At 38.0% G+C, this 72,089-nt stretch overlaps 1 protein-coding gene and 1 long non-coding RNA gene across 2 annotated transcripts; both read left to right on the top strand.

The window, feature by feature from the left end:
• Positions 1 to 20,972: 20,972 nt before the first annotated feature.
• On the top strand, positions 20,973 to 41,437 carry LOC112202409 (probable leucine-rich repeat receptor-like serine/threonine-protein kinase At3g14840). Its single transcript, XM_024343418.2, has 24 exons — positions 20,973 to 21,265; positions 21,347 to 21,530; positions 30,497 to 30,568; positions 30,707 to 30,775; positions 31,059 to 31,130; positions 31,219 to 31,287; positions 31,443 to 31,514; positions 31,634 to 31,705; positions 31,795 to 31,866; positions 31,959 to 32,033; positions 32,120 to 32,191; positions 33,314 to 33,385; positions 34,004 to 34,063; positions 36,393 to 36,455; positions 36,542 to 36,577; positions 36,718 to 36,755; positions 37,739 to 38,127; positions 38,317 to 38,512; positions 38,978 to 39,124; positions 39,453 to 39,571; positions 39,706 to 39,916; positions 40,051 to 40,288; positions 40,615 to 40,765; positions 40,958 to 41,437. The coding sequence occupies exons 1-24, from the start codon at positions 21,163 to 21,165 to the stop codon at positions 41,348 to 41,350; spliced, it is 3,045 nt and encodes a 1,014-aa protein (XP_024199186.1). The 5' UTR covers positions 20,973 to 21,162; the 3' UTR covers positions 41,351 to 41,437.
• A 26,569-nt stretch (positions 41,438 to 68,006) lies between these two features.
• LOC121049358 lies at positions 68,007 to 70,106 on the top strand. The gene is made up of 2 exons (XR_005799714.1): positions 68,007 to 68,528; positions 68,772 to 70,106. It is a non-coding gene; the product is annotated as an uncharacterized LOC121049358 (long non-coding RNA).
• The last annotated feature ends 1,983 nt before the right edge of the window (positions 70,107 to 72,089 follow it).

Here is a 72,089-nt window from a genome sequence, read left to right as displayed (position 1 = left end):
TAATGTGACATTTTTGAGGTCTTTGCAAACGCTGGTCTGACGGCTTGCAAAATTGTAGCGGTGAATGGTCCTGGCCTGGACGCGAAGAGTGGGTTTGGGGCTGGCGCTGGGGTGCCTGCCTCCGCCAGGATTAGCCGCTGTTCTAACTGCTGTATCCTCTCCAAAATTTGGGCGGTTGCGTTGCCAGCGGGGCCTGCTCGGGCGCTCCGCGGAACTGACCCTCGCCCGGGAATGGGTAGATTGTCCTTAGTCCTTACTCTAGTCCTCGAGGGATGGGTGCGCAGCGATGACTCCGCCTCCTGCTCCAACAGTTGGGGGACAGGGGTGGTCCCATTCCTGCCAGCTCAGGTGGGTTTAGCGGTACCTGCATTTGCACAATGGGTCCTATATCAGCGGTAGGCCGGCTGTGTCTGGTGCTGTGTGACTGCTCACTTCGTGCTGGGTTGGCGTTTGTGTCCAGCGCCCGCTTTAGCTCGTCGAAACGTGTCATCAGCGTGGCCACCTGCTCTTGGGCCTCAGCCTTTTCCTTGCGCTCCTGCTCGCGCTCTCTGTTTGCTTTGTGGAGGTCCGCCAGCGCCAGCTCATACAAGGCGGTGAGGTCCTGACCTGGGGGGCGGCTGCTGCTTGGATTTGTTTCACCGCCAGGGTTGACTGGGGTGCTGAATAGTGCGCGGTTGATGCTTACCGCTGGGTGGGCGGGTTGGGAACGGCGGACTGGTCTGCCTGCTCCTCGACATTTCCCCCGCTACCGTTAGTCATGGTAACTGTGATGGGATGACTTTTTGTTCAAGGTTTCTCACAGACGGCGCCAATGTTAATGTCTAAAAGTCTAGCGGTAGCTGGACTTTAGTTAACGCTGATCCGGCGGGCGGATCGATACTTCTGTTGTTAGTGGTTCCCGTTACCTGTCAAGTAAAATACAATGGGCGTCAAAGGGAGACCGCGCTGGGCGGTCTTCAACTCTCCGATGCCTAAGTTAGTCAATGTATTTATGTTGACAAAGTAACAGTAGGTAAGTATTGAATGCGTAATAAATGAGGAGAGAGGAGAGGACCTTTTATAGGTGAGGAAGAGGATGATCTTCTCCTTGTTTTCGATGTGGGACTGATGTGCTTCAGTTCCCAGTTTCAGTAGCTTCTGATGCTAACTTGACACGGCGCGTGGCGGCGCGTCGGCGGTGCTTTGGGGTTGATCCGGGGCTCAGGCGGTAACCCGGCTAGCTGTCTTTACGCCAGTCACTAATATGGTGGGCGTTGGTACCCCTGGCGGTACAATGAGCGTGGCTCATTATAGCTAATTATGCTTGCAAATGCACATGTATGTACACGTTGAGAAAAGGGGAGAATATATAGGGGCACGGCTAGGGTTCTCCAAGCAATCAGAAATTTCCACATCACTTCAACCAATGGTATGATGCCAAGTAAGCCTTGTGATGTGGTCCAACCAATCGTAGAATGCCAAGTAAGCCTTGTGATGTGTTCCAACCAATCATAATTCTCTAAAATACCTCCCTAATATTTAATTGCCGAATTTCCTTGAAATTATTCTGATTTTCTTCATGAATTTCGGCCAACATTCCTTTAGGGAATTTAAGGATGAATCTAGACGCCTTTTTAGCTTTTCCTTGGTGCACACATATTTTCCTTCCATAAATATCTCCCTTGAATCTCTCTTGGCGTCATCTCCTTGATTATTTCTGATTTTCACGTTGGCAATCACACCAAATTATTCCTCCAACAATATTTCTTTCCATAAAAGTCTCCCAAGAAAATCTCTCCTTGAAATCCTCAATCAATCATCTTCAATTCCCACGTTGTCACCTTGTTTTTCCTTAAGTATTACACGGCAAATTTAATTCCCAAGGAAAATGTATTTTACTTTTTTAAAAACTCTTCCTTGAATCCCTCCTTGCCATGTCATCTTCATGAAACTTGTCGTTCCATTTATGAACTCAATTCAGCTTATTTATTCCAAAAACCTGAAAATAGAAGCTTTCTAAAATAAGAAATGGAAACTTTCTTAAACTAAAATGGAAACTTTCTAAAAATGGAAAATAGAAACTACAAAACGGAAACTTTCTACAATTAGGAACTTTCCCAATCAAAGAATGGAAACTTTCCTAAACAGAGTTTTATTAAGGAAATAACGCAGAAAATATAGGGAAATAACAGTTAAAATGTCGCATTAAAATGCTCCTATCAAGGTGACGTAGGGAGCTCGCATAGGGAGATTACGGAGGGAGCTCGCATATGGAGGTTACGGAGGGAGCTCGCATAGGGACGTTACGTAGGGAGCTCGCATAGGGAGGTTACGGAGGGAGCCCGCATAGGGAGGTTACGTAGGGAGCCCGCATAGGGAGGTTACGGAGGGAGCGCGCATAGGGAGGTTACAGAGGGAGATCGCATAGGGAGGTTACGGAGGGAACTCACATAGGGAGGTTCCAGAGGGAGCTCGCATAGGGAGGTTCCAGAGGGAGCTCGCATAGGGAGGTCAAGGAGGGAACTAAAAAAGGAGTCTGTGCTTCGTCAACATCAAGTCAACGACAAATTGAAACCTCTTAATTGTCCCCGGTTCAGCTCCCGCTCCAGTCCGCATTAATTGTTGGGTCAAACTCCTCTACGGAATTTTTCACCTCCAACAATTATCATTATTTGGAGCATGCTTTTGAGAAACAAACTTCTTAGACTCAACTCTCAACCAACCAAACTTCTGCTTACGTCTCTGCATGCAAAAGTGGAAATCAATTAAATGTATAAAATTTCATAGTTTCTTTAATTTTTTGTAAGTAAAGTTAAAGTGTGTAGCATAAAGTGGATGAATATTCGTAAGAAAAAGGTTAGTCCGGAGTCCCTTTTGAATGACTAGGGTTTTAACTTTCTCCAAACTTGCATACGCGTACCTTAAAGAGTTCATTTCAAAAAGAATACTTTGGAATTCTATGTGAAATATAGACTTTTTTAAGTTAGAAATGTTGACCATTACATAGAATTCAGCAAGCAGTACAATAACGTCACATCTTTAAAAATTGATAATAAGAATTGTTACTTAGAGTACACTATAAAATCCACCCTAATAAAATAGCAAACTACCTAGCACACTTTTAGCACACCTACATTTTAGGATTAAGCCTAAAATAAGGAAAACTAGACCTTCGAAGAGGATTAAAAGAGACAATGAAGCGTCTGATTTCCTTGTCGATCTCTTCACTCAAACAAGAAGAAAACATAAACATATTAGTTTAATTAGCAAATAAATTACAAAATAGATAGTTATAATTGTAAATAGTAATATGAGTTTAATTGATACAGTAGGAGCCACATAGCACCTATTTTTATCTATTTAGCGATCAGTTTGCTAGTTTCCCTGATCCCACTCAGTGTTCTTTTTCATTTGGTTCCAATAGTTCAACACTCCAACCTATTTAACTTTCTCTCTCCTCATATTTTAGAAGTGGGTGAGTCTATTAACACCCTATAATTTGCTCTGTTCATCCTTACTCTCGAATTAAAGAAAAAAAAAGAAGAAGATATAATTATAAAACCAAAGAAAGAATAAAAAAGGAAAACAAGAAAACAAAAAAAAATTAAGATGCATTTATTTGATTAAAAAAAAAAAGTAAGATGCAGACGTTGTAGAGAACTCTCATATCACCACCGCACGACCATTCTAAACTCCTATGCCCCCGATGATCTATTTCCTTGTATTTTTCCAGGATTGGGCTGGGGGATTGAAGTTTGGGTTATTTGTGAATTGGAGGGACTCCATTATCTTAACTCTTAAGACAACTCATTTTCTCCTAGGATGATGGTGGCTGGGTTGGCCGTTGATAGGTGCTGGCGACAATTGAAGCAAGGATATATAGGGGAATATAAGGGTACTAAACTACTAATGGTTGTTGCAGAATGCAGATATATTTTTTAATCGAAAGTTGAACTTGCATAATGTAGATATTGATTTTTTTTTTTTTTTTTTAGTTAAGTTAGTATGGGAATATTTTACTAAATTTTGTATGTAGGGTGAATTAAGTATATAGAAGCCTAACAATAGACACACCCTTTAGAAGTTCATTGTTCTTTTCTAATTTTAGAAGCGTAAAATGGACAAATGGACCGTAGTCGGACATTTATTTTAGCTTCATCATACATTTTGTTTAATGAAAAAATAAGGAGCTCAATATAGATACTCTTAACAGCACTGCTACGGTACTACGAACTTTACATTAAAAGAAAATCACCAAAGGCCAGTAACAAATAAGGTCACAACTTGTCCACTCAATATTTGTATCTTTAATAAGGCCACTCGAACTTAAAAAGTTATTGACCTGAACCTAAAAGGCTAAAAGTTACAATCTCAAAAGGAAAGGCTATTGTCCCTGACCCGAACCTAATAGTTAGTCTCAAAAGGAAAGGTTATTGTCCCTGACCCAAATCTAAAAGCTATTGACCTAAACATTTTGAGTAAAAAAGTATAGGTAAATTCCTTCTATGGTATTTGAGATATGGCCAATCAGACACTTTGGTACCTAGTCTTCAAAAGAGGATAATTTGATATCTGAACTAAGGCTCCATTTGACAGTTTGGTACTTCTGTTAATTTTTTCAGTTAAATGTAATGGTAAAATTGACCTTTAGAATATATGTATAAAAACAAAATAAAAAACATGAGTTTTGTGGGCTGATGACCATCAGCCCTAGGTCTTCATAATTTTTTGGGTCATTTGGGAGAAAATGAACATGAATTAATGCTTGGGTTATGTTAAAGATGATATAATTGAATTTTATGATTAAAAAATTTAGTCGTCGTGATTTGAACACTCATGAGACTACTTTAAGTGGATTAGATATAGTTCAGTGGAGAAGTCTCATGGGTGTTCAAATCACGATTACTATATTTCTTAAACATAAAATTCGATTATTTCACGTTCAACATAACCCACAAGCATTAATTCATACCCATAAAATGATGAAGAATGGCCATCAACCCACAAAGTTTATGTTTTTTATTTTGCTTTTATACATATATTCTAAATGTGAATTTTATCCTTGCATTTAACTGAATAATTAATAGAAATACTAAATTGTCAAACGGAGTCTAAGTTCAGGTATCAAATTGTCCTCTTTTGAAGACTTGGTACCAAAATGTCCAATTGGCCATACCTCAGATACCATAGAAGGAATTTACCCAAAAAGTATATACAATGGTCTAGTAGGGGTGGGCAAAAATGACCGAAAGACCGGAAGGGACAGATCCGGACCGGCCGGTTCGGGCCGGGTTTTAGAAGGAAAATAAGTGTTTTCGGGCCAGTTCGGTCCCTATACTTAGCGTGGCAGTCCGGTCCCGGTTCTTGAAAATAAGTGTGTTCGGGCGGTTCGGTCCCTAAACTGAACTTGACGGTCCGGGTTCGGTTCTTGACTAGAGGTAACTGCGTAGACCAGAAAACCTGAGCTTATGTACGTGTCGTCCAATTATAGGTTTATTTTTGAAGTATATGAAAGTTAGTATGGACACCATCACATGTGATTAGTTAATAGACCTAAAATCTAAAATCCCAAGTCAATCTTCCTCAGATCTCAGCGACTCCGCCAGTCCGCCTCCAACTCTCTCAGTCTCTCCCAGAAATCGATCTTCCTCAGCCCTCAGTCACTCAGCCCCCAGAAATCGGTATTCCCCACCTTTGGTCTTCTCCGCTATGTCGCCTCCGGAGGTTCGGCCTCTCAGCTCTCAGTCTCTCATTCTTGGTCTCTTCAGTCTCTCATTCTTTGCCTTTTTTCTGCAGGGAAGAGAAAGATCCGGCTGCACAAAGAAAGAGAAAGAGAAAGATCGCAGCTGCACAGAGCTTGAAGCCTTCAACAATGACGACGAGTCGACGAGTTGACAAGAAGGTCATGTTTTTGTTTTGTTTCTGCTGGGTTACACATATAATCAGTGCCTTTTTTTTCAATATTCCTGTAATATTTTCATTCAATTGATGTAGTTGTGCTTCATTTCATGTAAGTAAAATCTGCTCTTTTCATCATAAACCAAAGATCTATATTGTTGGTTATTGATTGTTTGTATTGTTTTGAAATTGGGTTGCAGAAAACAGAAGAAGCATTGCTGGGTTTGGGATTTCAATGATTGATTGGGAGAGGTTGAAGATAAGGTTTTGATTTTCAGTCTGTACCAGAGTGATTTTTTTTTTTTTTTTTTACGAATATCAAATCGATATATTAATAATAACTCAGGCCAGAAAGGACCATTACATATCCTCTCTCTACCATCGATGGATAGATAAAGAGTTTGTGGTAAACCACAGCGATACATAAATTAGATCTGATCATTTGACGGTACCCATGCTCACTTATTCAAGAAAGCCTATAAACTATGTTACAATGACATGTAAATAGGCTAAATTCAAAACAAAACAAAACAAAACTTTCTCCTTGCCCTTAACACTAGGGCTTGGAGGTTTGGTGGGGCAGATCACACTCAGCACTTCTTCAGCAGATACTTTCCTAGTCTTGGAAGGATTTTTGTTCTTCGACCCCAAAGGCCTACCTTTCTTCTTTTTGATCAGCTGCGACTCCTCCTTCTAGATGGTACCTTCTTTAGGAGCCAAAATTCCGCTTGGAACTTCAATTAAGCCCAGAGATTTAGCCGAGAATTTGGTATGGAACTCCGGGACTTTCAGCTTCTTTGAAATTCCTGAGATACTCTCTGATGCTTCGCCAAACAAAAGCTTGGGCTTCTTTGGGAGGAGAAGGAGAGGCTGGTTGGTTTCTCTTCAAATCTGCCAATGGTGCCTCAAATGGTACCAATGCTAGGGCATCCGTACTAGTACCCTCAGTACTAATAGTGGCAGCATGCTTCTCCATATTGTTGTTTCGTATAACTATCGGCTTCCTAGGCTTATTGCCTTCACCAGAACCAAATAGGTTTCGAACTACAGAAGGTAAGATCGGTGTTTGTACACCTTGGAACTTGAACGCACCATTGACAAACCTGTTCTCAGCAAACCCCATAAATGACTCTGGTAAGGGGAGACGCACCTGCTCCTCTTCCTCAGACTGCTTGCATGGTGAGCCGACCTGACAGACACCTGGGGTATGGTAAATTAGGTTACACTTCCTGCACTTACCAATCAGATTTTCGAAGAAGAATTCGATCTCTGCTACAACACCAGGAGCAAGTTTTAGAGTCATCTTGTTGAGGAAGGGTTTAGAGATGTCGTGTGCTTCCCGTACCCTAATCTTTCCAGTGTGATCGAATAGCTTTTGATCGATTTCCTGGTATGTGCCTGCCATAGAGGCCATGTTCATGATGGTCCTCTTCTCTTCCAGGGCTGGTGGGATGTTGGTGATTTTTACCCAAAAGTATAGGGTTTCCAACTGGATCGACTGAGGCGCAGCAAGACCATCATAGGTTTGCATGATCATAGGCGCCTTGTTGAAATACCACGGCCCGCCTCCCAGCACCTTGTTTTGATCCTTTCTCTAATCAAAGGAGAATATATACCTGTTGGAAGGCCGATCTTGGACCTTGAATGATCCATCCAGTACCCAGATTCTTTGAAATTTGCGTTGCAGATCTGCACTGTTGCATGGTTTCCTCGTCAAAGGACGCGCTAACAAGAAAGCTTGAGATCCCCAAGTCGTGGATCCTCCAGCCATGTGGGAGATATCGATAACGTCACCTCCGGCCAGAGCCAGAGAGGCAGCAAAGGTGGCTGTGAAATCCTCAATGGAGGCCATGAGGTTGTTGGAGGAGGGCGTCGCAAGCTCGACGCTAGGGTTTCTATGTTTTGAGAGCGCGGCAAGGAGGCAGCGCATTATTCTGTACCACAGTGATTGACATCAAAGAAGAAAGGTATTGATTGTGCTTCATCATTTTAATATAAGTAAAATGTCCTTTTTTCATTGTAAACCAAAGAACTATAATCATCTTGAGATGTAGTGCATTAGTAGGTAGATGAGAAGTATATTATGTTTTTGGTTAGGTGTCTGTTTTCTGTTTCTGAATTGGTTTTGTTTTTTAGTATTAACGTTTTGTTCAACCTTTAAAGCAAGAGAAAATTAATATAGACAAACGAGAAATTTTGGTCGTCTAGAAACTTTGTTTTGTTGTCTGTGTGTGTTATTTAATTGATGGTCTACGTGCGTTTTGTGAAACATAAATATCTTTTTCTTACATTGGAATTTTTGTCATTTGTTTTTGTTGGTTTTTTTTTATTTATTTATTAACTTGGATCTATTTAGGGTGCTGATTAGATAGTTTTCTAAATTGTCAGTGGGCAAGCATACACTCAATAATATATATGAATAATCAGTGGGTACTCTAAATGATCTATTTTTGTATTCTAACTGGACTTGACCTTAGATTTTGAGTATATGTTTGATATCTTCAATATTTCTTCTATTTTTGGGTATTAACATTCTTATGCCTAAGTTTTTCATTAAAGCCAATCTAACTATGTGTTTAATTTCCACAGAATTTTATCATTAAATACTTGCCAAGGCTGTAGCGCATTTCTTTCGATTAAAGTTTCTGGTCATAACTTGGTCAGAGTAGGTAAGGTTCTCTACTATTTTTTATTTGTTATGAGAATGTTGACCTTGATGATGAAAAACATGACATAGTTTTGGTGCACATGAATATGCCAGGCATTTAGGAAACATTCTTGATTTTTTTTTAGTGTTGACCTCAAGCTCAAAGTCTGCAAAAGTCTCCAAAAGAGCTGCAGCTGCAACTCTTTCAACAAGTGCCGCTGTTGGGACCTCAAAATCTTCAAAAGCAGCAAAACAAGGGCTGTTGCCACCAAGAAAAGCTAAAGGTATATCAATTTATTGCCTTGCTGCCTTTTTTGGTTATTGTTTCTACAATGTTGCATTGGTGCAAAGTATAAGTGTATAACTATATAATGTGTAAATGTGTAATACTGTGTCTTTTTAAACTGAAATGCTTAGGGAAAAAAATTGAAGAGGGAGGACTGGAGGAGCAGCTGCATAAGTGCATAACATTGAGCATGGCAGCATGGAAGTTTCTGAATTCTGAGATGAACTCATGAACAATATATGTTTTCGGATGTTTGGACTTTGGCCCTTAACTTTGGTTTGGTTTTTAATTTGTTATGCTGTTATTAATTTGTTATGTAGTTAACTGTTAAGACAATATGTGCTGCTATGTTGGTGAACTTGGTGTTGACATATGTTGATCAGACGATGTTGAATTAAATTCCTAGCAGCCTTTCATTATTTCAATTTCAAACTTCCTGCCTTGGCAGCCTTGCTTGGCTTGTTGCACAGCAGCTCATGATTGATGTAGACTTGTAGTCTTGTAACTCTTGTTGAAATGTTGATTGTTAGTTGCAGCAGAATGGTTTGTTTTATTTGCAGCAGAATGGTTTGTTTTACACTTTTACAGCAGATTGCAGAATGGTTTTTGTTTTTTGTTTTTTTTTTTCCAAGCATTGCAACCTTGCAAATTGCATTATATTTATACTCTTTATAGTCTCCAAACACAAGCAGGTGAAGCAGCCAAGCAGCAGTGCTGCAAAGATTGACTGGAACCGGAAACCCGAAAACACATGCCTGTTTTTTCCCTGTCCGAGTTTATCCCGGTCCCTGTTTTCTACAGTTGCAAGATCGGTCCAGTTCTTGACTGTCGGTCTTGGTCCCGATCTCTTCAAAACTAGTACCGATCCGGGTTTAGCCCAGTCCCAGTTTTCCTCAATTGCAAGACCGGCCCGAATTGACATTGCCTGTCCTGGTCCCGGTCCCTGTAAAATCGGTGCCGGTCTGGGACCGTGCCCAGCCCTATGGTCTAGTAAATAACAAGGTTACTAAAATGTCATAAAAGAAATCTAAAGTTAGAGAGAGACTCTAATGAGGACCACTATAATAAAGATTAGTTGAGGACTTTCCGATTAATCTTTGTGAGATCCATTTTTCGATTACATTTCTATAACTCAACCGTTAGATGTTTAGATAGACATGAGCAGATCACTTCTACAAATTTTCGACAAAATTGGAAATCTTTTAAGGTATCGAATTATATCAAATAAATAGACAAACCAAATCTGCCAAATTTGAACATTTCATGTTCATAACTGATAAATCACAATTATAAACGCCATAACGATTTCCAATTTGGTTGAAAATTTGCAAAAATGTTATACTCATGAATATCTAAACATGTAACGGTTAATTTGCCGAAATATAATTAAATAGTGGATCTCACAAAAAAGTTCTCAACTAGTCTTCAATACAGTGGTTCTCATTATAACTCTCATTAGTAATATTTTGTTCTCCAACAACTTTAATCAAGAATAAAAAAAAAACAACTTTAATCAATGAGTCAAATACATTTAATCCTTTGTGGAAATTTCAAAAATTTTCTTTAAAGACTAATATGATTCTTTGGCATGGCATGGAATGATGGAATGATGGAATATGGCGTACCAGCAATTAATTAGTTCCCGCGTGAAGTTAATGTTGACTAACAAGAAACCCCAAAGATATGTACGTCCGAACTATAATATGTTGACTGATCCTTCATTCACAGAGAAGTTCATCGAAGCCAGTTGTGATGACTTGAACCCTAGGCGACGACACAAAATCAAAACAGCTCTGGGGACGTGGGGTTATATATGATGGTTATTTTTGTGCTTCAATATTTTAATAGGCCTTTTATTTTTCTTTTCTTTTTTGAAAGGGAAGCTTTTTTATTATTATTATTATTATTACTACCTCCATTACCATTAGAAGTGGGATATTTGAAAAAAAAAAAAAAACTTTTGAACTGAATAATATGTAGCTAGAGCGACATTCACAGCCCTTATGAGAGCAATGTGCATTTATAGGCTCATTAAAGTTTGACAAAGTCTTTTTAGGAGGAAAAAAAAAAAGACTGTCAAACTTTAATGATCATCTTTCTTCCCTTTTGTGTTAATGTTATTTATAGAATGTTTCAGACAAAAAAAAATGTATAGAAATGCTTGATTATTTCCTTTTTTTCTTTAATTTGGTGTACCTAATTTTCTATATTCCTTGTTAATGTTTATTTCCTTATTGTATTTGAAGTTTTCTATACTTATATGTTTGCTGACTTTGCTCTAAAAAAAAAAAAAAAAAAAGTTTGCCGTTAAACAAATAAATTTAATTTGAATCTCCCCCTTCACCCAAAAAAAAAAAAATTAAAAAAATTCTAAAATTCTATTTCCGGCTCATTGCTAGTTTGCTACTTGATTTATTTGATAAAGAGCCAGCTAGGTACCAAACAACACGTACACCTTCGCCTGCGTACTAAGGTTATCACTTATCAGCATGCATCTAACATTCTAACCCCAAGGAAACAATCAAAACTTCTAAGAGTGGTAAACTTCCAACTATTTGACTATAAATTTATTTTCTACAAATTTTCTGTTTACAATTTATAAAAAAGGAATTTTAATAGAATACAAGCAAGTTGTGAGAATAATATTCGTAATTTTTCGTTTAATTTGTTCTTGTTTAAAGGGCAAATAAGGTAGTTAGTATTGTAGTATTTGTAGCATGCGAACTTTTCTTTCGTTTGTCTCATTGGATCGAGGTCAAGTCTCCTCCCTCTTTCCTTCTCCCTCCCATCCCAGAGCCACACTCTCTTATTAGTTTCCTCTTTCTAAACTATTTCAAACAGAAAGCTAGCTGTTAATTCCTACTCCTCCTCCATTTCTCTTTTAAACCGACAGAGCTTAGTGCTCAACATTTTCCCTTTTGTAATTACCAGATGGAACAATAATGAAGATTTAAGCAACCACTGCAATCCTAAAATGATAAACACACACATACAATTGAACACAAGAGATTGCTGACGCAGTGTAAACCTTACCACTAAGGAAACTTCACTACAAGGCTTATAACGTAGCCAATATGAGAATAAAATCCAATATGAATCAAGATGATTACAGTTCACAAGCAGTGGTATTCAACACAACCACATTGACTAGCTTCAAAGCTAACTTGTTTACAATTTCAAAGACCTATTCTACACAAGTATGAATCGATCTATGGTGATGACAGTAACTGGATAGCCCTTCCTTTCTCTTACTGATTCAAGGTCACACTGATCTCAATTACTATGCAAGTGAAGAATGCAGTGAAACACACACACAGAAATCAAATAATATTAAGAAAGAATTCTGAAAAAACAGTTTATGCAGACTATGCAGCACAATGAAAATTCTCAATCAAAAACTCTAACTCGTAATGCAGTTTTCAAACCCTTTTATAGAAAACAAAGACTTCCCCTCAATCCAATCACATTGATCATAATTGAGATAAACTAGGAAGGGTTTTTCAAACAAATCGAAACACTCAATCTATCCTATAACTAACAACAAGCAAACAAAATCTTTTTATTTGATATGACTTCTAAGCAACTTTAAGTGCATATAAGATTTTAAAAGATTTTCCAAACCTAATCGATAGGATTGTATAACAATTTAGATCCACAATATATGCATCAATCACACACAAATTGATATGAAATGCAAACTACCTTAACTTGAGATCAGAGAGCTTATTTCTTCGCTTTATTGCTCGATCCTTCAATCTCCTAGGGTCACCGAGAAAATAGGAGGAAGATGCTTTCCTCAATCTTCAACGTTCAAGTCTCCTAGTCCTTAGGAGTCTTTGTGTTGAATGGAAACAGCCCAAAATACTTACAATCTCCCCCTTTGGGCATTCCCATTCAATATAAGGAAATATCAGCCTACAGTAGAATACAATCATCTAGATACAAGTAATCAAGCAATGATGATCATAACTATGTCAGTAGGTTCTCTCTCATTGATCTGTGAATCCCAACAGGTTATTTTCACACAAGGATCAACAGTCACAGAGATGAGAACAAAAGACTTACTTGGATCTTTTAGAATCAGTTTCCATCCTTTTCCAAGATCCAAAAGTACCAACTAAAATAATAAGCAAAACAAATATCCTACATAATAACCAAGCATCCAAAATAGTCTGTGCTTATGCACTTACAACAATAAAAACCAAATAAAAAAATTGTCCAAGAAAAATAAAAGAAGAAGAAAAAACAAATAATCATCAAAAATAAATTTTACTTCTCCCCCTTTGAATGGGAAGGCTCAAACTCCTCCATAAGCTTGGTCACCCAGTCCTGAAACTCCTCAATGGCGATCGAGTCATCTCTGTCATCCGTCTCAGCCTCCTGTTGAGGAGCCACGGTTGATGGGTCCTGGATCACCTCCAGCAGGATCCCTGTTTGTCATAGCCTCCTTGCTTGTCACAGCCTCCCTCCTTTGAAACCCTGGGGGTGGATTTGCATGTTTTGAACTTCCATGGTGAGATTGTTGAGCGCAGTGTGACACCAAACCAATGAGAAGTACATGTCAGCCACATAATTGACAAGGCAGGTGACCCTTCAGTCAGTCACCTGAATGCCGTTGCGGAGCGTGGAGCACATGTCTTCAATGGACGCAGCAAGGCCGTCCAGGGTGGCCCGTGGCTGAGCGACATCAGCAGGTTGGGAGAAGGACGACACCCTGGCATGCAATCTGGGCGACCGACGAGGAAGCGGCGGAGGACTCCAGCTGCTGTGGCGAGAGGGAGGAGGATCGCCAAGGTGAGTCAGGCTAGCTCTGGCAGCAACACTACGAGCCTCCTCCAGAGAGAGAGAACGTTGCTGCCAGCATTCACCAACACGAGTGGTGATCGTGGTGCGCACTATAGTTGAGAAGAAGCGGAAAGATGAATAGGCAACACTTTGAAACTGCACACTAAAGACAAACCCTAGAGAAACAGAGTCTTTATATAGAGCACAACACTAGGGTTAGCCAACTCAACAGACACCCTTTCAACCAAGAGACATAGCTTCTCCTAGAAGGAGAGGAGTTATTGCAAGAATAAACTACTGCAATAAACGCAAAGGGACAATAACTCCCCCTAAGAACATGCTTCTGTAGGAAGGGAATCACATTAAGAGATGTGGTAGAATGAGAAAAATTAGCACAAACCAAACATATATCACACAACATATTCCATATCCAAGAATAAAGCCTGCTAAGTATATATGGTCACACCTTCAATGAGAGTAATTTGCATAGTATAATCACAGAGAAGCACACATCGATTGCCAATTGGTTTTGGATGTGAACCTCAGATTACTTTATCATGGTATCAGAGCAGGTTATCTCATGTGTGCATGCCTCATGGCTACACGGGCTCCATATCACCCAAAGTTGTTTACGCGCATGGCTTGAAAATTTTCCACACGTGCGGGGGGGTGTTGAGAATATATACATCTCACATGGAAAAAATGAGACATCGCCTATGTATTTATAAGGATTTGGCCAATCCATCCATTGCCAATTGATTTCGGATGTGAACCTCCATATTACTTTATCATCCACCTTCTAGTAATTGGAAATTGTGAAATCAATTGTTCATAGCGCCTCGCCTGGGGAAGGCAATTTGATACCATGGGTATTGAACTATTGACAACTCATCAATTTAATTCTTTCCCTTCTCCCTTTCTTCCTTCTTGTAGTGACATCTACCTTATAGTAACTGGAAACTGTGAAATCAATTGTTCATGATGCCTCGCTTGGGGAAGGCAATTTGATACCATGGGTATTAAACTATTGACAACTCATCAATTTAATTCTTTCCCTCCTCCCTCTCTTCCTTCTTGTAGTGAGGAGGAAATAAAGAATTGATGGTGTTTGGATACCTTATGTACATTTGCCATCTCTAGCATTGCTTCTTGAATTAATGAACATCTATCTTTTCTGTTGGTCAGAGATAACTATGATATCTGCATTGGATAATCCTTTGGATTAACTTTGTTCAGAGAGGACGGCATTACAATATGTCACGGTTCCTATTTGAATGTTTTTGTACAAGTTTTCCCCCTTTGTTAGACAAATAATGTGAAGTGCTATAAGAATGGCGTCTTCGACAAACTTGTTAGAACGAGTCTTCATCATCAAGATAAAGTCATTTGCAGGGCTTTTATGATGTTAGAACAGTCCCAAATGGTAGCCCATCTCTCACCCTCGCATACATTTCGGTACATAAGACAAGTCAATCAAATGACAATGTAAATACGATAAAAACTGAAGTGGAAAAATTGTGTTTAACCAATGCACAGTCTTTTTAATATATATATATATATATATATATATATATTTTTTTTTTTTTTAATTTAGGATAATAATCATATTCTCACACCCTCATGCATTTGTGGAGCGACTTAATTTAAATACATATACAGCTCATATTAAGTGACGTAGAGCATATATATGGACGGTAGGCGGTCTCGCATATTTACTTGTATGCTCTTGGGTCATATAAATGTAGATATCCATCTAAAAATCAATTAAAAATGTGAAGGTGCATGTGAAACCTCAAAAATATGGTTGACTTGGTATTTGAAAGGTCAAGGAAACCATGAAACTGTGGAGCGCTCGTATCAGATTGACTGACTAGTCAATTTTCCTCTATGCACATAATGACTAATACATATTGATCCACCAACCCCATAAACCGAAAAAGAAGTTTTATGATAATGTTGTAAATACTATTATTGTGTGGCTGTTCACATAATTATTTAGGGGTCACTCTATAATATTCACTAGCTATTACCTTCATGATGTAATATCAAGAAAGTTTGTGAGTGATCACCAAGTAAGAGAGTGATCACCAAGTAACTTAAGAGTGACCATCAAGTAACTTGAGAGTGACCACCAAGTTACAACATGAGTGGTCATCAAGTTTTCCAACCCTATATAAAGGGGCTAGTGAAAAATGAAATAAACACACCTCTTTCCCCCCATCCATTATTCTCTCTTCATACTCTTCACTTTCTAACAAGTAAGTTATCTCATTTTATAATACATTATCAACACGATAGTCTCTCGTATAAGGTCCCGGAGTTTCAAGAGTCATATGGTGCAACTTCGTTCTGAGTAATACTCTAATCTAGAGTTTAACTTGCTTGTTCTTTGTTGATATGGTATTCTCCATTGTTTCTTATGCTTGCCCACGAGGATATGCACAATTTGAATAATGCAATCGCATCTACAACATTCATTGTGCGAGTGGGCATCAATATTCAAGTTGTTCTAGGCATCTTGCTAGACACACATATCAATGAGGTAAGTACACACTCATTATCATCTTGACTTATTACCATCCTTGTGTTAGTTTATGCTACATTTATATCCTTATTCATTTAAAGGAACCGGAAGTTCCTAATTAGTCTATCTCGAACCCAAAGATTTGAGTACTATGCGTTTGAACTCCAAGTTCAAACCACCAAAAATTTAGAACACAAAGTTCCTAATTGGTCTATCTCGAACCTAAAGTTTCGAGTGCTAAGCGTTCAAACCACCAAAAGTTAGAACACGAACTTCCTAGTTGGTTTGTCTCGAATCCAAAGTTTCGAGTACTAAGTGTTTGACCCGAAGTTCAAACCACCAAAATTCAGATTCAGATCGAAGTTCTAATAATAAAGTCTCGAACCTGAAGCTTCGAGTACATACATGGCTTATTCATATACAAGCATGAATATGAAAAATGGATGCTCTCAACTCAAGAAAGATGGAGAAAATATGTCTTGCAGACAGTGCGACCACGCACACGATCCTTCGAGATTGAAAATATTTCTCCAATTTAAGTTTGACAAGAGCAAAAGTGACAGCCATTTCAAGTCCTGCAGACCTAATTGAAGGCTCTGAAAGACCCTATATTCGATTGCCAAGTGGTACTCAATTATTCATTCAAGAGGCATTATACTCCTCCAGATCTAGAAGGAATATGTTGAGTTTTAAAGATATACGCTTGAATGGGTACCACATAGAAACCACAAATGAGAACAATATAGAATATCTTTGCATTACTTCCAATACTTATAGCCAAAGGCGTATATTGGAAAGATTGGTTGCCCTCTCGTCTGGTTTGTATTATACAACCATTAAGTCAATTGAGGCATACCATGTCGTGAACCAGAAGTTCACTGCTCAACATACATTTATGCTTTGGCATGACCTTTGAGTCACCCCGGATCCACCATGATGCGTAGGATCATCTCAAATTCCAATGGACACCCATTGTCGAATAAGAATATTATTTTGCCAAGCAATAATCCTTGTAAAGCATGATTACAAGGAAAGTTAATCATTAAGCCATCTTTTGCAAAGATTGATATTAATTCCCCATCATTTTTACAAAGAATTCAAGCGGACATTTGTGGGCCTATACAACCATCTTGCGGACCATTTCGGTATTTTATGGTCTTGATTGATGCCTCTACAAGATGGTCGCATGTTTGTCTCTTGTCAATACGTAATATGGCATTTGCCATGCTTCTTGCTCAGATAATTAAATTACGAGCACAATTCTCAGATTATTCTATCAAATCAATTCGATTAAATAATGTTGGTGAATTTACATCCCAAGCATTTGACGATTATTGCATGTCTTTAGGAATTGAGGTTGAGCATCCAGTCCCTCATGCTCATACACAAAATGGCTAGGCAGAAGCTCTTATTAAGCGCATGCAGATAATCGCGAGCACTTTACTAATGAGAACAAAATTGCCAACTTCTGCACGGGGACATGCCATTTTGCATGCGGAATGATTAATTCGGTTGAGGCCCATAGCCAACCACCAATATTCCCCATTACAACTTGTTTTTGGGAATCAGCCTAATATCTCCCATCTAAGAATCTTTGGTTGTGCTGTTTATGTGCCTATTGCACCGCCACAATGTACTAAACAGCACAACCAAAGATTGGGAATCTATGTTGGTTTAGATTCACCATCTATCATTAGATATCTGGAACCTCTGACAGGTGATATCTTTACTGTACGATTTGCATATTGTCACTTTGATGAGACATTATTCCCGCCGTTAGGGGGAGAAACAACTGTTCCTGAAGAACGTCGTGAATTATCATGGGATGTACCCACTATGTCTCACTTTGATCTTCGCACCGTACAAAGTGAAAATGAAGTGCGAAAGATCTTCCATCTTCAAGATGTTGCTAATACAATGCCTGATACATTTACTGATATAGCAAAAGTGACAAGATCACATATCCCAGCAGCTAATGCACCTACGAGGATTGATGTCCCAATTGGACAAAATAGTGTGGCGGCCAATGAGCCATCTGTTGCATGCCTGAAGCGTGGCAGACATGTAGGTTCAAAAGATTCAGTTCCTAGAAAAATGGGATCAAAGGCACATCTGAATCATAATGACATCGCTTTTGAAAACGTTGTTGGGCAAAACGTTGATGTCCGATCCACAATTCATGATTCTGTAATTGCATAAGAGCAAAGTGCCCATGATGAGACATTGAGACACAAGCCCCTGAAGAGGCTCAGGTACCTGATAATAAGGAAATTTCCATAAATTATGTGCACAGTAATGAATTGTGGGATCAAAGAGAAATGATCGTCGACGATGTATTTTCATTCGCAGTAGCTACTGAGATCGTAAAAAGCGATGACTTTGAACCTCGCTCTATCGATGATTGTAGATAGAGATATGATTGGCTCAAATGGAAAGATGCAATCTAAGCAGAACTAGATTCTCTGAAAAAGCGCAGTGTTTTTGGACCTGTAGTCTAAACACCACCCAATGTGAACCCTGTCGGTTACAAATGGGTATTTACAAGAAAGCGCAATGAGAAAAATGAGATTGCAAGATATAAAGCACGCCTTGTTGCACAAGGTTTTTCACAAAAGCCTGGGATTGATTATGATGAAACTTATTCCCCCGTTATGGATGTCATTACATTCCGGTATCTAATAAGTTTAGTAGTTTCGGAGAAACTTGATATGCGACTTATGGATGTTGTTATCGCATATCTATACGGGGAGTTAGATACCGATATATACATGAAAGTCTCAGAAGGACTTACGTTGCCTGAAGCAACTACAAAATCACGCAACATGTACTCAATTAAATTAAGACGATCATTATATGGATTGAAACAATCCGGACGAATGTGGTACAACCGTCTCAGTGAGTACTTGATTAAGGAGTGATATGTTAACGATCCTATATGTCCCTGCGTGTTTATCAAAAAATCAAATTCTGGTTTTGAAATAGTGGCAGTCTATGTCGATGACATGAATTTAATTGGGAGCCCAAAAGAGCTCACAAAGATTGCAGAATATTTGAAGAAGGAATTTGAAATGAAAGACCTTGGGAAAACAAAATTTTGCCTCGGTCTGCAGATCGAGCATTTTGCTAGTAGAATTCTTGTCCATCAATCAGCTTATGTTGAAAAAGTTTTGAAAAGATTTGGCATGGACAAAGCCTATCCACTAAGCACCTCAATGGTCGTTCGATGTCTTGATGTTAAGAAAGATCCATTCCATCCAAGACAATAAGGTGAAATAATCCTTGGTCCAAAAGTACCATATCTCAGTGTTATAGGTGCCCCGTGCCCTTCTTTATTTGGCACAATGCACTAGACCAGATATTGCATTTGTAGTCAATTTATTGGCAAGATATCGCTCTGCTCCAACGTTGTGCCATTGGAATGGTGTAAAACATATTTTGCGCTACCTTCGTGGTACAACGGACATGGGTTTATTTTATACATGTAAATCCACCAATAGTCCGAGTATTGTTGGATATGCAGATGCTGGATTTCTCTCTGATCCACACAAAGGTCGTTCTTAAACAGGTTACATTTTACTTGTGGAGATACGGCAATTTCATGGCGGTCGACAAAGCAATCACTAGTGGCTACTTCTTCCAATCACTCAGAAATTCTTGCACTTCACGAAGCTAGCCGAGAATGCGTTTGGTTGAGATCAATGATTCACCGTATTCGAAGCACATGTAGTCTATCATCAGTAACAGACACTCCTACAATCTTACATGAAGATAATGCAGTGTGTATAGCTCAAATTCAAGGAGGTTTCATCAAAGGAGATAGAACAAAACACATTGCACCAAAGTTCTTCTACACTCATGAGCTTCAAAAGCATCAAGAAGTTGAAGTTAAAAAAATTCGATCAGATGTCAACTTGGCGGATCTCTTACCAAACCTCTACCAAAATGTACCTTTCAGAAGTTAGTGAAATGTATCGGAATGCATCGACTTTCCAAGCTACCAGAAGATGCATGTTGTGATCAGGAGGACATTCCAATCAGGGGGAGCACCCAAAATCATTCTCAATAGGACATATGTGCGTTGTACTCTTTTTCCTTCAACCAGGGTTATTTTTTCCCACATGGTTTTTGTTACCTAGCAAGGTTTTAACAAGGCAACAATATGCGTGTCCAACACCAAAATTAATTGGTGGACATCCAAGGGGAGTGTTGTAAATACTATTATTGTGTGGCTGTCCACATAATTATTTAGGGGTCACTTTGTAATATTCACTAGCTATTACCTTCATGATGTAATATCAAAAAAGTTTGTGAGTGATCACCAAGTAACTTAAGAGTAACCATCAAGTAACTTGAGAGTGACCACCAAGTTACAACATGAATGGTCATCAAGTTTTCCAACTCTATATAAAGGGGCTAGTGAAGAATGAAATAAGCACACCTCTTTCCCCCCCCCCCCCCCCCCCCCCCTCCATTATTCTCTCTTCATACTCTTCACTTTCTAACAAGCAAGTTATCTCATTTTATAACAGATAACAAGTTCTTAATTGAATAGTCAAATGCCCAAATTGTTAAATAAAAAATCCTAGATTAATCAACAATCTTTGTTGATTTTCTATAGTTTCAATTTTTAATTTAATTCATTAGTGGCCACAAAAACTCTCGTTGTCTTAGCACATGCATGCAGAAGCTGGATGCATTTGACAAGTAAAACATAACAAAAACATGAATGAGATTGATTCGGATACGTTTTGTTTGTTTCTTTGTTTTCACATGTAGCCGAGTAATTTACGTAGAAAGTACTATAAAACTGACTCTGGATTGTGACCTGTGCATTTGACGAGGTCTCCTCCCTCTTATTCCCTTAATGAGAATAAAAAATGGTGTTCGTATATATAGTCTCGCATTGTAGAAATTACTCATCAATCCAAGATCGAATATCTCGACAGTCTATTTATCTCGATCACCCTCTACAAAAACTCATTTTGGGCATCAGATGCCCATCAAATCGGAAACGTTTTCACCATATACAGAGTAAAAGGCAAAATGAATTACACGTTCTTCTTCTCTCGGCTTCTTGTTGGTTCTCTCTTGCTAGTTTTATCTGCGAGCTTTGCTTTCGGAGCTAATCGATTATCTCCAGATGAAAGTAAGTGATATATGTGATGTTTGCAATATGTTTCACTGTTTGAGGATGGTGTTTGTTTACAAGCAACTGATATGCGTGTAGGACAAGCTTTAATGGACATCGGAAAGACACTCGGTAAGAAATGGGATTTCAGCGTAGATCCATGCAGCGGAGAACTTGGATGGATTAGTCCTTCGGATGACCAATACATGAATCAGGTCATCTGCGACAACTGTAGTACTACCTCCAGTACTATGGCCGATCAGATCTGCCATGTCACAAACATGTACGTAAACTCTCTCTCTCTCTCTACCGTTCAGAAGATGACTATTCTCTTTAACGAAGAAAGGTCATAGATCATTTAATCGGAAAAGAATTTTCATGCGAAAGAGCTGTGAAGTTTAGACTCGAAAAATTTGATTAGTCTTCAAGTCTTATCCTGATGGATCATGTAGTTGATCAAAAAAGTTAAACAAGGAAAGTGAGGTCTAGCTACTTCGAGGGTCCCGTCGCCAAAAATGCATTATATCTGCGTACAATATATATATATATATATATATAGTTCTTCTCTACTAATGAGATCCTTAATATCTAAGGATTTCTGTGATATATCCACTTTTCAATTGTATATCAACATGTAGATCATTCAGTTTTCAGGTATATATGAGTAGATCATCTCTGAAAACTTTCAGCCAAATTCATAATCATTAAGGCATTCAAAACTGTAATTTATAATTACGAACACGAGCGGTTCAAGTTGGACAGATTCAGTTCGTTCATTGATTTAATATAGTTCGATACCTTAACCATCATTGATTTGGCTGAAAATTTGCAGAAGTGATCTATACATTAAGACCTAAAAACTAAATGGTTGACATGCGGATATGCGATCGAAAATTGGGTCTGTCAAGAAAATCCTTAGATATTAATATCTAAGGACCTCCTTAGTAGAGAAAGCCTATATATATATATATATATATATATATATATATATATATACACACATATATATATATACAGGCTTTCTCAGGTAAGGATATCTTTATCTAAGCTTATGGAACGGATTTTCAGTTTTTGGCAACTTTTCTATCACATATTCACATCTTAACCATTCAGTTTTTAGATCCTAATGTATATATCACTTTTTTAAAATTTCAGACAAATTGATGATCGTTAAGGCATCCAAAACTGCAATTTACACGAACGAACCGAATCTGTCGAACTGGAACAATTCGTGTACATTGTTGTAAATTGCAGTTTTAAATGACTTAATGATCATCAATTTGTCTGAAATTTTGAAAAGATGATCTATACATTAGGACCTAAAAACTAAACGGTTAAGATGTGAATATGTGATCGAAAAGTGGGCAAAAACTGAAAATCCGTACCTAAACTTAGGTAAGGACGTCCTTAGCCAAGAATGACTGAATATATATATATATATATATATATATATATATATGTATATATTCTCTGCCTATGTCGGTACAGTTACTTTGAGTACTTGACTATTCTCTTTAGCAAATTGTTTAGACTTTACACTATTTGGATTTTCTACCTGCCCCTGGGTTTGTATATTTGAATTGTTTCAAACTATAGACTATTTGATAATCTACCTGCATGCGCCTGGGTTTACGTATTTGAATTGCTTTAAACTTTTCATGTACGTGAAACGCTGGAAGGCTAAGAGCCTAACACTCATCAGCTTGAAGACTTTTAGTTTCCGAGTCGTCTTTCATCGTGTACTATTCGCGAGGGTCCTGTTGCCATTAATGCATACATGATATTTACATGAGTGATGGCTGTATATATGTACGGGTTCGCTTCCAGTGGCCAGCATATATCAGATAGTCTCGATCATTGGCTTAATTATGTAGGGTTGTGATGACAACATGAATAGGAACTAATTAGTGTCACTGTGTGTCGTGACATGCAAGTTGCCGATGTGTTTTTCTCTCTCTTGTGGCCGTGCATTTTTCAAGATTTTGAATAAGGAAAATATTTACATCCAAACTAGTATTGACTCTATATATCCAATTTTTTTTTTTTTTTTTATACATTCGACAGTTTAAATTCAAACGGTTAAAACATAAGTTTAGATTGTCTACTATATACAAATAAAAGAGAATTTCAATACACGGATTCAAACTAGCATGGTCGTTTGGATTTAAGTATTTTCCAGCTTGATACATGGGCGTCCATATTAATTAGTTTAAGGTCGCACAAGCACGTTGGGAAATTAATGCAGCCATTTTAGACTTGTACATGATGGGCACTTTGTCTCCATTCCATATTCTCATGAGAATGGTTGAGTGCTTTGGACCTCTCTTTGCCATGGTCGAATAAACCTAGAGAGAAAAGAGACAGCTACATAGCAGTGCTATGCAGCACTCTTTTCTTGAGTCTCTCATAGTCTCATTTCGTGGCCATCTTTAAAGTTTTCAATCTAGCTAGTGTGGCATTTACATTTTCGACCGCAACGTCACCTCCGTGTGATGTCGAGCATCTTGAGGGTGGTATAGGCGGTAATTAAATTTTTATCTCGGTATCTTCAGCCTATCTGCTTGGAAGGGATGGTGATCCTCCTTTTTGCGTCTCATCGTCTTCTCTTTATTTGCGGGTTTGGAACTTCTTCCTGTGGTTTTTATTTTCACAGGTCAATCAAAATAGTTGGCCCAACCTAGCAACTTTTGGGTTTTGGTTGGTTTTTGGACAAATCGACAGATGTGGCCCAGAAACGGGTTGGACCTAGTACGTAGAAAGTAATATGTGCCAGCCCAAACTGCCTTTAATAGGACGAACATCTGTCTTTTACTCTTTAATAGTCCTAATCCAATTTCCAACCCCTCCTCTGGAAGGAAATCATCTGTCCCCAATAACCGTATCCCAACCCTGTCACCACTCCTATATCGTGACACATGTCCATCAACTTAATAGAGATTAACACCGTTAAGTCTATTACTTTTCAGCTTTTTTTCTTAATAAAATAAATAAATAAACTCACTGATTAGTGTTTGACTCTAACTCTTCCTCTTACGGATTCTTCTTCTTTTCTTCTCTCTACACCTCTGCAACAAACTCAACACCTTTGTTCCATCACTCCAACAACCTTGCTGTGGATTTTAAGTTTTAATCCAGTTAGAAACCCATCCCAATTTGTGTTCGTCGTCTCTTAAGGAGGAAGTTGATTGCGATGGGAGGAATAATTAAAGACTGAAATAGCCAAAATGAGTTGAAGAAGAGCCAAAACATGATTTCTTTTGTAATCTCTGAATTCGATTTACTGGAAATATAGTTTTGGATATTCCATTCAGAAGACCCACCATCCTGATCCACACCATCAGTCAACGCAGCAACCACCGAAACCACCATAGCGACAGTATCTCCACAACTAAAACCTTAACCAAGAAAAGCTCTGCAAAGCCAACTCCAGCCTCCTCATCCCGGGCCACGAAGAAGAGCCAAGAAGGCAAAGAAGAGGATGATGAAGAAAACAACGTCGCTGAAGAAGGCTCTCTGGCCAGAATGGCTTGATGGCTAGATCTGGGCTTTGAATCAATAGAGAGAAAGAGAAAAAGAGAAAAATATTATTACTTATTTTTTTAGTGAGAGTTAGCAGAGTTAGTATTTATGGTGTTAGATTAGTGATGACGTGTCAAATTTTTATTCGTGGGACAGAGTTGAGATAGGGTTATTGGGGGACAGGTGATTTCATCCCCCCTACCATTTAGTTAATAATACGAATTTATTACAGGTTCGGAAAACCTTTTTATGGGTCAGTAATTAAATAAAAGAACTTATTGTGGTCATTTTTTTCATCTGACCCAATAAAATTACCAGATGAGAACAATTAACAAAAAGACAGACTAATTATTAAAAAATTTCTTTCCACATAATGTCCTTCCTACCTGGTTAGAGCACCCACTACCTATGTACGAAGTCATGGGTTCGAGTTACTATGAGGGTATGAGTGAAATTTTTTGATCCTTTTTTTTACAGAAGAAATAAAAAAATAAATAAAAAAAAGTCCTTCCTACCTCATTGGTGTTCAGTGTTCATTGTTATTTGGTCTAGTAACTTTAGTTTCTTTTTGTAAGTAGTAGAAGACCAGAAGTGGAAGGTTTTTTTTTTTTTTTGGAAGTGGGTGTTAATCCATTAAAATGAAGATGTAAGCAACATTGAAACAAGCGGGTATTAGAACCCAAAAACTAATGACATCATTCACTAGGCCATTAAGCGGCATCACCATTGCACCCAAAACCTCTAAGCAACACCTCCACAAAAGGCTAGCCCAATCTACAGCCTAGGACCAAAGCAAGAAGGAAGCCACCAATTAGCATCAATACCACATACCTAGCCAAAGCCGATGCTACCACATCGAACAAAACCTAATCGCCTCTGCGATTCCAGAATTAGTACCTTGGATCCCTATGACCAGATCTACACGCTTCAACTGACAAACAAAGAAATCCGAAGATGAAGAAGACTCTACAAGGCCTTTGATGATACGTTATAAAAAAGGGCAACTTGCTCAATCGTTTTGGCGAAGGAGGATTGAGAATAGCCTAGGCTATGCCCATAGTGCTCAATGGAGGCGCCGCTAGGGTTCTCAAAAATGAGAGCCATTCAAAAGGAGTGTGCAAATATGGTATTGGCCTTGTTTATGGTGATCGTAAGAGCAGGAGGTCCTAAGCTTGATTCATGAACTAGTTATTGTATATTTTTACTTGTTATATGAAAAAAAAAAAAAAAAAAACAAACTTTAGTCTTCGTTTTGTAAATGGAAGATCTCAGGTTCGACTCATAAAAATAATTTTTTTTTTAAGTTCTTATATGTGATAAAACAAAAAAAAATTATGCGTCTTCCCTGCCGCACTGTTTTTCTCCCAAGAACCCTAGCAAGTCTTCTGGCGAGCAGCGCTCGTCCGATGGTGGCCCAGCATTTATGCCGGCCTTGGTCACTAGATGTTGGTGCTGCTGCCGAAGGGGTTTCTAAGGCCTAACTTATGGCTGTTTAGTTTGTTTTTTTTGGCTTGGAGGTTGACAGCATTAGCTCCAGATTTTGGCTCAATGCTGCTGACAGGACCCGCCCAGATTCCACCCTAGAATCCGAAGTGGCCCTGCGGGACCCACTTTTAAAGAAGGTTTACCAAAATTTCGGCATAACCTCCCTTAAAAATGGACAACCCAAAAACCTGTGAAAAACAAATTTCACTTCTAAAAAATTTCCAACCACTAACTCCTGGAGCCACCCTGCTCCCATCATTCAACCAACTCAATCCCAAAAAAATAATAACAGTGTATCAAGTATTTCAAGTCTAAGAAACTCCAAGGTTTAAGGTACTACAATTCACAAAGTTAGGTCGTAGACCTCAAATATAAATTTCATACAAGTCTGGGTCACAAATCCCATAGTAATCAGAGCAATCTAGGAAGGTAAATTAACATAGAGTACAGTAGGCTAAACAGGTAACCTACAAAATATGATGACGGAAGCGGATGCGGTCACTATGGCTCACTCCTAAACGCCGAGCAGCAACACTGAAAACTGGGCATTTGAAAACCGAAGGGCCCAGGGGAAAGTACATAAAAACGTTAGCGTGAGTGGACAAAAATAAACAATTTCAAACAAAAGGGATTTTATACTTTCCCACATTTATTTCTTTAAAAATTCCCAATGCATGCAATGATTAACGAAAATAAAACAAAAGGAGTTCCGCTCATGAAAACCGACTAGCCCCGCTAGTCACAGACGATTAAAAGAAAAGGTTGAAACTCTGATACTCAAGGAAATAAAACCAGCCCCGCTGGATAAAATAAATCGGACTAGCCCCGCTAGTCGAAAATAGTATAATGAGTAGGGGAAGACGATAGCCATACGAGTGAGCCTCCCAGGCTAAAATACTCCCATTACTCCTGTAATATACCCTTACGCCACTAAGTGTAGCGATAGGATACCGGACTACAGAATTACTGTCACATAGACAGTAATCTGCGCCACAAAGGCGGAGGGCTACGGTGATCCCATCACCGCACCACAAAGGCGGAAAATCAATGCTAGCAATGATAATAGTCACCCAAAATATGGCAACAGAAAATCCGAAAACCAAGTAAATCCATAATACATAAGGCTTCCCCATTTCTCGTAAAAGAATTTCCAATGACGTGTCCCACACGCCAAGATAATCTCAAGTTCAAAATAAATAGGAGATAAATAAATATAAAGATTTACTCCATTGAAATCTCATTTCGAAAATCTCATAAAAATCTCAAATCGCCGAATATAAATAGTATAAATCCGGAAATCACATCGGAAATAAATAAATAAAAGAAAATTAGCATAATCCAATGACGTGACCCCGCACGCCATAAAACCTTCAAATAATCAAATATCCAAAACCATTCCTGAAATTAACCATATGCTCGGGAAATTAATACGATAAACAAATTATAACCTTGGAACCAATTAAATAAATGCATGCATCATTCTTTGAAAAATAAAAGTCCACTCACAGTATATGATCAATCCTGACGTCGCTCGGTATTTTTCTCGTACGAAGACTCCTCTCGTCCTGTACGAATAGCACTCGTAAAAATATATTTACAGGACGGAAATTAACTTTACGATAATTAGAATTTGAAATTCATAATGTCCCCCTTCAAAATCCAACTCCTTAATTCACAACGAATCCATCCACAATATTCCAACAATATTCATTCATCGATATATAAATTCTAAAGTGAATTTGAAAGAATTTCGGCGATCGAATTCACGTAAATCGATAATTATCCATTTATACTCAATTCGTAATTCCTCCAATTTCCACCAAACTTCATGTATAAAATTCTACAATCATTAAGGGATTTATGGAGCCAAAACAGTAAATAAATTGCAGCTCCACGCGCCACCCACAGTGGCCGCGTGTGGGCCCCACGCGCCACGGGCAAACCACCACCAATGGCCACCAAATTTTGGCAGCACCACCTACTCAACAGACCCAATCTCTTTCTCAACTACAACAAGTTCCAATTTTACCTGGAAGAGCTCCAATTAAGCCGGTGAAAATTTTCCAGAAAAATTCAAGAACCCTAGGATCGGGTTTGATCGATTCGACCTCCACACTGCAAATTGGAATGCAAGGCCTTAGGGGAAATGATCTCCAGCAAAAACCCGACCTTCGACGCCGGTTTAGTGACCGGAGATGGCCGGAATCGTCGGAAATCGGCAAAACTCGCAAGTTGCTACAGTAACCTTCCCAGCAAGAAATCGAGCTCCTCCGGCCAAATCTCCCCAAAATACCACCACAGATGCGTCAAGGGGGAGGAGACGAGCTTGGGGATGGTCGGATTTTGTCGTGGGTCGGCCGGAGAGGGAAGAAATCGAAGGGAGAAAAATCGGGCCGAAAGGGGGAAGAAGTCGGGGGAGAAGAGAGGGAGAGTTACCGTGGGTTTCCGAAAATGGAAACCTACAGTGGTAACTTTCCATATATATATTTTTGTTACCATGAACAGTAACTTCCACATTTTAAGCTATAGCTTTCACATACGAACTCCAATTTTTACGTACCACATATGCACGCGCTCGGTTTAACGTCCTCTACAACTTTCATGAAGGAAATTTTCTCAAATTGTTAACCCATAAAAAGTCAACTTCTAGCCACCCCCCTAAAAGATAAAACTATAACCGCGAATGGTAAAACATACAGTGATTCGTGTAACTCAGTAAAAGGGGTAAATCGGATGTGGGGTGTAACAGCTGCACTGAGGCATGTGAGATTAGTGGTGGTGTGGCAACGATTAGAGAAACGACAGTGGCAGTGGCGTCAACAGCGTGGGTTTCAGGTGGTGGCTTGGTGCACTAGGGATCTGTGTCCCTTTTTGGGTAGGGTCCTCTCCTGCACTAGTTTTGCCGAGAGCTCAGGTGACGGCATCGAGTGGTGGAGGTGGTGTTCCTCGTGGCGGTAGCGGGGTCGTCGTGCTTGTTGTCGAACGCTTTGCACAGTCGGACAAAGCTTGTTATCGGTTAGGCAGTTTGCTGTTGGCTTCAGGATCGGGCAAACTGTGGGCTATTAGGCTGTGCTCTTTATTTTAGTTTTTATTTTTTTTCTTCTAATAATTCTCTACTTTTCTAGGGAGCTATGCTTGTTAGATCTTAATGAGGGCTAAAGAGTATAGTCTTGCTTTGCCTATTTGCTTTCATAACTCATAGGCTTGCTTATATTAAGTGAACAATTGATATATAATGAGTGGTCTATACCTACGTATTATCGTGGTACCTCCACAACCTCTTATTTGTCAAGTTAATGGTAGCGGCGGGGTATGTAATGACCATTCTGGCGATGCATTCATTTAAAAGAAGAAAAAAAAAAGTTATGTGATAAAAGAAAATGTCTTTATTGATAAATTACACATCTTTTCAAAAAGATATTTAAAAAATGACTAATTTCAGTTTACCCCCTGAGGTTTAGGGTCGTCATCATGTTAGTCCCTCTAGGTTCAATTTAATCAGTGACACCCTTGTACTCTCCAAATTCATCAGCCGTGTCCAATTTTTAAGACCTCCGTCCAAACTGGACGTTAAATCCGTTATGTGGTCTCTCTTTAGGGGGTAAAATGGTCATTTTCGCATCCCATTCCGATTCTCTCTTTCTTCTTCTTCTTCTTTTTCTTTCTGACCCATACCCATACCTGTCTATACTCACCCTAAAGATTGGACACGGCTGATGAATTTGGAGAGTACAAGGGTATTACTGATTAAATTGAAACTAGAGGGACTAACATGATGACGACCCCAAACCTCAGGGGGGTAAACTGAAATTAGTCCTAAAAAAAAAATACCAGCTGCGCTGGATAGCGGGATTGCCTAGTTGTAGGTTGGGTTTAGGTGTAACGTGGATTTTTTAATGGCTTCAGAGTTCAAACCAGAGAAAAGGAGAGAGCCAAAAACAGTTTAGCTGCATATTTTCTACATGGTAGCTGTATTGGGTTGATAGGCAATGATCTTTCCATTAGAACAATGTACTTGTGAAACATGTACTCCACCTGCTTGTCAGTATGCCTATAATTAGGAACTGGCCACTGCCTGTTCGAGTTGGGTTTTGTTCCTTGGCCTTCAATAAAAGAAGAAAAAGAAAGCACTTTCTTTAACTCGATAACATTTGACCTGCTTTCATAGTCTCAGTACTGTGTGGCTGTTTTTGCAATTTAGTCAGGATATATAACAGGTGTTTGTTACTTTCTGATGAAGCGCAGATCTTTGAAAGCTCAGAATTTGGCAGGAACACTCCCACCAGAGTTGAAGAGGCTCACCTATCTACAAACAATGTAAGCACAATCTCACCACTCCATGTTTGAGTCGTGCAAAGCAAGCAAAAGAGCACTTTTGGTCATATTGAATGTTTTGTTCCAAATTTCTAGTATCTATAACTACGACTCATTTTTCTTTCTTCTTTTCTTCTTTAGAGATCTCACCCGCAACTATTTGAGTGGCACCATCCCTCGAGAATGGGGCTCCCTGCCGCTAGCTACCATGTACTAAATTAACTTCTCTCTCTCTCTCTGTACACGTGTGCGCACGCGCACGAGTGTGCAATTAATATTCATCTCATGTTCATATTATCACATCAAATTTCTTTCACAAATGAAGAATCTAAGACAGCTTTGAGGATTGATGGCCCTTTGGTGTTGACGAGTCATTTGAATCATAAATATTGAATCTTACATATGGTTTTGTTTCATTTCATATTTACGGCCAATTAGTGTTATGGAACCTTTCTCCTTATAAAAATGATTACAACTATGAGTATTGTTGCAGTTCCCTTGTTGGAAACCGTTTGACAGGTTCTATCCCCATTGAGATCGGAAACATTAGCACCCTGCAAAGTTTGTGAGTGATTCCTCTTTCTTTCCTTGTTCCCTTGCTTAATATATGAAGTTGCTTAACAGAATTGATATCTTTTTTGTTTTGTGTGTAGGGACATCACTTCCAATAATTTTTCAGGACTTCCTCCGGAGCTTGGGAATTTAACCAGCATAAAGAAAATGTACGACATCTGGCCTATTGGAAATTTCGCCAGATAATAAATAATTGGTTTATTTGATTCTCTGAGTTGTAAACAGAGGTTATTATCGCCAGTAAATCAGCTATCTGTTTGATCTTTGTTTAGAATTATTATCTCCCCTTTATTTTCTCTTTTAGGCTTCTTTCCTCAAACAATTTTACTGGGAAGTTGCCCGAAACATTTGCAAGGCTTAAGACATTAACGGACTTGTAAGCTTTTTTATCAGTTTTTGTTTCTTATTATGTTTCCTTAGCATCCAACTTAGTCCGTATAAATTGCAGTCTGAGATTAATTTGTAACAATTTTCTTTTCCCTACCATCATTGCAGTCGGGTTGATGACAATCACTTTTCTGGGAAGATACCTGATTTCATTCAGAACTGGACAAATCTTACAAAACTGTTAGTGTCTTATACGTGTGTTATTCTTTACTGATAGCTGATTCTGGACATTATATAACACTGACTTAAATTATAACTTGTTGAAACAGAGTAATTCAGGCTAGTGGTTTGACTGGGCCAATTCCATCCAGCATCTCTCTTTTGAAGGAATTAACTGACCTGTTAGTCTAGCATTTGAGTTAATAGCTATTTATAAATTCAGAACAGATTTGGAATTATGTAACTGCTATTCATAGTCGATTTTAACTTGCAGGAGAATTACTGACTTGGATGGACCTGATGAAGCACCTTTTCCTCGACTTGATGATATGACAGAACTGAAAACACTGTGAGTTAATGCTCTAATTACAGATATGTATATCTTGCTGTACCAAAAGTCTTTGCAAATTCAAAGTTTTAGTGTCTGTGTTTCAGGATGTTGAGGAATTGCAATCTTACTGGAGAACTACCTATGAATCTTGCAGATATGACAAAGTTGAAATACTTGTTAGTATAAATGTTTTTCTTTTTGTGTCTACTGTGTTCAGATAAATCATCTTCTTTCTAAAGTAATTATACTAATGAATCATTTTGGCATAATTTCATGACTTCCAGAAAATTTAGAGGTGGTTCGTAGATGCCTGTGTCCTGCCAGTATTGTTTTGATAAGTCCAATACTCCAATTAATCAAAGTATGTAGTCTAGGTGGTAGAAACAAAGAGAACTGTTCTCTTTCTGAGAATTAAATCGAGAGTGTTCTAGTTCTAGGTAGTGAATTAAATCACATGTTCGTTTTTGAATATTTAATCAATGTAATCACGCACTTTTGGGCATACAGTGAACTTATATTTTGGCAGACTCAGGCTTTTATTGGACACCTGCCTTACTCTGCGCATACTTTATCATCATATTGAATGCTCCGATACATAATAAAACAATTTAAACTGTTATAAGAAATAGAAATCTAAGAGGGGAGAAGGGAGAGGAAGAGAGAGAAAACCCACTTGAAGTGCCACCTTCAGTTCCTCTGAACAGCGTAAATCTACAAGTTAAGATTATTTTGATCAGGCCTCGTGTATCTTTCATTTCTTGTATTTTATGTTTAAATGCTTGCACAGCTACCATTTTCCTACCATCTTCTCTGACAATTCGGTTGGCAACCTAGTATCCTTGTACTCCATCCTTATCCACTGAGAGTTGGCATGCTGAAAACCAATTCTCTGATTATGTTGGCACTTTTTTACTTCATTTTTGACTGCTTATCAGATACTAAACAACACACAATCCTACTATTATGCACATGTTTGTTATGCAATTAAATGCATATCAATTATTAAACAATGAATGTCAATATCAAATGCATCTATATCAATCAGAGAAAGCAACATGTTTGTTGTATTTTTGACTGCTCATAATGCTTATCTATTATCAATTGATGAAGTTCTTAATTCATATCTCATTAACAAAGATGGAACTGCTTTATATAGTGTGTACTTTTAATGCAATAATTTCTGATCAGATGCTTTATGCACAAGACAATGGCGGATTAGTAAAATGTATATGATTCTTAATCATGTTCTGGGCTTTTGATACTTCTGTGACATGTTTTTGATGTTGTTTTGTTTGCAGAGACCTCAGCTTTAACAAGCTTACTGGGGAAATTCCAAGCTCCTTTGGTAATGAAAATGATTTGGATTACATGTAAGCAATTCAAATAACAGATTTTGACTTTCTTGCACCAAAATTCAGACAGACATTCGTCAGCGGTTCAACAAGTTCAAACAATCAATTTAATCTTGGGGACTATAATAATTAATGACTCACAACTGATGTGTTCTTAAATACTGCAATAGCAGTTAGAACATGGTCATAACAATAAATAATAATTTACTAAGCTAACTGTGGAATTGATCTTTAAAAACAATAATACTTTAAAAACCAGGCCTGGCCAGGGCATTTTATTGGGGAAGCCCGGGCTAAATGACCAATATATTAATCTTTCTATAAACATATTGGAATTTGGTCATTTTAATGAAAAGCAGGAACAGTTAAAAATTAATTGCAGACCTTTTGTTAGTATATGTACAATTTGTAGTAATTTATTTATATGAATATATATATATATATATATATATATATATATATATTATATCCCTTGGACGTTTGGCCAAAAAGAAAAATGATCTGTTTGATGTGATTTTTCAGATGGAAGTATAATCCAAGGCACTCAGAACTGATCAAATAACATAAGCAAACTTTTATAATGAAGCACTGCATCTTTTTCACTAATTTGTTTTTGGATTCAATATGTTTAATTAGATTCTTAACTGGAAACTTGCTGACTGGATCAGTGCCCGGATCGGTGAAAGGAGACAACATGTAAGCCTCTCTCCCAAATTTGAATATTTAGTTTCTTAATATTACGTTATATACTACATGAAGCATAGTACATCCATTATGGTGTGAAGCAGAACTTTGGAGCTTGATTTGCAATTATACAATCAAGATAGGCATTAACTGTATACTTGTATTTTGTCTGGTGATTACTGGGTATTAAATCTAGAGTAAAACCCACCAATAGGGTCAAAACTTTTCTTCACCGGACAAAATGATACCCAACTTTCAAAAGTGATCAAAATGATATCTAAATTTTTAAAAGTGATCAAAATGATACCTAAATTTTTAAAAACAAATCAACTTGATACCCAACTTTTAAAAGTGATTAAAATGATACCTAAAGTTTTAAAAACAAATCAATTTGATACCTCGGTTTAATTTTTTGTAACTTTTTGTTAAAATTGATCACGTGTGGTGCAGTATTTTATGGGGTTATAATAATATTTTACGCAAAAAACTATTTTTCAATTATTTTTTATTTTACTTTGTTAATTCTCTTCTTCTTCTTCTATCTCTGCCTCTCTCTCTCTTCCCATTTTTCTTTGTTTCTTTAGAAGTTGGGAAACATCCGAATTTTATTTGTTTCTACGATTGATGGTAGAATTGAAATTGAATGGAAGATTTTTTTTTTTTAATTCTATAGAAGAAGAAGATTGGGTTATAGATGATTGATGGCCCTCTGACCACAAATCACTTCAATTTTTGTGCTTGATTCTGCATTTGATTTAACAAAGAAGTTAAAAAAAAAAAGGGCTAAATACTGACTACTACGTAGTTTGGGTCCAAAATCAATTCAATCTCTAAACTTCTAATTTCATCAAGAACACCCCTGCACTTTCAATTTTGAACTAATAGATCCAATTTGTTAGCCTTCAGACAATTGAGTCATTTAACTTGTTGACGTGACTCATATATGGCCTATGTTTTATGATATGGTGTTGAGGTGGCCTGCATAGTCAATTTTGGAGTAAGTCCTACTATTAGAAATCTATTAAATAAATAGTTTTTCAACAAATAATCCAACTATAACTTGAACTCATAACAGAATATTAATAAATTGGACCTATTAGATCAAAATTGAAAATACAGGGGTGTTTTTATTGAAATTAGAAGTCCAGGGACTGAATTGATTTTGAACCTAAACCACAGAGTAGTAACTAATATTTAGCCCTAAAAAATAAACTGAGGTATCGAATTGATTTGTTTTTAAAACTTTAGGTATCATTTTGATCACTTTTGAAAGTTGGGTATCAAGTTGATTTGTTTTTAAAAATTTAGGTATCATTTTGATCACTTTTAAAAATTTAGGTATCATTTTGATCACTTTTGAAAGTTGGGTATCATTTTGTCCGGTGAAGAAAAGTTTTGACCCTAGTGGTGGGTTTTACTCTTAAATCTATGATAGCATACTTAGATAGTACTTCTTAGTTTGGAGAGCATCCTAAAAAATTCCCAAAATTTATTGATTCCTACAGTTCAAGATTTACTATTCATAAATCCTCCAAAGTATGTGAAATATATTGTTAGACTTAGACCAGCCATGCTATATGGGACAGAATTCTGGGCTGTTGGAAAATAGCATGTTCATAAAATGGGTATCAGCAATGCTGATGTTGAGCTGCATATGTAAAATAACGGGTTGGATCTAAATAATCAGGAAAGATCATATGGTCCCAATATAAACGAAAATATGGCCTTTTAATAGAACTAATGAAAGATCAATGTTTATGAAGCCAATCTCAAGTATTGGGACAAAGCTCTTTTGTTGCTATGTTTGTTAATGTTTAACCCGAAACTAATTTTCTATGAGTGAAGAGTCTTAGGATATTATAAACCGACTGACTAAGATGCTACACTTGGAACATCTGTAGGGTTTTTATCGTTGAGAATATGAATCCCACATGAAAAAATGAAGACATTGCATATGAATGTAAAAGGATTTGGATCAACCTTATCTATTATTAATTGGTTTGGTTGTAAAACCCATATTACTCTATCATGGTCTTTATCATGATCCCACGTGTGTATGCCTTATGTCCACTTCACCAAATATATGTTGCCTATCTGTATGGCTTGAAAATCCGCCACGTGTAGGGGCGTGATCCCACGTGAGAAAATGAAGACATTGTATATGAAGTTAAAAGGATTTGGGTCAACTTCTTGATTGTGAAGCCCATACTACATTATCATTTATATGCTTAACATGCTCCCTCAACAGATCAAACTACTTCGTGACATGGAGCATGAACATAATGCATTTCCAAAGAAAAACTTAAAAAATAAGAACTAATATCAGATGCTTTTTGTGCAGTGATCTTTCATACAACAACTTCGCAACCACTAGTGTGACCGGCAATTGTAGAATTGGCCGCATGTAAGAATTTATTTAGCACCCAAAATTTAATTTCTTTGTGTTTTGTAGAGCAAGCTTAACTCTTCTTTTTTTGCTAATGTCTACAGGAACTTGTTTGCAAGCTCGTCAAAGGGAAATAATTTGTAAGTTTCAAATTAATTTTCTGACAGCATGCACCATAGATCTAGTTGGCACTCCAACTGTGTATCTCTTATTTTAATTTACAAGTCATTTTTATTTGTGATGTTATTTTTATGAAATTCTCTGGCCTTTCTATTTGCAGAATTATTCCATGTTTAGAAAATGCAACATGTCCGAAAGGTAACTTTGGTTTCCGCATACATAAGTTATTTTAGGTGAGAAAAAACTATTGTTTTGCGGCAAAAGATTTTCTAACTCCAAACATGCTAAGTGAGAGTACAGTTTAAAAGCACTTAATTCAGTAGCCTTATTTGAAAGATAATAGCTCTAAAGGGTTTAAATGACAAAAAAATAAATTGGAACTACTATGAACTCAATTTTTTCAGAGAAAAAAAAATAAAAAGAAGGAAAAAAAAACATTATGATGTTCTCAGATTAAGCAACTTATGCAGATTAAAGAATAGTAACTATTTTGGATTATTATATTTTTCTGATTGAGTCATTTTTGCAAGACCATAAAACTTTAGGGACACATCCTATAAAGGGAAAAGACTGATAAATTAGTAATTTCATCAACCTTGACTCGTAGCTGCTCATTAGCTCATCTGAACCGTTCTGTGAAAGGAACAATTGTGCTTGCCTTTTCTATTCTTTTACAAAGCCAACGACAGCTCCATTTCTTTTTTGGTCTGAAAGCACGTGGGGTGAACTTTTAATCATTCATTATTGGCTTTTTTTTCATTTGCAATTCTTTGGATATTCACTGTGATAGAGGCATTCCAATGATGCCAGAAGTATATATAGATTGTTAGTTTGTTGTGTTAAGGTTCTTGAGTTTCCTTGAGTTGTTTGGGTCTTATTATGGGTTCTTCAATATTATACCATGGTAGAGATTTGAGATTTAGGATCTAGGGTTAGCGGTACAATGGTGTTCTGTTATTCAGCATGTAACTGTCTCTAAGCTGGTTGGAAAGAAGCTTAGTTTCATAACTTCCACGAAGTTACAATTAAAAGGGACTTACGGTTACAAAAATTTAGGCTAAATGCTTTGAAAAAGAAATATGTGTTAGGGAGCTATAATGAAATACCTCCTTTTGTTCTAGGGTTTAGTCCTTTTGGTTGTTCTCTTTAACGGTACTAATCTCTTTTTGTTTTCAATCCAGATCTATCTCACTCTCTCCGTATAAATTGTGGTGGAAGTGTGATAGTTGTTAATGAAAATATCACCACACCCATAACATATGAAGCAGATAACGATGATGGTGGCCCTTCATCATTTTATAGCAAAAGCGATTGGGGGTCTAGCAGCACTGGTTATTACCCTGATGATAACACAGAAGACACCTTTATTGTGTATAATATATCTACACTCCCTATGCCCGATCCTCAGCTGTACATGACTGCACGTGTTTCACCCATCTCTCTAACTTATTTTGGGTTTTGCCTGATTAATGGAAACTACATAGTGAGGCTCCATTTTGCAGAGATAATGTTTACAAATGACAAAACATATCGTAGCTTGGGAAGGCGTATATTTGATGTTTACATTCAGGTAGCTAATTACATACATTTCCACGTTTCTAATATTCAACAAATTATGATTAGGTTTTGGCCAATTGAAAAATGCGTTTTACGTTTATGAATTTCAAGTAATGACATGTAATAGATTGAAATCAAGACTGAGAAGTATAATTTTCATTGTGAGAATGAAACGGCAAGTAATTAAAGTAGTATATTGCAGGGGAAACGAGTGGAGAAGGATTTTAATATTGCGGATGTAGCAGGCGGGAATGGTATATTAGTTATAAGAAACTATACTGCTTCTGTAACAAATCATACCTTGGAGATTCGTTTCTTTTGGAATGGGAAAGGAACACAGGTTATCCCTAAAAAAGGAGTCTATGGTCCTCTTATATCAGCCATTTCTGTAGACCCGGGTAAGTTTTGCACTGTTATGAGCTTCTTCTAATAATTATTTGTAGAGAATGGGGAGTTTCTCATATGTAAAGGTTAGTGTTAGGAGTGATATTTCATTAAAGTCTACTTCCACTCTCTCGTGTAACAATGTCTTGAGCTTTTTATCGGATTCTTCAGTTTCTTTTACTTTGAATTGCCACAAAATTGCATCTAACTACATATTTCTTAACTTGAGAGTTAAGATATCATCTTTATTAAAGTACCCTCTTGGGCTTTCAAATAAAACTGATTTATGCTATTGTCAGTAATGGGTATGTGTTCTTAATTGCATTGAAATAGTATGCTACATGGAGTATGCTTTCAAGCACTAGATGAAAAAGTCCATTTTCACCATGAAAAATAAATGCATGTACAAGAGTTACAAAAAAATAATAATAATTAAAAAAAATAATAATAATATACTAAACATATTCTTCCTATGGCAGATTTTATACCCCCGAAAGAACGCTCGCCAGGTATATCGGCAGGTGAAGTGGTTGGAATTGTGGCTGGAGGAGTGTTCATAATATTAGTGATTTTATGTATTCTCTGGTGGAAAGGCTTCACAGGACCAGCAAATACTTTGGAACAAGGTATTTCCAGTTGTTTCTGATATCTTGATTTTTTTTTTCTTTGTAATTTCTTTTATATTTGTTATGTTTCTTTCTTTGCTAAGATGACTATCTATGTTGTTTTTCTACGACTGTTTCATGTAAATTACTCTCATTCCATAACATATGCACTGCCACACATGTAAGATGAGATGATCTAATTATGCTGTTAAAGCTATGGCTTCATTGACTTTGTTTAAGTCGTAGGCCTTAAACCAGTCTCAAGATATTAAAAATTAAGAATGCCATATATCATTCTGAAGTTATGGGCAATAATATAAATTCTTACCTAAGTTTGCTTCATACATAGATTTGAAGGGTGTGGACCTGCAGACTGGCAAATTTACCTTGAGGCAAATCAAAGCTGCCACGAACGACTTTGACATAGCGAACAAGATTGGAGAAGGTGGTTTTGGTCCTGTTTACAGGGTATTCTTCATAAACAATCATTTCGATAATATTTATTTACTGCATTTGGGCTAATTTAAATGCATCATATTTCTTGTTAAACCTCTTTACTATTTGCAGAAGAGGTTGAGTTTAAGTATGTTTGTTGAATGCAGGGCCTTCTATCAGACAACACTGCAATTGCTGTTAAGAAGCTTTCAGCCAAATCGAAGCAAGGAAATCGTGAATTTGTGAATGAGATAGGCATGATTTCTGCTCTGCAACACCCTCACCTTGTCAAGCTTTATGGATGCTGTATTGAAGGAAATAACTTGTTGCTTGTCTATGAGTACATGGAAAACAATAGTCTTGCACGTGCTCTATTTGGTAAGTGTCTCTCTCTCATAATTTTCATATAATTTACCTTGTTTTGGTTCATGCTAGAGGGTATGCAAAGATATTATTTATACTCAAAAGAAACAGAGAATTCATTTCTTCAAACTACTTTTTATCAATGAAAGGCCCAAAAGAAAGTCAGGTGAAGTTGGATTGGCCAACAAGGCATAGGATTTGTGTTGGTATAGCCAGAGGTTTGACTTATCTCCATGAGGAATCAAGGTTGAAGATCGTTCATAGAGACATCAAAGCTACTAATGTGCTACTTGATAAAAATCTTTTCCCCAAGATATCTGACTTTGGATTGGCCAAGCTTGATGAAGACGATAATACCCACATAAGCACCCGGATTGCTGGAACTTTGTGAGCCCCTATGTTTTACCTTATTTTCCTATCCTTTTCTGTCTATCTTCATTTCACCCAGATGGGTCCGTCCATATAAGAGAAAGGAAAAAGAAAACATGGACAAATGGAAGGTTTCTCTACCCTAATAAAAGTTTTAACTTACTAGTTCTTTACTATTCAACAAATCTTAAGACCAGATTTGTTCTTCCAATGCAGTTTTTTTATGTCATCCCTATCACATTTTAAACATTCAATTAAGAAAAGAAAAATCCTATGATATTTGGAATAGTAGTATCTTTACTAGTTGTTTAACCCTGATGATGGTTGACTTCATGATTTGGCAGTGGTTATATGGCACCTGAATATGCAATGCGAGGTTATCTGACTGATAAAGCAGATGTTTATAGTTTCGGAATTCTTGTATTGGAAATGGTCAGTGGAAGGTGCAATACAACTTACCGCTCCAAGGAAGAATGTTTTTATCTTCTAGACTGGGTAACGTGAATCTACTGGCTTCCTTATTTAATCTTGAGTTTTGTTGATACCATTTATCTCTATTAAAGTATACCCTTGCTTATTTTCTTTTCTCTTATAATATCAGTTCTGCTCGATTTTTGAAATCATATTGGTTTTTGTACCTTCATGGTTTTTTTTGTTTGATGCGCTTTTGTACCTTCATGTTTCCAGGCACTTCTTCTAAAAGAGAGAGCAAGTTTGTTGGACCTGGTGGATCCAAGGTTGGACTCAGAGTTTAACAAAGCAGAAATGATTAATACGATCAATATTGCTCTCCTTTGTGCTAATGCTTCTTCAGCAGTTAGGCCCGCCATGTCTTCAGTGGTGAGCATGCTTGACGGTAGAGCTTCTGTTCAGGAGGTGGTCTATGATCCAAACGCCTCGATTAATGAAATCAATGCGATGAGGAAACATTTTCAATCCAATATTGAAGAAAACAATGGTGACCCTGAGAGTCAGAGACAAACTATGTCAATTGAAGGGTCGTGGACTGCTTCATCTACATCTGCTCAAGACCTCTATCCAGTCCGCCCTGATTCATATTATTGGGAGAATAGAAATTAGAGAATTTGCGCGCAGTGTCCTTTTTTATCGTTACTTCTATAAACCGTTTTTTTTTTGAAAAGTGAATTCATTGAAACTTTTAACGATTACAATCGTTTAGAATGGCATCCCAAAAAACCTTGGGAGCAGACACAAGCCACAAACGGCTTGAAGCTAGAGCTAAGCGAGAACAAACCAGAAGGTGTACTACACCAGCGAGTAGTTCATGTACAATAAGATACTACTCTAAATCACTTATAGATAAACTAACAGAAAACTGAAGATAAATTCCCAGTCTCCTCAAGATAATTACCAACAATGAGACCATTGCCATGACCTTGAGGTTTTGAGACCAAATCATCAGAAGCTGTAACTCGGGCATGCAAGAGATCGGTAGATGCCTCAAGACCATGTTCGTCCCAGCACAATTAACACTGCTCGCCAGGCACGCAATTGTGGTACTCACAGCGTGATTATACTGAGATCTTTTATAGATTATAGCAATAAGCAGTCTGCCTGCACTTAAGCACAACACACCCGAAATAATAACAACACATTTGAGCAAATAAGTACCCAAAGCACCTCCTGGATCCCAAATCCAAATATGAGAAGAAATCAATCCCAACCACTTAACTCATTGTATTTAAATTTAGAGAAATTATCACAAATGGTCACTAAGTTATGACCTATTCAACACTTAACTCATTGACTTTTCAAAAATATCACTTAACTCACACACTTTAATATCCCTCGTTCACATAACTCACTTCCGTCTATTGTGTTGTTAAAAGTTAAAAGTTTGAACAGAGAGGGTCATTTTCATCAAATTACATATAAATATTTGAAAAAGAAATATTAAAATTTAAAAAAATGAATTTTTTTAAAGAAAGTTAAATTTGTGTTTCAAACTTTTTATAGTTTTTAGATAATTTCTAATGAAAAATTAATTTTAATTTGAAAACAAAAAAAATCAGTCATTTTTTATTTTGGAAAAAATTATTTTTCAAGTTAGAAATGCATACTTTAGTATTTAGAAAAATATATCCTTAACTTTACCGGCTTCTAATGGGAGATTTAACATCAGTGAGTTAAGTGTAAAATAATGGTAAATGTGAGTGAGTTAAGTGATATTTTTAAAAAGTCAGTGAGTAGTGTCGAATGAGTTATAACTCAGTGACTATTGGTGATTTTTTGCCTTAAATTTAAAAGTCATGTCTTTTTAAAAGGTTACAAAGAAATCTATAAATAATAAACTCATGAGACAAATAATGGACATCTTTTCTATTGCTCTCATTTATTTACTCTTCAACTGTCTCCTTTTCATTTTTTGGGCAATCGATAAACACTTGGCACCCCATCTATCATTAGTGATGCAAAGCAGATTAGCCATCCTATGAACAACATAGGGAGACATCTACGGCTTTAGGACAACAAATGTCGTGCATCTCTTGTACTCATAAGCTTGACTCTTCAATTGTCTTCTCTTTCATACTATTTTTGTTTATATTATATATTTATATATATAGTTGCTTGATTTGATTTGATGTATTCATTTACCTAGCACAAACAATGAGATTTGGGATTCAACATGTGTTTGGACCTAAATTTAGCAACACCTATGTAAGGCCATTTGGAAAGTCGGACGAAGGGAAGATTGGATCGTACGCCCAAACTGAAGGTGTCGTTTGACCGAGGTAATGATTTTTGGATCACACGACTGAGGAAAGTGTGTCGTTTGGCCGCCTGGCCAAGATTTGAGACTTTGGGTCGGACAACCTAAAGTTAGTAAGATGTGCTGTCCAGCCAAGCTCTTAGACAATCCGGATGAGGAATGGGTGAATGCGCAGACAAGCTGAGAGAAGGACTAGGAGTGCTCGGCCAAGCCCAAGCAAATAATTTCGGCCGAGAGGTCACCCAAGGAAGGAATCCTCACAAGGAAGGAGTTCGAGTCAATTAAGGATTTCAATTGTGAAAATTCCAGATATCAGCCGAATCATAACATTTATGGACGAATCAATCTTAAAAGGAAGGAGAATTCTACTTAAATTCCACGACTTGGAGGACAAGTTAGCTAGGGTTTTGATTTGTATATATAGTACATTGTAACTCATTGTAAAAAGTCCTGCACCACACAAACAAATCAATATACAACTTTTACTCACAAACTTTTCTCTTACTATCTCATAGGTACTTTGCCTTTGATTCAACTTTTACAACTTGTTTTCATTTCTAGTTTCTTATTTCAATTCAGTACTTTACTTTCTTGTTCTTTATTTATCTACACTTTACTTTTTGCATTTAGGAGTAGTTCATAACATAGAATTTTCGTCCGTTGATCTCTTTTGGCCAGTCCGGATTGGATCAATGCGATTCGCTGTTCACACACATATCATCTCACAACGCTTTGACAACCGAGTCCACTTCACCTTCGTCTTCACCGTGATTTGCGAGTACCTTCACCCGATAGATCTCTCGCTTGTCACCCGGACGTTTGAGTTTACCCAAGAAGTGAACGTGATAGAAGATCCCGGTCAAGATTGACGCTTAACCGAAGTCCTTGCAATAGAGGCATCAGAACCTAACGGCCGAGAGGGTTCCTTCCTCGGCCTACAATCACTTGAAAGTAGTTAGATACAAGCGCAAATCAGATCAGAACCTCAGTCGGCCATTCGGCCGCTAGTTGGCACGCCCGCGCAATTTAGAAGGACGATTCAACCACAAGTCCCTCGGCCCTCACTTCGGCCGAGACGATTTTGAGGCAAACAACATGTCAAAGACTTTTACTATTTGGGAATTCATTGAATTGTATATCAGATGCTTTTATTCCCCCATAAACGTGGTCTCATATTGTCTTCATTGTCTTCCAATAATGGCCGGTAACGCATTGCCTGGTTCTAGGTATTACTTCAGTCAATATCACTAGTAAATGAGTTACTCTGTATAAATCTGATTCTCAACATATAAAAGGAAATAAATCTGAAATAAAACTCCGTACCTATTTACACCAAATTAAAAATAAATCCTCCAGGTTTTAACCAAAAGAGAAAACTAACCGAAAAGGACATCATGATGGTGTCTAGCTACCCGCCCATCTTCTCTGACCATAAAACTCCCATCACACTCTTTCATTCTCTCTCTAAAACATATCAACCTCTCTCTCTCTCTCTCTCTTGCTTCTCTGGTAAGGACTTAGAAATGGGTTCCTGGGTTCGTACCAGTCTTAGCTTCACTACCATAGCTCTCCTCCATCTTCTTGTTCTTGTTTCTGGTCGGAAAGCAAATGGTGCAAGAAGACGTAGTGAGACGAGTGGTACCTCTGATTTCTTCAATGGGAGATGGCTTGGACGAGGCGTACCCACCATGGCGTAACTATGTAGGAGGCTAGTTGGGCTATAGCCCAACCCATAATTCTTTCAATATTTGATCAATTATAAGTGCCAACCTTTCTCATATTCATGTTTGGTTCAGTTGGCAAAAGTGGTTGGTTATTTTCCTAGTGACCTTGGTTCGAACCTTGTTGACATAAATGAATGCTTGTTTTCTTGGTTGTTTTATCATTTTCCTCCCCCATTTTCTTCTTTTGTTCCTTTGTTATTTTTTTTTTCTCTTTCCCCATGAAGGGCTCCCTTCTTCTTTCCAGCTAAAATTTTCTTGCCTATTTTTTTCTCTCTTTCCCGATTTTCTTACAACAATTTCTATTAACATTTCTTTACAATTTAGTCTCTGTTGTAGAGAAACTGAAATTGAGAGAAATTTGCTGTGTGTTCTCATTGATAATAGGGGCCTCTTTATATAGAGGATTACAATGCATAGAATCTCAATCATACAAGGAGAGTAATCTTACATTAAATAGGAATCTAGATCCTTCTACACTAATCCTATTACCACTAGGTCAAGTAACCTAGAGTTTGGGCCAAACACAAATTAGGTTTTACTTGAACACTCCCCCTTGTGTTGCCCAAACGCGGTGCTTCTCTAGTTGCCTCGTTAAAAACCTTGCCGAGTAACAAAAACCCAGTGAGACAAAATAACCTCGATCGAAGGGGAAAAAGAGCACAACACACCCTTCACATTTCGAGACCATACGTGTAGACATCTCCCCCTGATGTCTGCATCTCCCCCTGATGACTACGATCATGGGAGTTCGGACAACTTCCGCAAACGATGCTACCAACATGTTTCTCAAAAGTGGAATTTAGGCAGTGACTTAGTGAGCAAGTCTGCCATACTGTCCTCAGATTGAATCTAGTTCAAATTGATCTTGAGGAGAGTCTGTTGTTGCTGATTATCCTTGGTGTTGTCACTTTTGATGTAGCCTTGCTTCATTTGTTCAAAATGAATAGCATTATCCTAAATGCTTGTAGGCTCATCTTGTGGTAGACTTCAAACCACAATCGTTCGAACATGCGTGATTATTGATTCAATCCATAAACATTCACGAAGAGCAATAATCTCTGCATGGTTCGAAGATATAGCGACTACGGTCTGTTCTGTAGACCTCCAAGATATCACGGTCTTTTCCCATAGTGAACACTTAACCAGTTTGGGAGCGACCTTTGTGTGGGTCAGAGAGGTACCCAGCATCAGCAAAACTTTCCAAAACACTTATTTCATTTTGGGATAGGGATAGAGAACGCAGGCCAGCGTTGGCGGTGTTTCTGGTGTGTGATGGGTCAGAATCCATCATCTCTCTGTAGGGATAGAACAAGCCCATATCAATCGTACATCTCAAGTACCGAAAGATATCTTTTACACCAATCCAATGGTGTCGCGTTGGCACAGAGCCATATCTAGCTAACAAGTTCATTGCAAATGAGATGTCTGGTCTTGTGCATTGAGCTAAGTACAATAATGCGCCTATTGTACTCAAGTAAGACACTTCTGCCTCTAGCACATCTTCGTCATCATTCAGACGAAGAGGATCATTTGCAGGATCAAGACTACGGACGATCATGGGGGTGCTTGAAAGTTTGACCTTGTCAAAATGCCTAAGCATCTATCGACATGATGCTCAAGTTTCAAACCGAGACATAATCGTGTTCTCCCATAATCCTTCATCTCAAAATCGGATTTCAAGTGTTCAGCGGTTTCCCTTAACTCTTTAAGGGCTTTCCAATGAAGATCATGTCCAACATGAACCGCGATGGAATCCGAAATTTGTTATGGAAACGCGTGGGCATATCCCTTCCCAGTCAAGTAGTCATTTTAGCGAGCGTTTCAACCTCTTTGTAAACGCGCTCCGTGGTCTAGAGCCACTTGACTTGGGTAAATGAAGTTCACCATGAACCTTCATGTATATTCCGTATCTAGATCCCTATAGAGATACGTAGTGACCACATTTGTACGCTGCATGTTCAGTTATTCGAAAACTACCAAATTGACAGGGTAGTGGAGTGCAATGACATCCATTACGAGAGAATATGTCTCATCGTAGTCGATTCCAGGGCGTTTTGTGAGAAGCCTTGCGCCATAAGGCGAGATCGCCATCTCTTTTTCTCATCACGCTTTCTAACGAAGACCCATTAGTTAATAGGTTTTATGTTAGGGGATGTTGGCATCACTGGCTCAAAAATCTTCCTCTTCGTTAGAGAATCCAACTTAACCTGGATCGTATCTTTCCATTTAGCCCAAATCTCTCTACGTTTGCATTCATTCATCAACGGAGCATGGTTCAATATCATCTGACTCAACAAACTCATGCGCAACGAAATGCACAACTACATCATCAATTATGATGGAGTTTCTATCCCACGTCTCATGTACACTAGTGTAATTTTCATAGAGCTCTATATTTTCAGGAATAGGTTCTGACGTTGAGGTGTCCCCCAACGATAACCATAACCTGGAAGATTCTCATGAGATGGATTTTGAATGTCGATGATCAAAGGATTGGAGTGTGCCAAAGTATCATTTGAATCCACGGGCCTCTCACGCATCCTAGCTGGGGCCATGGCCTGTAACGCCAGAGTGCCACTCTCTTTGGCGTTGGCGCCATGCCTACCTCTGTGTAGGGTGGCGCTACATCCTTTCGTAGAGACGTCCATCCTTGCAGGCATGTTTGCAGCATATTTTTGTGACCTCGTCACTTTAACAGGGATCGAGATGAGACCTAGTGGGGACAGACCACGACAATTCCTGTTGTTCCTGCTGAACATCTGTGTTCTTATCTCCCATAACGACGGGAAGACTGTCTCATCAAAGTGACAACCCGCAAATCTAGCGGTAATGAGATCGCCAAGCAAGGGTATTAAGTGGTAGACGATTGTTGGAGTCTCAAATCCAACTGAGTTGCCCATTTGTCTGTAAGGACCCATCATAGAGCGCTGTGGCGGCGCAATTGGCACATAAATGGCTCACTCAAATATGCGTAAGTACTATACTTGTACCCAGTCACTAGTTGTAACGCAGAGGTAGATTGAGTGGCAGTGGGTCGTAGACGAATTAGCATAGCTGCATGCGATATTGCATCACCCCAAGCGGATATAAGAAAATTGGTGCGCATTACCAATATCCGGACTACCATCGTAGTCGTTTCCGCGAGACCATTTGGGTGTGTTCAGGGGAATATAATGTCCAACATTAGTCCTAATGCAATAACCATCAAAAGTCTTCGATGTAAACTCTCTAGCATCGTCAAGTCCAATTGACGGAATAGGATGATCCGGGGAGTGAGCCCGTTGTAGTATGATATGTGCTAGGAGTGTAGCATAATCAGCATTAAAGGTGGACAATGGCACAACACGTGACCAGCGTGTTGGCATATCAACCAACATCATAAGATATTTAAACGTCCGCAAGTTGGTTGAATCAGCCCACAGAATCCCTACGGATTCTATGTAAGAACATAATGAGTATTTTCATATCCTTTGCCTAGGACGGTCTCAGTCCTAATTTTCCTAAGGAAATGGCTTTGTAAAGTGAGCGAGAGGCCTCAGAAGCAACCAATGAGGGTTTTGGTTGGGCCTGAGCGTTTGAAATGCATTTTTGAAGCAAAGTTTGTGACTACATCACCCATCATGGTGTCAAGACCATGGGAAGTGGCATCCATGGCGTTATAATCATGGGGATTGACATCCATGGTGTCATAGCCATGGGTGACGCCCTCTATGGCGTTGTCAAGGGGGATAGTGGTGGCCCTAGGCCGGTTGTGGACGGCGGCGGTGCCAAAAGCAATGGCGGCGGCGGTCACACTTAGTCCGGGAATCAATCTTTGATTCATGCTTCGTTTCGCTCGAGAGAAAGGATGTCCATGTGAAGTCTTTAGTAGACGGATCATCATATCATGACTAGGATGACCTATCATGTCGTGACAAAGCCAATATGTGTCGAAATCCAAGAGATCATCTTGCACAACTTTATTGGATTTAATAGCTCAAATAGTGACATAGAGTCCACTAGAGAGACACATAAAGATCTCTAAGATGCGTCTTTGTTTGCAATCATTAGAGGTATTGCAAAGGAACTCATTTTTGTTCTCTTCATGCATTTCTGCATGGAATCCGTTGGCTATTCATAGGGTGTGATTTGCCCTAGGAGCATAGAGAGTTTTGTGAGAATAATCAAGGTGCTATTTGGCAAGGGGAACTTGGGCTATTCCATGTCCTTGAATTACTACTGATGGCCCAGCCATCATAGTCACAGAGTAACATGCTCAGAATGAAAATGGAGTCATAATGAAAAGAACTCGAAATTTAATTCATAAGCCAACAGAGTTACATCATTGTCTCTTTGACCAAAGAAAATCTAATCCAATAAACTAGCTAATGCAAAACAATGGTAGCCGTCTAACTCCTTTCGGTAATTCCAATACAAATGTGACCAGGTGAGTAGAGAGATGTCGGTGGAGCAAAGCTCGCTAAATTACCACTTATCTCAAAACCTTCCTAGACATCACATTTACCTTGAGTACGCCTACTTTGAAGAAAAACTAATACCATTGGCATCTACTATAAAATAATATGGCAATTGCCTATTACATCCCTTGGAAAATAAAAAGACTTAATCAAAATCGCCAGTCTTTGGATCTTGGCCTTTGAAGTCTTCAACCCTTAGAGCGAGATCGTCATCTTGATCTTCTTGCTCCATGTAATTTGCTTCCCTTGCTTCACGATACGTCTTGTATGCGTTAGCAACATTCTTGGGTGCATTACATGCTTTAGCCCAATGTCCGGATGCTTCACACCAAAGACAAGCATCATTGTGGTCAGGTTCCCTTGATCGAGGCGCTTTAGGAGGCTTTGGGGATGGCTATACCATTTGGTGGCGTCACCACCATAGCCAGAGGCTTGGCCTCTCTCTCTCTTCACACGTTTACCTCTACGGTTCTGTGCACGCCTATCTTGGTTATTTCCTTCCTCTTTGGGGCGAGAATATAGACCAGAATGTCCAGAATAATCCCTTTCCTTACAGTTTCGCTCCTGGTGCCCTCCTTTAGGGGCGACACTATAATTAGACTCCGGAATTGGCTTTTCTCCCACGGGTCTAGAGTTATAGTTCTTCACAAGTATGTTGTCGTGCTTTTCAGCTACGTTCATGGCTCTAATAAGCTCATGAAATCTTGTGATGCGTCTAGCATTGACATCAATCCGATAGTTTTTAGCTACCATCAATGCAGAGACAGGGAAGGTGGAGTGAGTTTTCTCGATCAACATTGTATCAGTGATTTTTTGTCCACATAATTCCATCAAAGACTTGATACGAAGTGCTTCTGAATTGTAGTCAAGTACAGACTTGAAATCACAGAAGCGGAGGCTATGCCATCTCACTTCTAAGTCTGGAAGTAGGGAATCACGGACGTTGCCAAAACGCTGCTCGAGTTCTACCCATAGTTTTCTTGGGTCTTCCTCATTGTGGTACTCATTTTGGAGCGCGTCATTCATGTGCCTTGTCACGAGAATGATGGCTTTTGCTTCATTAGCCTCTCTCGTAGCTCTATTTGCTTCAAAAGTAGCAGCTTGTTGAGGAGTAAGCACGTCCTGACTTGGCTCTTGGATCATACTCAGGATCCCATCAGCCTTAAGATGCTGGTGCACATCACGGACCCACTTGTGGTATCCTGCGCCTGTTGTCTCTAGTGAAGCGAAGCTCAACTTGTTCAGGTTACTCATCCTGAAAAACAACAAGAAAGTAGGGTTAGTTTCGGAGCAAAATAAGCTACCACGAAAGCAATAAAAATTTCTGAGCGTAGTCGCTTCCAAGAAATTAGAAATTTCCGAGCGTAAATGCTTCCAAGAAATTCAATTCCAAGAGGGGTTGGATTAGATCGAAACAATGATGTTTGTGGTCCATCGTATTCTTCTCAACAAACTCTAAGTTTGGAGGACTCTACAAGCTCTAAGCTTGGAGTGAGCACGAACCCCCACAGTTCGGCTTTTTGGTCTCCCCTATGCAGAAGAAAGGGGGGTAGAAGAAGGGAGGTTACAAGTCCCCGTGAAAAGAAGAAAAGAATGAAAAAAAAACTTTAAAAACGGGAACTTTTAGAAAAGTTTACCTTGAAAAGTGGCCCGAAAGTTTGACCGAAAAAGTTACTGTAGATGGCTGGAAAAAGGTCACGGGAGGTCGCTGGAAAAGTGGCCGGAAACTGGTGGCCAGCAGTGGTGGCCGGAGCTAGGCTGGACTGTGAAGGGGCGCTGCAGGGGCTATGCGGAGGCTGTGCAGGGCTCGTGCAGGGGCTGTCGGCAGATGTCGCAAGGGTGTCGGCAGGGGCCTCGGTAGGTGTGTGCGGGATTGTCGACAGCTATCGGCAGGTGTGTCCGGGGCTGTCTGCAGGTGTGTGCGGGACTATCGGCAGCTATCGGCAGGTGTGTGCGGGCTCTCGGCAGCTCTCGGCAGATCTGCGGAGGGTAGGCATAGGGCTCGGCAGGGACAGAGACCGATCCGATTTTTCTGACGGCCGGTTCAGGGGTTTTTCTGCCGGTTTCGGTGGTTCCGCTGCCGGTTCTGGGCTCCTTGGGATTAGGGTTTCGATGTGTAGGGCGGTGGTTGCAGGATTTTGAGGGCTATGAAATTAGGGTTTCAGGGTTAGAGTCTCGTGCTGATAACGTGTTGTAAAGAAACTGAAATTGAGAGAAATTTGCTGTGTGTTCTCATTGATAATGGGGGCCTCTTTATATAGAGGATTACAATGCATAGAATCTCAATCATACAAGGAGAGTAATCTTACATTAAATAGGAATCTAGATCCTTCTACACTAATCCTATTACCACTAGGTCAAGTAACCTAGAGTTTGGGCCAAACACAAATTAGGTTTTACTTGAACAGTCTCAAAATTTTTACAAGCATTATTGATGGGGAAAAAAAAAATCTTGGTAGCAAGCCTTAGATTAGCCCACCCCAAGTTTACATCCTGGATCCGCCACTGGTACCCACCCTACCATCCCAGCACGTGTCTGCTCATCGAGCGGGAGTTCAGTTGCGAGAAGAATGGCTGAGCTGACCAGGACTACACCAAATACAGATGGCAACCCCATGACGTATTGTAACTTACAAAGGTACGTGCCTGCATTCCTCTCTTTCCTCTTCAACATTGTTTTTCATTGCTATTGTATTATGGAAAAAATGGTAAGAAAATTGTTGATATAAGTGAATGACTATGATGATGATTACAATTTACAAACTATAATCAAAAGCTACCTGGCCAGATTCTTTTTTTTGTTTTTATTTTATTTTATTTTATTTTATTTTTTTATGAATTTGAGTAGCTGGGCCAATTATTAATTACGATACTTAACTTTTAGGCAGAGAGTCAGAGGTAAAATACTACTTTTAAGTATGTTTCTATACAATATATATGGAGGTTTGAGCGTGGATTACAGTGAGTGTAACTCAAAATTTATGATCACTAATCTAGTCGTTGTGTAACCATCAAACTTGGGACAAAGAAGATTGGAAATTATAATTTATGAGGTTAGATTGCTTCTTCTTTGTTGTTCACTTGTTCTATCATTATTTGATATATACTATCTATTTGCATTCTGAGCACAAAATTTATAGTCCATGACTCGAGGCTTGTTTGGCAATACTTTCAGGCTTCTAGTAATGATAAAAAAAAGCTTTCAAATACTCTTCAAAGCGCGCCTTTGGAGTGATTTGAAACTTGGAAGAAATAGCTTATAGTGCTTTTTGTTTTTTTTTTTCTTATTTTTGTTTGTTTGTTTGTTTTTTTTTTTTTTTGGAGAATGGCTTATAGTGCTTTCATATATAAAAGGGTTTTTGTCCATTTACCCTATTTCTATGGATTTTTTTCCCACCACTTACCCAATTAAGTTTTTTTAATTCCCTTTTACGTACCCAAAACACTCTAAGGAGGCATTCCCTAATACCCCATTAAGGATTTTTTGTTTTGTTTTTTAATACCATTTTACCCTCACCCCTTTGTTACTTAGAGAGAGAGAGAGAAACCATAGGAGACTTCGCCGGAGCCGGTCGCCGGATTCCGGTCATCGTCGCCGGATTCCCGCTAACTTTCGCTAGATTCCGGTCATTGGTCGCCGCCCACCGGAATTTTCTGAAAAACTCTATTGCTCCCAATAGACGTCTATTGCCCCCCAATAGAGGGCAATAAACCTCTATTGCCCCCCAATAATACTTTCAGTCACAGGAAAGAGAATTAATCTCCCTAAATTTAGACAAATAAAACTTTGATTAAAGAAAAAAACGAGAAGATTACATCAATTCAAAACGTCTATTGCCCCCCAATAGACGTCTATTGCCCTCCAATAGAACTTTCAGTGGCTGAAATGGCAACTAATCTCCTTAAATTTAAACAAATAAAATTTTGATTAAAGAAAAATACGAGGAGATTACATCAATTCATAACGTATATTGCCCCCCAATAGACCTTCAATAGACCTCTATTATCCCAATAAAACTTTTTTCTTTTCATTTTTCTTTCCTACTGGACCTTCTGCCCTCATTTTATCCCAAAAAAAAAACAAAACCAAAGAAACAAATTGACTTGTGCCCCTAATAAAACTTTTTTTTGTCTTTTTTGCTTGCATTATAGGCCTTCTGCCCCATCTAGATCGACTCCAGCCTTGAAACACTCTAATAATCTTTGAGAGCTCCAAAATCATGTTCATACTTCTTTCAGTCTAATTCATTCAAAAACAGATTCACAGTATCAATTCTTCAGATCTCAACATAAACACAAGAATTGAACAAATGCTCTGAAAGCAAACTCGGTTTCAACACAATTCAAATCATTCAGCATCCTGGCCAACCTACATCAGATTCAAAAGCGGCACCGTAATTTAAAACTAGGTTCAAAAATTACCGCCGGAGACGGAGATCTAGTAGGTCGAGTTGTGGAAATCGCCGGAAGACCACTACCGCTGTTATTGGCGCCATTGTTGGAGTAAGAAGACGACGCATGAGGTGGTTGGCCAGGGAATCGGAACCTGAGATCATCGTCCTCATCGTCATCATCAACCATCGTTTGCAACGCCGTGAGGTTCTGGTTCCGCTTGACGGTGGAGAATCCAGTCGCGGAAGGATTGAGCCGCGACTGAGGATGCGCCGACGACATCACCAGAGTTGAGCCCGGGCTGCTCGAACCTCCGCTCCACTGGGGCGAGTACAGCGAACTTGCCAGGGGATGAGAGAGAGTGATCGAAGAGATAGAGAACTGCAACGGGGTCGCGCTAGAGAGAGAGAGAGAGAGAGAGAGAGAGAGAGAGAGGACACTGTGGCGTGCTTGTAATTTTTTAGTTGCGTTGAAGGCAAAATGGTCAATTTTTGTTAAATTTTTGTTAAAATGTGTAAGTGGGAACAAAAATCTATTGCTGGGGTAAGTGAAATAATTTTTGTTCATTTTGGTGCTTTTGGTCAGGGACCCTATATAAAATGATGAGAGGGTTTGCTGGTGGGTATCCAAATGGGGTTTAACGGTGCGTGTAACACACGCTCTGTTGATGTTAACCGTTTTGCAAGGAACCAAAAAAAGTGGAGGTCAGTAAAATTATGTTTACTGCAATCACATGCACTGCACGTGCTGCCTAACTCAAACAAAAAGGGTGATGACCTGCACTTTAGAACCGTTTTGGGAGGAGAGATGGGCTGCAGCTCGAGAATCGTCTAATCCCGCATGTTTGCCATGGCCTCAGCTCAAACCTTAGAGGTACTCTCTCTCTTCCCCTTCTCCATGTTTGAGTTTGAGTTTGAGTTTTTGTGCTGAGCTGAATGTTTGTTTGCGGGGCAATTATTTGAAAATCTGAGGTTTAATTTTGTTGATCACGGCGGGTTGCTACATGGAATTGGAATTAGGAACGCCGGTGCAAGGTGATAGGGTCGAGCAAGGAAGATAGGAAAGGCAACATTGAATTGGAATTCTACTCAAAATCCAGTTTATGGAAATCCAGAGGACGTCATGTGTATTCAGGTAAACTTAGCTGTTTGCAGGTAACCCTTATCTATTTCTTTGTGTTACTAATCAATGGTATTCCACTACCATTTATCTAGTATAGGCTTGCAGGTCTACCCACAGTTTTGTTTTTCTTCCTTGCATTCAGAAGTTGATTTCCAAACTCTACTTTTGGAATTGCAACCCTAATTGCCTTAGGCTTAGTTTGGCATTGCTTCCTAGGGTGCTTTTGAGGCTGCTTCTGCTTTTGGACCAAGAGCATGGTGTTTGGTAAAATATTTGAAAGCTGCTTTTGGTTGAAATGGCTTCTCCGTAAAGCCGAATTTGGGAAGCTCCAATTTGTAGCTTTGAGAAGCTGCTTTGGGAAAACACGGAGGAGCAACAGTGCAGTGTTTAATGAAATTTGACTTCATGCCAATTATGTCCTCCTTTTCTGATAATTACATCGAAACAACAGAACCCTATCTTTTCTCCATCTCTTTGCCGTCATTTTCATTATCACTCCACATCTCTTCATCTCCTCCTTCCTCTTCTTCAATTCGTGGATCTTGCCGGCCTCGCCTCCTTCAATTCGTGGGTTCCATCTCTTTGCTGTCATTATCGTTATTATTCCACATCTCCTCCTTCCTCTTCTTCAATTCGTGGATTCTCTCTACAATTTGGGTATTCTGAATTATGCATCTTCTCTGAAGATAATCTATCAAACAGAACGCTATTCCTCTGATTCCTCCATAGCTGCACAAAAAGGAGTAAGGTATGTGAGCCCACTCAGTCAGATCTCCAGAACCCAAAGTTTGCTTGACTGCTTCTCTTTACTTTTTATTTCGAGAAATTGATGAGATTTCATTGAATTGTTATATAGGAGATTTCATAGATACATATTTCGTTTTGTGATTTGTTTTTGGATTTATTTCTGGGTTTCTCTTTGGTTCTTGTAGATGTAGTTGAGGCGAGAGTACTGTTAGAAACCATTGTCAATTGAGTTTTGAACTTGATTATTTGTCTTATAGATTTTTTGCAAAAGAGATACATGATTAATCGGATGGAATTGCAAACAAGAAGCAAGATCTTGTGTATGAATGCGGATGAATGATTAGGAATGCACATTATTAAAAGATTCGGAAGTTTAGGACTTGACGTGTGGGAATGTAAGCTTCAGGTTTGAAAGATCAATCGGGGACATATATGTTACAGGTTTGGTGGTGTACATTCATGTTCATATTCGTGAGTGTTTTGAGTAATAAATGGTTTGTCTTTTCCAATATTAGCTCGTAACGGTGAATTGATGCAGTTTTAGGCTTATTCAATGAGTAATTAGGATTACTGATAACCAATTAACCACTGAGCTAGCTGGGCACAATACGAAGTTTAATAACTAGCCTTAACTTGTAACCCGTCTATAATCGTAGCCAAGTAAGCTGTAGAAGATTGCTTCTTGTTAGCTTATACAATACTTTAAACTGAGGCTTCAAATCTTTCCTAATGTTGTTAGCTCACTAGGCCAAAAAAGCTAACAGACAACGGACCAAAATCGTTGTGTGATTTGGACGATCTCCGTTGTGTATCGGAGCGTTGTGTGATGAAAAATGGCACAACGGTGGAAAACCGTTGTATGAAACACAAACAGTCAACAGTTTCTTTGTTATCAGCGTTGTACCTTTCCTCGACAGATGCTAGGCACATCTGCCGCACAGCCATGCGCAACATGGCAGGTGCATGCGTCAGACAACAAAACTTGTTTCAAGCTGTTGTTGGAAAGCCTAGTCAGACAACGTATTTTTTAATTTCACTGTCGTCTGATTTCTCCTCACACTTCAGTTGTAGAGTATGATTGTTGTGTGACTGGATTTTGGACAACAGAATTCAGTTTTTATGGTTGTCTGATCGTAAATGAGAAGACATAGTTTTTGTAAAACCATTGTGTGACATGTAAAAATGCATTGAGTATATGACCCAATTTTGTGTGTTCAGACAATGTTGGATTGCCATTATATAAAACTGTTGTACGATGCATAATAATGCTCCAATTTACCTAATGAACATTGATCAATTGGAATGAAAACACATTATAAATCAATCAAATGAGTGATCCAACCCATTCTATATACCTCAAATGTCAAAAGGGAGCATTTCCCAATCATCCAAGCCAACATTCAAAGAAGAAAAGTATTCTCATACATGCTGATCTAATTGGGACATCAAAAGCTGATACAAATACATATTGTTTCAAAACATGCCTCTAATAAAGTCTGCATTGATGGTTGGCAAATTCCTTGAACAAATTCTTTAGCATCTTTGCTTTCTTGTATTCTCGATTACCAAAAATGATAACCTTTAACTCATTGCTATTTGAAGTTCTGCCCTCCAATGCTATCTACAAAACATATAGGAAGAGTACATTATGCAACTATACAAGAAAGTGCACAGCTTTATAAACATCCCAAAAAATTATGCAAGTAGCTAGGCCTAATCGTACCCATTAGAGTAATGGAATCACAATGACAACAGAAAAGCAAGACAAAAAATTTGGAATACTTATCAACATACAAAGTCATGGCTTCAAAAAATTAGGATTCAAAGAAGATACTCATGGCTTCATGGCCTTTAGTTCATAAAACTTCACTGCTACTAAGAAAGAAATGTAAACCAACTATCAAAGAACAACATTCAATAATATTCAGGGAAGAATGAAAAAATATATTGCTGAATGCAACATTTTAAGAAGAGATAGTCCATTGTTGCTTCTTAGTTCACTTTGAAGTTACTCAAAGACTAAGCTACATGGTGCAGGTGTAATAGATATAGCTTAATGACCATAACATATCCTTGTTCTATGATGAAATAAAAGAGGATGAGCCTAGAAGACTGATCTCTCAAACAACTCCATACGTGCAATACATAAAACTACTATACAAAGTAAATTATAAATTTCTCTAATCCTAAAGGCTCAAAAGTTAGCAAGTACTTTTTAGAAACACCTAAGTCTGTCTCTTACACACATAACAAGAGATGAAATAAAAGATGGGAATAAAACATGATAAGGTTTGAGTAGTAATACGTACCTCATTGAAACCATGACGGGCCTCGATCACAAATATGGAGTAGAGAGAAAATGGTAAATCTGTGATTTGGTCCAAAGATGCGAACTTTCATTACCTTTGTAATCCTATAAGAATATAGATATATGTATGATCTACGTAGGAAATTATTGCACTGAAAATACCAAAGGGATTGCTCATAAATTCTCAGAAGTTATAAATCTATTATCATTCATGTATGTACCTGTTCCCAAATCATCACACAATGTAAAAAAGAAAGCTTATGCTATATTTCATTGTTGGCATTCAGGCCAGTTAAGACAAGAAAATCTCCTGATTTCTGCAATACAAAACTTATTAAACAGTGACAGTGCATCATCAAGAAGATCTCCAGTTTTCCACAGAAAGAATCCCTATTATTAATAACCTTCCAAAACCATGGCAAAATTTATAGAACAAAATTGCTGAGTCCATAAGTAAGGTCAGAAAACAAAATGGAAGTTGCTGAAAGTCAAGAAGAAACATCAGTTAAGATTACCAAGGAGAACTGATGGCAATAATAATCACATGCATATACCTTATTTCAAGACAATTAGTATCAAAAACCAAATTCACATCCATTTTCTTCAAGAAACGAATCTCAGACACATGCAAATAACATCCAGATCAAGATTCACTCTAAACAAAATCTGTCTAGTAAAAAAATGTGAATGATATTTTACTTCACAATTCCATTGTTTTGTTTGGTAGACAAAAATTTACGGATAACAGCTACTGTTATGTTCTGGTATAGCCCTTCAGATATCTTATCCCAAAAAAGCAATATTAGCTCATTTCAATGCAAAAACATGTTCTTCAATTAGCAGTAAAAACCACCTCAGGGAGTTGGACAGTTACCATTGTAAAACCAAAGAAGATGACAGTTACTGAGATGCAGCCTCTCTCTGCCTTCATGTTCTGCATCTTAGACATGTACTATTCTACATGCTCTAAATTTGTACTCATAGATATGTAAACCCTAGGTAACATGTCATGAGGGAGTTTAAACTCCCATTCATAAGCATAAATGAACTAATAGAGTAGACATGACACCTTTTCCCCTTAAAAGGGTCATGGAAAAATTCACAAGACTTCCTCGTACCATGGCTTACTATGCTTCCAATTTTTGTCACTGATAGTGAAAATACCTACACAAAGTAAAGTTTTCATATATTTATACATTCATTATATAAGTCAAATCACCTTTCAATTCAATATTAGGAAATGAAAAGTGAACGATCAAAATTATAGCCTATAGGATTCCAATGTCTGAAAATAGGACTTTCCAAAGTAAACATATAGCCATACTGAACCTTCACAATTACTCTTCAAATTCTACAATTCCACAAACTATTCAGTGTTCGTACTAACAAAACATCACCTACTTTCTGCTCCAATCATACATTCAAACACCTGCTGTAGGAGAAAACTGAAGTAGCACAAAGCCTTCACTCGACAATTTGAATGCTCTTGACTGCAGAAGACACCAAATCATGAAATTAAAATCAATAAGCAATGAGATAAGGCATTACAATTCCCAATTAATAAGTATCAAAATTAAGCAATACCAAAAGTTAACACACTTGCCTTGTTGAATCGTTGTGCAGAGCTTGCCTAGAACCTCTTACTGAGCCTACTAGTCCCTGAACTACAAGCACCTTTCTCAACAAAAGTCGTATTCAGATTAGAGCAAGTGCTTTTTATGTTCTCCTGGGCTCTTTTAAGAAATGAGCTCAGCACTGGGCTTATTTCCTCATCATTAGTAGGCAGCTTAGAATCCCAATGTCTAGACCACTAATCCACTCCACAATGAACCTGCAAGTACCTATGCTTCTTCCACACAACCTAACCATAACAAACCACAATAAAAACACCATGACATCTTCACAAACTAACCAATTAAGTATGATTCTGTGTTCTATATATAACAATTAAGTTATTAACAATTAGGAACTTAGTAGGTACTAAGAATCAATTAACAATCAGTAACTAACGTAAGTAAGCAGATGATGCTAATAATTAACAATTAATCCAATCATCAGTCAAAACCAACTAACAATCAGTCAAATAGTTGAATATAATCCAACAATTAAGTGAATTAACAAAACAACTCGTGTCAACTTCAAAAAGTCAGAACCAAATTGAAGCAGAGGCCGGCCTGTTTCGCAACTCACCAAATTGAAGCAGAAAGAATCCAAATTTCAAGTTCGAGCCTTGCGGCAATTTCAAATTTCAAGTTCAAGCCTTCGAGTTGCAAAAAAAAAAAAAATAAATAATAATAATAAATAAAAAATAAAGCCACAAATTTCAGATTTCGAACAGTGAAACAATTCATAATTTTGAAACTGCAAATTTCAGATTGGGTCATTGGGAGACTTACAAATTTACAAATTACAAGCAAAGATTGGGACTTTGGGAGGGAACGAGAGAAAGCGCCTAGGCTCAGGCTGTGCCTCTATGAGATGACGAGAGGGCAAGGAAAGAGTGAGAGGAGGAGTGTCGCTAGCCCGCTGGGGTCAAGGAGGAGCCGAGGAGGTCGATCTGTACTTCTTTCACTTATTTGGTTTGTTGAGGCTGAGAGAGGAATGAGAGAACCCTAGAGAGGATTGAGACAATGGGTTGAAGAAAACTAAAATTTCTTCCTCATTTTGAATTTCTTCTTTATTTTCTAACCCAGGACCTCACTACGTCGACAAATCGAGTACCCACAATCCCCAAATCCGGTAGCCCACAAATCGAATAGCTGTGAAACCCCCCAAATCGAGTAGACCACAAATCCCCAAATCGACGTTGTAAACCCAGAGATCGAAGAACCCTAATCTTCATCAGTAGATCGAAGAACCTCCTCCTTCTTTCCAGTGCGGAGAATCCTCCTCCTTCACAAATGGAACCTAAGTGACGGCTGAGTCAAGATAATAGTACCCTAATCTCGGCGGTGATGTGTGTAGGCTAAGGTCATGATGTAGATGTAGATGGAGGAAAGGATTGTGGAGATGATACCAAGAGAAGAGCGATTTGGGAAGAGAGAGAGTAAAACTCCAAAGGAGACGATGTTTTGAGGAGAGATGGTTTTGAGGAAACGACTATTTTTGTTTAAGTGGGCTGGAGACAAAGTCTAGCCTTTGTTAAAATGTCAAAGGCGCGCTCCTTTTTCTTTTGTATTCATAATCAGACAATACATAGATTAGGTTACGTTGTCTGATAATGTATACATAAATTTGAGCTGAGGCTTCAAAGAGGAAAAGTTCCCGCTATGTGATTTAAAGTATCAGTTTTGGCGCTAGAATGAGCATTTCTCATTCAGACAACATAAATAAGTAATTTATGTTGTAGGAGCTTACAATCATCACATATATGTCAATCAAAATTTGTATGTTTGGGGGAGAAGAGTGGCATTTGAAGGCACATCCAAACATTCCCAAAATATCTTCCTTGATCATACAACACAAAGTAAAAAACTGTTGTATGACATTTTATAAGTTACACTCATACAACGGATATAACCATTCTGTTGTACTATGTAGTACAAATTTAGAGCTAGATTTGAGTCAAGGTAGGAGGGAAATGTGCCGCTCAATTTTCTTTCATTCACACAATAGACCATTATTATAAGTGTTGTGCAATTACCTTTTAGCTAAAAACTTTTGAATTTTAACAGCCTTATACGACGCAAGTTTTTTAAACGTGTTGTATGATTCACTTTCCCTCATCACACAACAAATTTTTTTTTTTCGTTGTGCAAAAAGTGTTGTATGTTGAGGTTATTGGCCTAGTGGCTCGTGGACCTAATGCAGCATCTGTTAGTGGCATATTATGAGGAGCTCCTTGTTTGAGTATCAGAATGGATAAATTGTTTGGTATACCTGTTAATAGAAATGGCAATGACATGTAATAGATATTCATTTCATAATCTCATCGTTAGTTAGCAGAAGGTCGGGAAGCATTACTTCAAAGTTTAGATGTCTGCTTCTTTTAGATACCACAATCTGCTTCGAAATGATCGTTTTGGTAGTCCTAGTTAAGACCTAGATTAGACTTGCCCCTCGAACTCATTGTGGAATATGAGTGTTTGGTTTCTAGTTATGTATGGAACCTAGATTAGACACACCACAATCTGTTGTGTGTTGTTATCAGTTGGTCATGGAAATTTATTTAGGTTGTAACTACAACTTTTGAAATTTGTACATATATTGGCTATGAAAACAGATAGTTGAAGTATCCAGATGTACAACCAAGAGTATTAATTTATGACTGATAACATATTAGCTGATTCAATACTTGTTGACTATCTAATTTATAATTTATTTATAATTGTTGAGATAGCATTAGCTTATTCAATACTTTTATTTATAATTTATTGTGTACTTGTCTAACTTTACCAGTGTGGCAATGTCCCACAGTCCCACCTTAGTCCTTCATTCCATTACATGTTCTGTTACTTTTAGGGGTAAAACGTCAACCCAACTCATCATCCCACCTTAGTCCTTCATTCCATTGTAGAAGTAGCATAATCTGGTGCATATTGGAGCTATACGTTTGTAAACATGACCTTGATCAAATTATATTAATCCTCATCAATCGAAAGATGTATAGGTAGCATAATCTGGTCTTGCTTTTGTGAGAATCATGTTAGGTGTTGGACATGGTATGTTATATCAATTGTTTGTTTACTACTAAAGCATGTTTTATCTTTAGATGGGAAAGAAGAAATCCACCAATACCGAATCTGAGGGATCTGGAAAACAAAAGGCCACATGGCCTGATGAGGTTGTAGCTATATTTTGTGATATAGCTGCCAAGGAAGTGTCCAAAGGAAATAGGCCCGGTACACATTTTGATAAAAAGGGATGGACAAATGTTGTGTTAGCCTTTAAGGATTTAACCGGAAGGGATTATGATAAAAAGCAATTGAAAAATAAATGGGATTCGCTTAAAAATGATTGGAAATTGTGGAGTTCGCTGTTGCATAAGGAAACTGGTATTGGATGGGATCCGGCTAGGAAGACTGTCGATGCACCGGCTGAATGGTGGGAAACCAAAATTCTGGTGTGTTTTTTCTTCTCTGCTTGTGGTTTAATTTTGTTTTTTGTTTTTCTATAGTATGAGTTCTATTTTTAACTTTAGTTTTAAGTACTTGAAGCTGCAAGTATGCAGCATTTCCTAAGGTTTTTTTTTTTTTTTTTTTTTTTTTTTTTTTTCCGAGTCCAGTTTATGTTTTTAACTAAATTACTTGCAGCTGCAGTTCTCCAGTTTATGTTTTTAACTAAAATACTTGAAGCTGCAAATATGCAGCAGTTCTGCAACTTTTTTTTTTTCCGACTCCAGTTTATGTTTTTAACAAAGTACTTCAAGCTGCAGTTCTCCAGTTTATGTTTTTAACTAAAGTACTTGAAGCTGCAAATATGCAGCAGTTCTGCAACTTTTTTTTTGACTCCAATTTCTGTTTTTAACTAAAGTAATTGCAGCTGCAGTTCTCCAGTTTATATTTTTAACTAAAGTACTTGAAGCTGCAAATATGCAGCAGTTCTGCAGCTTTTTTTTCCGACTCCAGTTTCTGTTTTTAACTAAAGTACTTCAAGCTGCAGTTCTCCAGTTTATGTTTTTAACTAAAGAACTTGAAGCTGCAAATATGCAGCAGTTCTGCAGCATTTTTTTCCGACTCCAGTTTCTGTTTTTAACTAAAGTACTTCAAGCTGCAAGTATGCAGCAGTTCTCCAGTTTATGTTTTTAACTAAAGTACTTGAAGCTGCAAATATGCAGCAGTTCTTCAGCTTTTTTTTCCGACTCCAGTTTCTGTTTTTAACTAAAGTACTTCAAGTTGCAAATATGCAGCAGTTCGTAGTTTTTTAACTTTAGGTTGCTAGAAACCTTTGTGATCTATATTTTGTGATAAGTAACTCCGTTATTATCTTCTTATTTTGTAGATCAATCCAGATTATCGCAAATTTCGCGAAGTGGGAGTTAGTCCTGACATGATGGCTGTTTATGATAACATGTTTAAGGGTAGCACAGCCCTAGGTCACAATGTCATGATTCCCACAGAAACTATAGATATTGAAGAGGTTGTGGAGGATTCTGAGCATAATATTATTTCTGGAGATGATGAAGAGGATTATGAGCAAGGTAATGAATGTAGAGGGAAAAAGAGAACAAATATGGAGTGCCAAACAGAGTTGGAGGTTATTGACCAACCCTACCTCTCTTATAGCCAGATTGTATAAGGCTATCTATTTTCCAGATGGGGAATATAGTACTGCCGAATTGGGTCGTACTCCTTCCTTTTCGTGGCGTAGTATACTCGAAGCAAGACAGGTTTTGTTACAGGGACTCAGATGGCAGGTGGGTGATGGTTCCCAAATTAATATTTGGCAGCATAATTGGATTCCGGATGTGTATCCTCGAGGTCCATCATCTCCTCCTTCTCAAGATGCGCCTAAATTGGTCATGGAGCTGATTGATCCTTTTACGTGGACCTGGGATATAAATGTTCTACAAAGGTATTTCACACCAGCTGATATTGATTTAATTTTGACCATACCTTTGAGTCGTAGTGCAACTTCGGATCAACAAATTTGGCACTTTAATAAGAGGGGTTTCTTTACTACAAACAGTGCATATTATGTGGCCAAGGATTTAGCTCTTGGTTTGGTTTTGGCTCCAAAACCGCCTGTCGACCTGCTTCGAGTGGTCTGGAAAAAGGTTTGGAGTGCCAAAGTCCCTGGAAAAGTAGCGTTGCATGCTTGGAGAATTATGGGAAATATTCTACCAACTCGGATCGGCCTTAGTACTAAGGGATATAATGGCGAATTGGGGTGTGTTTTCTGCAATCATCCTCATGAAGATAGCTTACACTTATTTGTGAATTGTCCGTATGCTAAAGAAGTATGGAATAGGGCTGGGATACCAATGTTGGGGGCTGCAAGTACTACCATTCAAGAGTGGTTTACAGGGGTTGTCAACAGATTCACCAAGGAGGAACTGTGTAAGATCCTTATGTTGATTTGGGGAATTTGGAAAAGTAGGAATTCACAAGTCTGGGAACAACAAGGAAGGCATGCCTCTGAGACATGTTTTCTAACGCTTGGCTGGTATGAAGAATTTAAAAAACATACTGCCTCGTCGTTGGTTCGACAGGCGAGGTCAATAAGATGGAAGGCACCAAATCCGGGAAAGGTAAAGATCAATGTTGATGGTGCATATCAGGTGGACTCTCGACGAGGAGGAGTGGGATGTGTAATCCGTGCTAGTGATGGCAGTTTTGTAGCTGGACAGGCTCGGCCATATACCCTTCTCACCTCTCCATTTCATGCTGAATTACTAGCTTTGCGCGATGGACTCTTTCTAGCTCAAACACTGCAGCAAAATGAGGTAATTTTTGAGAGTGACTGTGCACTTTTGGTACAAGCTATTCAGTCTCCAACTTATGACCTTTCTACTATGCATATATTGATTGGGGAAGTCAGAACTCTGTTACAGACCCATCCTGGGTTCAGTCTTACTCATGTAAACAGAGAAGCAAATGTAGTTGCACATTTGCTTGCTTCTCATGCGTTGAGAACTAGTGATAGTCAAATGTGGTTTGTAACAGCTCCCGAAATTATAAGGGATGCCATTCGAAACGATGTAATCGTTATCTGATTCAATGAAATCTATTTTCAAAAAATGTGGAGTGCCAAACAGAGGCTAATAAAGATAAAAAAGGAAAAGGAGTTATGGGAGGGCCAAAGGGGAAGAAAGAAAAGGTGGGAGGTGCGGCCAAATTGTCTAAACAAATAGATCGGCTTGTTGATGTAGTCGAGAGTAGGAGTACAGCCACCTCTGTTCGTGATAATGGTACCTCACATGGAACTAGTATTCAGGAGGTGATGAAATTTGTAGCAACATTACCAGGAGCGGAAACTGGTACCAAGTTATGGTGGTTTGCAACGGAGCTGTTTTGCTCTCAAGAGAAGCGAGAGATGTTTTCTATTATGACAGATGTTGATCTCAAACTCCAGTTTCTGATTCTTAATCAGAAAAAAGCTGAAAATTAAGTAGGCTGATCCTACTTTGTAACAAGATGGGTGTTGCTTGTCGTTTAGACCTAAGCTGAGATGCTTTATGTTTTTGTGATTTTCCACCTTTGAAAGATTGTTTGTTGTTAATTGTTAATGCTACTTTATTTTACTAAACTTAAAGTGATATTGATGCATCTTGGAACTATTATTACTGATGGCTATTTGGTTATGTGAATTTGTGTTTGCTGTGAATCTGTGTTCTGTTTTTATCTTGTTGCTCCAGTACATATACATGCTAAACACATACTTGCAAATAGCCATTTTATGTTGTGAAATTTGATGAACAAGTAAATATTGACAGGAGTAGTTGTGTGAAGTATGGATGCTTCTGGAGATGAGGAGGAGATAGATCAAATTATATGTCTATGTGCTCGTCTTATTCAAGTCTATCTCGAAAAGTACATTCAGAAAACTCCATGTATGACAAGCTCCCAAACAGGTTACATTTGGTTAATGGAAGTATTAGAAGGCAATGAAAGTAGGTGTTATAATCAATTTAGGATGGATAAGCAAGTCTTCCTCATGCTTGTAAATGATTTGGAAAAGATATTGAAGGGTTCAAGAAACATGAGTATTGTTGAAATGTTGGCTATGTTTCTCTATATTTTGGGACAAGGTCAGACAAATAGGAATACACAAGAACGTTTTCAACGTTCTGGTGAGACGGTTAGTAGGTATTTTGATATAATGTTAGAGATTTTCTATAATATGGCAAAAGTGCTCATAAAGCCATTGGATCCGGAATTTAGGAGCATCCCACAAGAAATTCTAACTGATTCAAGATACATGCCTCATTTTAAGGTAAGTATAATGTACTACTCTTTGAATATGTTATCCTTATATAAATTCTTGCCAATTTCCTATTTTCTAGAAAGCCATTTTTTTTTTTATTCAAGTCCATTCGGTACTAATTTGTAGGATTGCATTGGCGCTATTGATGGTGTTCATGTCCAAGCTTCGATATCTCCATGTGATCAAGTGCCATACATTGGAAGAAAAGGGATACCCACCCAAAATGTATTGGCTATTTGCAACTTCAACATTCAATTCACATTTGTATGTGCAGGGTGGGAAGGCACCGCCCATGATAGTAGAGTATTCTTATCAGCTCTACGCAATCCTCGATCGAATTTTCCTAAACCCCCAAATGGTATTTTATTTTTCCGGAATTACACAAATAATAACTTATTATCTTTTATTTTACTAAGATCAATCATTCTTTATAATTTTTAATTTCAGGAAAATACTATGTGGTGGATGCAGGATATCCACAAATGAAGGGTTATTTAGGACCCTATAAAGGTGAGCGGTACCACCTTCCACATTTTCGTAGAGGTGATGAACCGACCGGTCATAAAGAAATATTCAATCATGCACATTCTTCACTAAGGGGTGTTATTGAGCGCACTTTTGGGGTATGGAAAAAGAAATGGAGTATTTTACGTGATATGCCACATTTTCCTTATGAAAAACAAGTGAAGATAGTTATTGCTACTATGGCTCTTCATAATTATATAAGAAGATATGCTCAACAAGATATTGATTTTGATGAAAGTGGAAATTACTCAAGTGAAGAGACTAGTGAAGAGATGGAGGATAATGAACATGATGGAGATGGTTCAGGAAGACAAGAAATGGAGGTGCTAAGAAATGCAATTGCACAAAGTCTAATGAATGCATCTATTTAGCATTTAGTTGTAATTTTCAAGTGACTTTAATATATTTTGTGTAATGGTTCCCGTTGAACTATGGTTGGGAAATTAATCCAAATATTCTAGACGAGATTTTGTGTAATAGTAAAACATAATATGCATATTGAAGGGTTTAAAGTAAATCTTTTATTTGGTCCAACCAAGGGTACAAGAATAATACAAGAGATTTTTTTTTTAATTTGGTATGGTTACATAATCAAAAAACAAAATTAAGTATTTTAGTAGCATATCTGAGCATGTATGACCATTTTGGTAATTATACCCAGCCAAAGCACTTTTGCCTTGCAACTTACCAAACACCTAGAAATTGCTTTTGGACCTCACAGCACTTTTAAAAACAGTTTACCAAACACCTCAACTGTTTCTCCTCACAGCAAGTTCGGAAGTGCTTCCTCTCACAGCAAGTTCGGAAGTGCTTCCCCTCACAGCACAGCAATCCCAAACTAAGCCTTAACCATGTTGTTAATTATGTGTATCAGAGAGACAACATGATAATTCCTTTTTACTGCTCACACAATTGCCATGCTCTCTGCCTTTAGTTTCTCTAGATTAACTTTCTTGACTCCAGATTAATCATCCTAAAGTCCACCTAGCAGAAATAAATTATTATAGTTAGGCATATTTTAAAGGACTAACAGTGCCATGTTCACTAACATTGTATTTGAGTATTCGTATAGAGCTGTTCAATGGTAGAATTAGAATAGACATTTTAACACAGAATCAGATTTGAAGTTATGTGTTTTGAGGGTTATAATCAGTGGATGTGGTGATTCTTATTTAGGATATTTTCCTGGTTATCCCAGTCCCGTACTTTGCTTTGGAATTTGGGTTTGATATTGTTGGCTTGATTGTTTGCAGCATAAGGAAATCTTAGTTCACTTTCTAAAAGTCTTGGGCTTCATGGGAACAATGACTACCCCATTCCATGAGTAGCATCTAATTCTGATGGGGTTCATATACATCAGATCTTGCTCTTCTCTGATAGTCTCAAGGTACTCTTCTGCTTACATATTATATCTGTTGGTCCTTTATTTCAAAAGATTGGTGAAACCTATATGGGCGCGTTTATAATCTTATGAAAATTGAGTTCTTTGGGTTGTTTTCTATCTCAGTCCAAAAATATCAAAGTTTATGTCATTTATTTAATTGATTAGATGGCTTGTTTTGTAATAGTATTAATATCTTGTTAATACTATTATCGTGTTAAACTGAAGGTCTGTTATTAACTTGTGCAGTGCATTACATTTTCAGGATTTGAGATCACCTTATACTTAGCAGTAGAGCTCTTTAAACCATCTTATACAAATGATGACCAAAAACATACGTGAGTTGTTCTTATTCTGGTTCGTGTTCATTCTTTTAAAACCTTATTTGTATAGAACAAGAGCAGAAAATATATATCCTATTGTTTTGCAGAGTGGTAGAAACATGAAAAGATCCTTGTAATGGTTGGATTGCATTATTGGTGATGTAAAAATATATTCCATATAAGAAATTAACACAAATATATCAAAATTATCACAGTTGTATCATCACCAGAGTTAGGCAGTTAATGAGCACATTCAAAGTAATGGAATGGACTTCTATCATTGATGATTTGCTTGCAAAGCAAGTGCCAGAGTCAGTGTCATAGGAATGTACTCCTAGTTTATGGAATAAATAAGATTATGTGCTCCAGACATTAGTATCACTTCCTAGGCATACATGATGCTGCCTCTTTGCAATGGTTAGACTTTAGGACCTGGAACCTTTAGTGGCCGGGGTAAATTAAATTCTAAAGATCTTATATTTTGAAGAGGTGCTTTAAACATGACATGGATGAAAAAACAAAGTGGGCACATTATCTCGGGTTGGTAATGCTTGAATTAAATATCATTTGGTAATTAGCACAAGGATGCATTTGATGAACCAAGTGTTATTGGTCTGTGCTGAAAGTTACTGTGATGAGTGTTACTAGTTGAGCAATTAAGGAATGGTGCTTGAATTAAATATCATTGTGGTGATTAGCACAAGGATGCATTTGATGAACCAAGTGTTATTGGTCTGTGCTGAAAGTTACTGTAATGAGTATCATTAGTTGAGCAATTAATGAATGGTGTTATGAGCTTGCTGTGGAGTACGAAGGAAAGCATGATAACGAAAACGTGCAGAGGACTGCATTGCTATACAAGTTTGGACCCAGAGGATACCATTATCAAATCCTTCACACACATGCTTACCTTGGCAAAGGAGGTCCAGATTGCTTATCACATAAAAAGGGTAACTTTGCAGATGAAGGAGCAAGGTGTAATTTGTGTTCCACTTTGTCTTCTACAAGGCCTGGGAATCTTTTGAGGCAAATAGGATTTGTTTTCAAGAGACAGTTGCTTGTTTGATAATTTATTTGCTATGTTTTACAATGTTCTCACTGGTGTAATTATATATTTCTAATTTTTACATGTGCTTTGCTAAGACAGGCTAGTCTTGCCCAAGTGTAACAGATATATGCTATTATTGTTGTCAAATTCAATCAATGGAACATAAGGCCTCAATTGTCAATGTAACTCGTTTGTGATCTACAAGCTTTTATCTTTTAACATTGCAAAAAGGAAACTCATGTATGCTCGCCTAATATGAAACAACAACTATGAAGCAACACTAAATGAAAATAATCAAACACAAGCTAAGTAGCAGTAGAAAATTACAATCCCGAAAAAACTTCAGTGGTTTCTAGTTTCTACACTATTGCAAGTTATTTGGAAAGGCATGCATGATCATAGTTTTCCATTCAGTGGCCATGCCAGGATGCTACGTCAAAAATGCTGCATCAAAGCAAGCTGCTACTTCTCAACCAGTCCTACTTGATCGGATGTGGTATTTTGCATCAAAGCAAGCTGAGAATGTTGTCAAACAGTCTTCAGTTCCAGCAACCTAAAGTCCATCAATAACTAGCTTAGTTAATGAGTTAACTAAACTGTCTACTTATCTAGGATTAACCACTGATGAAATTGTACATGGTCTGTGCCAGGTTGGGAATGTACATAGTGTGTTTGCGTTGGAAATGTACTCAGGGATAGGCTGCCCAAGTATTCTCTGCAACCAGAAGAAACACAGCTTAATATACTTGTCTGGTTTATCAGAAGCATAATGAATCAACATATATCTGTATTAGTGAAATTAGCATATTGACAAAATGACCTTTTCCCTTTTCAGTTTTCTTCTTTCTTCTCTATAATATATCAGCTACAACTATAAAATGTAAACCCTCCAAGTAAGTTGATGTATTATATACCACTTCAGAGCATATGGTTCTAATGGTTGTGTAGACAAAGTGTATTATATGACATGAAAAATGGTCATCCTCGATTCCTCAATGTATATGTGCCTAGACTGTCAGACAAATAATATACACAAAATACCAAAAATATTTTGCCATTGTTGGAATGCCAATGAAAGAAGTTAAACACAATAGCTAGAAACACTTGAAAGCAAATTTTCCAAAAGCACGAGCAAATACAATGATATAAGTTAAACACAGTAGTTAGAACAAACCTTCTCGCTGGCCAGGAACTCTTGTTGAGTTGTTGCAGCTTCAACAAATCCTCGACATGACATTCCACCGTTGAGGCGGACTATATATGGTCCGCATACGAAATTCAATTCCATCTCCTGACACCACTACACCAGTACTTGTTTCATGCTTCTCCTCTGCAATACTGAAGAATATTATAGTTAGACCTCCAACATATTCACCACAAGAAATAGATTAACACTTGAAACTGAAGACGCTCTCAAGTACAACGAAAATACACCCGACAATCTCATTGTTTTTAAACACAGTGTCAACGGCAAACCAATGATTTGTCTTTTGTAACTAGAGAAGCAGGCTTTAATGGAGGTAACCAGCAACTTAATCGAGCAAACTGTTAAAGTTAATGCTTAGTTACTTTCCTAACCTTATGCTAGTTAGGTTCTTTAACTCTAGTTAAATAAGTTGTTGTAAGTTATTTAAGAGTCTTTGACTTTTGTGTCTATGGCATGGGTTTGTCATATAAGCCATGCTGCTCTGCTAGAGTCAGTAAGAGAGAGGAAAATCTGAACAAAGAAATATCAGAAGGAAACAGAGGACTGAGTATCAGAATACTACAGCCCCTTTCTCAACAATATCAGCTTCTTCTTGTATCTTTGTGATTATACATCACTTCTATATCAAATATATATTGGTGTATGTGTGTGATTGAGTGCAGGACAAAGAGATCAACTGATCTAAGAAGCTAATCAAGGCAACGTACCTGATTGGAGTTGTGAAGAGCAGTTGCATAACAGGGCAGTAAACTTGGATCAAAGGAGGTGAGTAATAGCTCAACCCCAACATCTGGTATCAGAGCTTAGTTTGATCAAGGCTAAGCTGGGTGCTGTGATTTCTGAAAAAAGAAGAAGGAGAAATTAATCAAGTTTCTTGAAGAATCAACCATGGCAAGTTCAAGCTCAAGTGGTGATCTTCGAACTCCAATATTTGTTGGAGAAAAGTTCGATTTCTGGAGAATCAAGATGAGGATAATCCTCAAATCCTA

Source organism: Rosa chinensis, chromosome 5 (assembly GCF_002994745.2).
Source record: "Rosa chinensis cultivar Old Blush chromosome 5, RchiOBHm-V2, whole genome shotgun sequence".
Taxonomy (NCBI): domain Eukaryota; kingdom Viridiplantae; phylum Streptophyta; class Magnoliopsida; order Rosales; family Rosaceae; genus Rosa; species Rosa chinensis.
The sequence above is the reverse complement of the archived record's forward strand: the minus strand, read 5'-3'. Positions and strand labels throughout refer to the sequence as shown.

Bases quoted from the DNA above. Each gene is read 5' to 3' on its own strand.
- LOC112202409 (XM_024343418.2), top strand. From the start codon at position 21,163: ATGAATTACACGTTCTTCTTCTCTCGGCTTCTTGTTGGTTCTCTCTTG. The intron at 39,125-39,452 runs GTATTTCCAGTT...CTTCATACATAG, and splicing joins AGCAAATACTTTGGAACAAG to ATTTGAAGGGTGTGGACCTG. The intron at 40,289-40,614 runs GTGAGCCCCTAT...ATGATTTGGCAG, and splicing joins ACCCGGATTGCTGGAACTTT to TGGTTATATGGCACCTGAAT.